Source organism: Nerophis ophidion, linkage group LG05 (genome assembly GCF_033978795.1).
Source record: "Nerophis ophidion isolate RoL-2023_Sa linkage group LG05, RoL_Noph_v1.0, whole genome shotgun sequence".
NCBI lineage: Eukaryota > Metazoa > Chordata > Actinopteri > Syngnathiformes > Syngnathidae > Nerophis > Nerophis ophidion.
In genome coordinates, this window is record NC_084615.1 from 9,507,991 (window position 1) to 9,580,079 (window position 72,089).

The window sequence follows — 72,089 nt, forward strand, 5'->3', positions numbered from 1 at the left end:
AACCTGCAGATGCATTTGCAACAATAGTCAACGAAATCAAAAAGGTGAGTTTTGTTGATTTTGACTGCCAGCTAATCGATGCTAACATGCTACGCTAATCGATGCTAACATGCTATTTACCGGCGGTGCTAAAGCAGACATGGCACAGAGATGTATGGATAACCTGTAGATGCATTTGCAACTGTATTACGTTTCCTTCCACCCACATTTAATGCGAAAAAAACACTTACCAATCGACGGATTTAAGTTGCTCCAGTGTCAAAAGATGCGAAAGTCCTGATCGTTTGGTCCGCACATTTTACCGGCGATGCTAACGCAGCTATTCGGCCATGCTATGGCTATGAATAGCGTCAAAAGCTATTCGCTCAATAGCTTCAGTTTCTTCTTCAATACTTTCATACTCCAACCATCTGTTTCAATACATGCGTAATCTGTTGAATCGCTTAAGTCGCTGAAATCCGAGTTTGAATCCGAGCTAATGTCGCTATATCTTGCTGTGGTATTCCCATTGTTTGTTTACATTGGCAGCACTGTGTGACGTCACAGGGAAATGGCCAGTGTCTTCGCAGAGAGCGAAAATAAGGCACTTTAAAGCTTTATTTAGGGATATTCCGAGACCGGTAAAATTTTGAAAAAAAATTCAAAAAATACAACAAGCCACTGGGAACTGATTTTTATTGTTTTTAACCCTTTTGAAATTGTGATAATGTGCCCCTTTAATAGAAAGAAAAAAGAAATGTCTTCATTTTTGCAAATTCATCAAAAAATAAAATACTTAAAAATCAAGTATTCAGGCCCTTTTCCCAATACTTTGTTGATGCACCTTTGGCAGCCATTAAAGCCTCAAGACAAGTCTCTTTGAATACGATGCCACAAGCTTGGCACACCTATCTTGGGGCAGTTTCGTACTTTTCTCTTTGCAGCGCCTATCAGACTCCATCAGGTTGAATGGGTGTTAGAATAATTGTATGTAAGTTATCACAATATTTTGTGTTGAAATGAGTTAGCGGCGAGAAGACAAAAGCTGTCTTTGAACCTACCAAGATGAAGGCTTGTAAAAACTCCAATGTGAATTCCTGGATTTTTTTTCTTTCACATTCTGTCTCTCACAGTTGAAGTGTACCTATGATGTGAATTGTGAATTATATTTATATAGCGCTTTTCACTAGTGACTCAAAGCCCTTTACATAGTGAAACTCAATATCTAAGTTACATTTAAACCAGTGTGGGTGGCACTGGGAGCATGTGGGTAAAGTGTCTTGCCCAAGGACACAACGGCAGTGACTAGGATGGCCGAAGTGGGAATCGAACCTGCAACCCCCAAGTTGCCAACCGAGCTATACCGCCCAATGAAAATTACAGACCTCTGTCATCATTTTAAGTGGGAGAACTTGCACAATCGGTGGCTGACTAAATACTTTTTTGCCCCACTGTATATGGTTGCGTATATATATATATATATATATTAGGGACGCACCGATTAATTGGTAACCGAATATATTCGGCCGAATATGGCAAAAAAAGCCACATTCGGCCTTCGGTGGAATGACTTAAAAACAAGGCCGAATAGTGGCGTGTGACGCAATTTTTTGACGCGGTGACGCAATCAACCAACGTGCAGTGACGTTGGGATATGTTGTGTACCTGTATAAGTTTAAGAGGTTACAAGCACACACTTATTGAGATTTAGTGGGGCCTCTGTTTACATTATTAGCCTGTTGTGTAGGCTACCTGTATAAGTGTATGAGGTTACAAGCACACACTTAATTGAGATTTACTTGAGCCTTCTGTTTACATTATTTGCATATCTACTGTGGCTAAGCAGACTTTTGCCAAAAGGACAATAATTCATTCGTTGTGGGTTTATCCACTTTATTTTTTTGGGGAATGCATGTTTTGTTTGAAGGCCTCATGTAAATGAAAAACTTTGTGCTTTTTTGGAAAAGCAAAGGCTACTGGAATATTAAAAAAAATGTCAATATTCAATACAAAAATTACTTTATTTGAAAAACATGTCTAAATATTTATTCTAGGCTATTTATGCAATATTAAAAAAATTGTGACAAACTGCGAAAAACTGCATTCATTATTCGGTATTCGGCCACAAATTTTCATTTCGGTGCATCCCTAATATATATTATATATGTACACACACACACACACACACGGATTTTGTCCCATGGCCACATTTCCTTAACCCAATCTGCCCCTGGGGCAAAAAGTTTGGACTCCACTGCTTTAACATAATGTCAACAAAAGCCTGCCTCACTCAATGGTGCTGTATTTTTTTTTTTTTACATTTGTACTTAGGATTAAGGCAAGTCTCACCATATCTTTGATCTGGGAGAGCGTGATCTGCAAAGTGACGTTAAGTGCTCGGTCCGTGTCCTCCACGGGCCGCAGGGCGCTGGAATAGTTGTCCATTAAGTCGTTGAGCAGCTTGTGGGCATATTGACCCTGTGCTGAGTGGACCACTGCAGGTACAAACAGGGGATTACCTTTCAGAACATCCAAAACACATCTTTGAGACTGGTTGGTCAGTAGGTTGACAACTGCATGATATATTTACTTTATGTAGGACCAATCCTGCACAACATCACACATGCAACAATAAAATTAAGCAATCATTTTAAAAGTGATCACGATCCAGGACTTTAAGCCATGGGAGAATACATGTTTCAATTCTTACCTGAAGGTAGCAGCATGGCCAGGCAGAGTATTGGGATCATCTTGACCAAGAAGGATAGAGAAGAAGAAGTATCCTGCGGCCTACATAATTCCTCGCACAAAGATGTCACCACACTGGTCCATTTGTCCGCCTCGGGACCTTCAGTCCAAATGCGCTGCAGGGGAGGACGCACGTCCGACACACGCAATGAAACTCGGGCTATCACATAACTCAGGGAAACAGGACGCCCACGAGTCCCCACCTGGCCGCACATGGCTGAATCACCCGCTCGGCCGGCATCATCACACTCGGACCGACACCGCCTCCATGTCAAGGGGACAAGCGCCAGGAACGGATCAGGTTCAAGGCCTTTTCGGGGAGGGAAACGAGGACAGATTAATAGTAACGCAGTTAAATGAGCCAACCGGCTTATTAGTGATTCCTAGAGCCCAAAAAAAGTCTGCGGGCTATAGAGCGTTTTCCGTTCGGGCTCCAGTACTCTGGAATGCCCTCCCGGTAACAGTTCGAGATGCTACCTCAGTAAAAGCATTTAAGTCTCACCTTAAAACTCATCTGTATACTCTAGCCTTTAAATAGACCTCCTTTTTAGACCAGTTGATCTGCCGCTTCTTTTCTTTCTCCTATGTCCCCCCCTCCCTTGTGGAGGGGGTCCGGTCCGATGACCATGGATGAAGTACTGGCTGTCCAGAGCCGAGACCCAGGATGGACCGCTCGCCTGTGTATCGGTTGGGGACATCTCTACGCTGCTGATCCGCCTCCGCTTGAGATGGTTTCCTGTGGACGCGACTCTCGCTGCTGTCTTGGATCCGCTTGAACTGAACTCTCGCGGCTGTATTGGAGCCACTATGGATTGAACTTTCACAATATCATGTTGGACCCGCTCGACATCCATTGCTTTCGGTCCCCTAGAGGGGGGGGTTGCCCACATCTGAGGTCCTATCCAAGGTTTCTCATAGTCAGCATTGTCACTGGCGTCCCACTGGATGTGAATTCTCCCTGCCCACTGGGTGTGAGTTTTCCTTGCCCTTTTGTGGGTTCTTCCGAGGATGTTGTAGTCGTAATGATTTGTGCAGTCCTTTGAGACATTTGTGATTTGGGGCTATATAAATAAACATTGATTGATTGAGCCAAAGATTGGTTGCTTGAAATTTGGTGGACAAAGACGAAGACTTTGTGAGGCTTTATGAGGTGTCAGGCATGGGCACGAATACCACCCGAAGTCCTCCTCGTTTGAGTGTTCTGATCCGTTACGAAGCATGGTTAGCTACAGTGCCTGCTTGATGACATTGCGCACAGTAGACACAGGAACATTTAGATCTGCGGGGATGGACTTGTAGCCTCGAGATTGTCCAGGCTTTTCCACATTCTTGGTTCTCAAATCTTCTGAGAGTCCTTTCCTCGTCTTTCTTCATGCTCAGTGTGGTACAAACAACACAAAAGTTTGAGTCAAATTTTCTCCATTTTAACTGGCTAAAAGTGTGGTTTCTATATTGCCAGCAACAGGTGAGTTTAATTACAAATTTAAGGAGCTTCACATGCTTAGAATACAACTATTTCTTACAATTTTGAAAAGGTACCAACAACTCCATTTTTGGAGTTCTTGTGTAAAATATAGTATTTGGCACTTTTGGGGGGTGTTGGGTGTTGTTCCAATGCAAACTAAAACATGTGAATACCAGATCATTTTCTGGGAGAAGTGGTGCATTATCTGACAGAAAAGCAGGTGTGACAATATTTTTTGGGCCATGACTTATTAGTACTACCACTCAACTCACCAGTTAATAATGCTGCCATATTGCGCAATAAAAACATGACTCAAAATACCCCACAAAACTTACGGTACTTGCTCAGGTACACACATGCATGCAACCTACGTGTCATATAATCGTACCTAACACCTTTAATGAATACCTTGCACAGTAGAAATAAGTATAACAGCTCAAAATGAGACAGTATTGTTGCATTAATGTAGTAAAGTGGGGTCACAAGTAAAAGCACAAAAGGGTAAAGTTGGGGATCTTTGGGCACAATTCCTCAAGATTCCATTATTTTATGAATCGTTTTCTCGGGGTGAATTCTTGAGTACACGCAATTTATTTGGTATATGAATTATAATAACATTTTTACATTATGTAGCTAAGAGGATAGTTTGGCGGTCGACCTACAACTTGGGCGTATAGTGTTGGCCTAAGAAAATGACTTTTTGATCATGTATTTTTCAATGATTTACAAAAAACATGGAAAAGTGTTTAAAAAGAAAATATAGCATCCCAGCTAAGAAACCAATCCCAACTCTAAAACGCTTTAAAAAAAAATACAAAGTAATCGAGAACACGTACAATACGTACGTTAGGAAAAAGTCAAACAAAAAAGTTATAAAAACAACAGTATCAATGACAATATCAGTAGATGTTTTCATTCAAAAATTTAATAAAAATTCTAAAAATAAACTTTTTTCATAGATACTCGAAAATTATGAATCAATTTAGAATCGAGTAAAAAAATAAATAAAGCAATTTTGATGTGAATTGATTTTTTTTTTGAGCACCCCTACAAATAAGTAGAGACTAGTTGTGAGTATGTATAAGTGGAACTGTGCTATTGTTAAAATTTTGTCTAACATTCACAATTCCACGTTTTTTTTGTTAGCACCCCTACAAATAAGTATAGACTAGTTGTGAGTATGTATAAGTGGAACTGTGCTATTGTTAAAATTTTGTCTAACATTCACAATTCCACGTTTTTTTTTTAGCACCCCTACAAATAAGTAGAGACTAGTTGTGAGTATGTATAAGTGGAACTGTGCTATTGTTAAAATTTTGTCTAACATTCACAATTCCACGTTTTTTTTTAGCACCCCTACAAATAAGTAGAGACTAGTTGTGAGTATGTATAAGTGGAACTGTGCTATTGTTAAAATTTTGTCTTAACATTCACAATTCCACGTTTTTTTTGAGCACTCCTACAAATAAGTAGAGACTAGTTGTGAGTATCTATAAGTGGAACTGTGCTATTGTTAAAATTTTGTCTAACATTCACAATTCCACGTTTTTTTTGAGCACCCCTACAAATAAGTAAAGACTAGTTGTGAGTATCTATAAGTGGAACTGTGCTATTGTTAAAATTTTGTCTAACATTCACAATTCCACGTTTTTTTTTAGCACCCCTACAAATAAGTAGAGACTAGTTGTGAGTATCTATAAGTGGAACTGTGCTATTGTTAAAATTTTGTCTAACGTTCACAATTCCACGTTTTTTTTTAGCAGCCCTACAAATAAGTAGAGACTAGTTGTGAGTACCTATAAGTGGAACTGTGCTATTGTTAAAATTGTGTCTAACATTCACAATTCCACGTTTTTTTTAGCACCCCTACAAATAAGTAGAGACTAGTTGTGAGTATGTATAAGTGGAACTGTGCTATTGTTAAAATGTTGTCTAACGTTCACAATTCCACGTTGTTTTTTTTAGCACCCCTACAAATAAGTAGAGACTAGCTGTGAGTATGTATAAGTGGAACTGTGCTATTGTTAAAATTTTGTCTTAACATTCACAATTCCACGTTTTTTTTAGCACCCCTACAAATAAGTAGAGACTAGTTGTGAGTATGTATAAGTGGAACTGTGCTATTGTTAAAATTTTGTCTAACATTCACAATTCCACGTTTTTTTTTAGCACCCCTACAAATAAGTAGAGACTAGTTGTGAGTATGTATAAGTGGAACTGTGCTATTGTTAAAATTTTGTCTTAACATTCACAATTCCACGTTTTTTTTGAGCACTCCTACAAATAAGTAGAGACTAGTTGTGAGTATCTATAAGTGGAACTGTGCTATTGTTAAAATTTTGTCTAACATTCACAATTCCACGTTTTTTTTGAGCACCCCTACAAATAAGTAAAGACTAGTTGTGAGTATCTATAAGTGGAACTGTGCTATTGTTAAAATTTTGTCTAACATTCACAATTCCACGTTTTTTTTTAGCACCCCTACAAATAAGTAGAGACTAGTTGTGAGTATCTATAAGTGGAACTGTGCTATTGTTAAAATTTTGTCTAACGTTCACAATTCCACGTTTTTTTTTAGCAGCCCTACAAATAAGTAGAGACTAGTTGTGAGTACCTATAAGTGGAACTGTGCTATTGTTAAAATTGTGTCTAACATTCACAATTCCACGTTTTTTTTAGCACCCCTACAAATAAGTAGAGACTAGTTGTGAGTATGTATAAGTGGAACTGTGCTATTGTTAAAATGTTGTCTAACGTTCACAATTCCACGTTTTTTTTTTTAGCACCCCTACAAATAAGTAGAGACTAGCTGTGAGTATCTATAAGTGGAACTGTGCTATTGTTAAAATTTTGTCTAACATTCACAATTCCACGTTTTTTTTGAGCACCCCTACAAATAAGTAAAGACTAGTTGTGAGTATCTATAAGTGGAACTGTGCTATTGTTAAAATTTTGTCTAACATTCACAATTCCACGTTTTTTTTTAGCACCCCTACAAATAAGTAGAGACTAGTTGTGAGTATCTATAAGTGGAACTGTGCTATTGTTAAAATTTTGTCTAACATTCACAATTCCACGTTTTTTTTTTTTGAGCACCCCTACAAATAAGTAGAGACTAGTTGTGAGTATGTATAAGTGGAACTGTGCTATTGTTAAAATTTTGTCTAACGTTCACAATTCCACGTTTTTTTTTAGCAGCCCTACAAATAAGTAGAGACTAGTTGTGAGTACCTATAAGTGGAACTGTGCTATTGTTAAAATTGTGTCTAACATTCACAATTCCACGTTTTTTTTAGCACCCCTACAAATAAGTAGAGACTAGTTGTGAGTATGTATAAGTGGAACTGTGCTATTGTTAAAATTTTGTCTAACATTCACAATTCCACGTTTTTTTTTAGCACCCCTACAAATAAGTAGAGACTAGTTGTGAGTACCTATAAGTGGAACTGTGCTATTGTTAAAATTTTGTCTAACATTCACAATTCCACGTTTTTTTTTTTTGAGCACCCCTACAAATAAGTAGAAACTAGTTGTGAGTATGTATAAGTGGAACTGTGCTATTGTTAAAATTTTGTCTAACATTCACAATTCCACGTTTTTTTTTTTTAGCAGCCCTACAAATAAGTAGAGACTAGTTGTGAGTATCTATAAGTGGAACTGTGCTATTGTTAAAATTTTGTCTAACGTTCACAATTCCACCTTTTTTTTTAGCACCCCTACAAATAAGTAGAGACTAGTTTCATGTATAAGTGGAACTGTGCTATTGTTAAAATTTTGTCTAACATTCACAATTCCACGTTTTTTTTTTAGCACCCCTACAAATAAGTAGAGACTAGTTGTGAGTATCTATAAGTGGAACTGTGCTATTGTTAAAATGTTGTCTAACGTTCACAATTCCACGTTTTTTTTTAGCACCCCTACAAATAAGTAGAGACTAGTTGTGAGTATGTATAAGTGGAACTGTGCTATTGTTAAAATTTTGTCTTAACATTCACAATTCCACGTTTTTTTTGAGCACTCCTACAAATAAGTAGAGACTAGTTGTGAGTATCTATAAGTGGAACTGTGCTATTGTTAAAATTTTGTCTAACATTCACAATTCCACGTTTTTTTTTAGCACCTCGACAAATAAGAAAAGACTAGTTGTGAGTATCTATAAGTGGAACTGTGCTATTGTTAAAATTGTGTCTAACATTCACAATTCCACGTTTTTTTTTTTTTGAGCACCCCTACAAATAAGTAGAGACTAGTTGTGAGTATCTATAAGTGGAACTGTGCTATTGTTAAAATTTTGTCTAACATTCACAATTCCACGTTTGTTTTTTTGAGCACCCCTACAAATAAGTATAGACTAGTTGTGAGTATCTATAAGTGGAACTGTGCTATTGTTAAAATTTTGTCTAACATTCACAATTCCACATTTTTTTGAGCACCCCTACAAATAAGTAGAGACTAGTTGTGAGTATCTATAAGTGGAACTGTGCTATTGTTAAAATTTTGTCTAACATTCACAATTCCACGTTTTTTTTGAGCACCCCTACAAATAAGTAAAGACTAGTTGTGAGTATGTATAAGTGGAACTGTGCTATTGTAAAATTTTGTCTAACATTCACAATTCCACGTTTTTTTTTAGCACCCCTACAAATAAGTAGAGACTAGTTGTGAGTATGTATAAGTGGAACTGTGCTATTGTTAAAATTTTGTCTAACATTCACAATTCCACGTTTTTTTTTAGCACCCCTACAAATAAGTAGAGACTAGTTGTGAGTATGTATAAGTGGAACTGTGCTATTGTTAAAATTTTGTCTAACATTCACAATTCCACGTTTTTTTTTAGCAGCCCTACAAATAAGTAGAGACTAGTTGTGAGTATCTATAAGTGGAAGTGTGCTATTGTTAAAATTTTGTCTAACATTCACAATTCCACGTTTTTTTGAGCACTCCTACAAATAAGTAGAGACTAGTTATGAGTATCTATAAGTGGAACTGTGCTATTGTTAAAATTTTGTCTAACATTCACAATTCCACGTTTTTTTTTAGCAGCCCTACAAATAAGTAGAGACTAGTTGTGAGTATCTATAAGTGGAAGTGTGCTATTGTTAAAATTTTGTCTGACATTCACAATTCCACGTTTTTTTGAGCACCCCTACAAACAAGTAGAGACTAGTTGTGAGTATCTATAAGTGGAACTGTGCTATTGTTAAAATTTTGTCTGACATTCACAATTCCACGTTTTTTTGAGCACCCCTACAAACAAGTAGAGACTAGTTGTGAGTATCTATAAGTGGAACTGTGCTATTGTTAAAATTTTGTCTAACATTCACAATTCCACATTTTTTTTGAGCACCCCTACAAATAAGTAGAGACTAGTTGTGAGTATCTATAAGTGGAACTGTGCTATTGTTAAAATTTTGTCTAACATTCACAATTCCACATTTTTTTTTTTAGCAGCCCTACAAATAAGTAGAGACTAGTTGTGAGTATCTATAAGTGGAACTGTGCTATTGTTAAAATTTTGTCTAACATTCACAATTCCACGATTTTTTTGAGCCCCCCAACAAATAAGTAGAGACTAGTTGTGAGTATCTATAAGTGGAAATGTGCTATTGTTAAAATTTTGTCTAACATTCACAATTCCACGTTTTTTTTTTAGCACCCCTACAAATAAGTAGAGACTAGTTGTGAGTATGTATAAGTGGAACTGTGCTATTTTTAAAATTTTGTCTAACATTCACAATTCCACATTTTTTTTTTTTTTGAGCACCCCTACAAATAAGTAGAGACTAGTTGTATGTATAAGTGGAACTGTGCTATTGTTAAAATTTTGTCTAACATTCACAATTCCACGTTTTTTAGCACCCCTACAAATAAGTAGAGACTAGTTGTGAGTATCTATAAGTGGAACTGTGCTATTGTTAAAATTTTGTCTAACATTCACAATTCCACGTTTTTTTGAGCACCCCTACAAATAAGTAGAGACTAGTTGTGAGTATCTATAAGTGGAAGTGTGCTATTGTTAAAATTTTGTCTAACATTCACAATTCCACGTTTTTTTGAGCACTCCTACAAATAAGTAGAGACTAGTTGTGAGTATCTATAAGTGGAAGTGTGCTATTGTTAAAATTTTGTCTAACATTCACAATTCCACGTTTTTTTGAGCACTCCTACAAATAAGTAGAGACTAGTTGTGAGTATGTATAAGTGGAACTGTGCTATTGTAAAATTTTGTCTAACATTCACAATTCCACGTTTTTTTTTAGCACCCCTACAAATAAGTAGAGACTAGTTATGAGTATCTATAAGTGGAACTGTGCTATTGTTAAAATTTTGTCTAACATTCACAATTCCACGTTTTTTTTTAGCACCTCGACAAATAAGAAAAGACTAGTTGTGAGTATCTATAAGTGGAACTGTGCTATTGTTAAAATGTTGTCTAACATTCACAATTCCACGTTTTTTTTTAGCACCCCTACAAATAAGTAGAGACTAGTTGTGAGTATCTATAAGTGGAACTGTGCTATTGTTAAAATTTTGTCTAACATTCACAATTCCATGTTTTTTTTTAGCACCCCTACAAATAAGTAGAGACTAGTTGTGAGTATCTATAAGTGGAACTGTGCTATTGTTAAAATTTTGTCTAACATTCACAATTCCATGTTTTTTTTTAGCACCCCTACAAATAAGTAGAGACTAGTTGTGAGTATCTATAAGTGGAACTGTGCTATTGTTAAAATTTTGTCTAACATTCACAATTCCATGTTTTTTTTTAGCACCCCTACAAATAAGTAGAGACTAGTTGTGAGTATCTATAAGTGGAACTGTGCTATTGTTAAAATTTTGTCGAATATTCACAATTCCACGTTTTTTTTTTTTAGCAGCCCTACAAATAAATAGAGACTAGTTGTGAGTATGTATAAGTGGAACTGTGCTATTGTTAAAATTTTGTCTAACATTCACAATTCCACGTTTTGTTTTTTTATCCATTCTAATTCGTAAAATACGGCAAGTATAAGGTGGATAAAAATGCAGCTAATGGGAGTACTCTACTGCGCACATACAGCCTTCTAAAAAAAACATCCAAAAAATGCTAACAATAGTCCTTTTACATCTCCTGACATGAATATTAACCAAGTATTATTGATATTTTATGATAAGCGCTAACGCAGACAACCTATTTTTTAGCATCGCCGTGATCGCAGAGAGCTAACTAACTTACGCAGAGCTGCTGCATCTCCTCAGAGATGATAGAAGCCAATTCTGGATTATAAATCATGCCTCTATAAAATCAGGTTGCCGCCACAAAGCGAGAAGTTGGTGGTCTTTGAAAGTCAACTGCTACCCAGTGATGACAAGAAGGAAAAAAAGATCGTTGGCACCCAAATTCTTCATCTAAACTGGGGGTCACCAATACGGTGCCCGTAAGGACCAGATGAGTCGCCCGCTTGCCTGTTCTAAAAATAGCTCAAATAGCAGCACTTACCAGTGAGCTGCCTCTATTTTTATTTAATTTTATTTATTTACTAGCAAGCTGGTCTCGCTTTGCTTGACATTTTTAATTCTAAGAGAGACAAAACTCAAATAGAATTTGAAAATCCAAGAAAATATTTTTAAAGACTTGGTCTTCACTTCTTTAAATAAATTCATTTATTTTTTTTACTTTGCTTCTTATAACTTTCAGAAAGACAATTTTAGAGAAAATATACAATCTTAAAAAATGATTTTAGGACATATACCTTTTTAATTCCTTCCTCTTCTTTCCTGACAATTTAAATCAATGTTCAAGTAATTTATTTGTTTTATTGTAAAGAATAATAAATACATTTTCATTTAATTCTTCATTTTAGCTTCTGTTTTTTCGACAAAGAATATTTGTGAAATATTTCTTCAAACTTATGATTAAAATTCAAAAAAAATATTCTGGCAAATCTAAAAAATCTGTGGAATCTAATTTAAATCTTATTTCAAAGTCTTTTGAATTTCTTAAAAAAATGTTTGTTCTGGAAAATCTAGAAGAAATAATGAGTTGTCTTTGTTAGACATATAGCTTGGTCCAATTTGTTATATATTCTAATTCTAAGAATTAATCTCAATCAGGAAAAATTACTAATGATGTTCCATAAATTATTTTTTCAAAAAGATTCGAATTACCTAGTTTTTCTCTTCATTTTTTTCTGTTGAATTTTGAATTTTAAAGAGTTGAAATTGAAGACAAACTGTTTCAAAATTTAATTTTCATTTTTTTGTGTTTTCTCCTCTTTTAAATCGTTCAATTAAGTGTTTTTTGCATAATTTATTCTGTACAAAAAAGCTTCCGTAAAAACAAAAAAAAAATGTACGACGGAATGACAGACAGAAATACCCATTTTTTAAATATTTACATAGATTTATTTATTAAAGGTAAATTGAGCAAATTGGCTATTTCTGGTAATGTATTTAAGTCTGTATCAAACTGGTAGCCCTTCGCAATATTCAGTACCCAAGAAGTAGCTCTTGCTTTCAAAAAGGTTGGTGACCCCTGATCTAAACAGTAAGACATGAACATACCATCAGTCCCAGTGACAGCAGACATTGCACAGTGAGTGATTTTGTTCGTAGCTTGTAGTTCTTGTTTAGCACTTTGTGATAATGCTACACAATGCTTAGTGTTTCACTAAAACTGGAACAGTATCTCACAGCATGTAGATACTCCTCCACATATTCAGATTTAAAATTATAAAGGTTCCAGATCATTTGTCCTTAAGTATTCATTGTTGGTCCTCATGAAGTCTGCCATTATTAGTTGTTGTTGAAAGAACGCTGAAATGAATACCTCAATATGCATAAAATGACCAATATACTTACAAATACCAAAACCAGTGAAGTTGGCACGTTGTGTAAATCGTAAATAAAAACAGAATACAATGATTTGCATCCGGTGGCGTTGCTGGGTGTTGTTGATAAATGGGTTTCGCTTTGCACATACAGATGTAGCGACAAACTGTAGTTACTGACAGTGGTTTTCTGAAGAGTTCCCGAAACCCACGTGGTGATATCATTTACACACTGATGTCGCGTTTTGATGCAGTAACACCTGAGGGATCGAAGGTCACGGGCATTCAATATTGGTTTTGAGCTTTGCTGCTTGCTTTGCTGCTTACGTGCAGTGATTTCGCCAGATTCTCTGAACCTTTTGATGATATCACGGAGCGTAGATGGTGAAATCCCTAAATTCCTTGCAATAGCTCGTGGAGAAATGTTCTTAAACTGTTTGACTCACACATTTGTTCACAAAGTGGTGACCCTCGCCCCATTCTTGTTTGTGAATGACTGAGCATTTCATGGAATCTGCTTTTATACCCAAACATGGCACCCACCTGTTCCCAAATGAGCCTGTTCACCAGTGGGATGTTCCAAATAAGTGTTTGATGAGCATTCCTCAACTTTCTCCCGTCTTTTTTACCACAAGTGCCAGCTTTTTTGAAACATATTGCAGGCATCAAATTCCAAATGAGCCAATATTTGCAAAAAATATTTAAGTTTACCAGTTCAAACAATAAGTATCTTGTCTTTGCGATGTATTTAATTGAATATAAGTTGAAAAGCATTTGCAAATCATTGTATTCTGTTTTAATTTACCATTTACACAACGTGCCAACTTCACTGGTTTTGAAAATGACCTATTATGAATGTGCCTGGTACTATATTGCATGCATATCATATGCATGCAAGAATGTTTTATTTACATGCTGTAAGTACATATGCAGCATATGTACTTACAGCATGTAAATAAAACATTAGGTTGCATGCATATGTACTTCTATCCATTTATTTTCTACCGCTTATCCCTTTCAGGGTCGCGGAGGGTGCTGGAGCCTATCTCAGCTACAATCGGGCGGAAGGCGTTGTACACCCTGGACAAGTCGCCACCTCGTCACAGGGCCAACACAGATACACACAACATTCACTTACAGCATGGGTGTCAAACTGGTGCCGCTGTAACACCGCTAATACTCTTACTTGCCAACCCTCCCGATTTTTCCAGAAGACTCCCGAAATTCAGTGCCCCTCTTGAAAATCTCCCGGGGGCAACCATTCTCCCAAATTTCTCCCGATTTCCACCCGGACAACAATATTGAGGACCCTGCCTTTATCGTACGCTACAACCTGTCGTCATGTCCTGTTTTCCTCCCTACAAACAGCGTGCCAGCTCAGTCACATAATATATGCGGTTTTTACGCACAGAAATGAATGCAATGCATACTTGGTCAACACCCATACTGAAGGTGGCCGTGTAAACAAGTTTAACACTGTTACAAATATGCGCCACACTGTGAACCCACACCAAACAAGGATGACAAACACGTTTCGGAAGAACATTCGCAACATAAACACAACAGAACAAATACCCAGAACCCCTTGCAGCACTAACTCTTCCGGGACGCTACACTATACACCCCCGCCCCCGCTACCACCATTTTTTTTATTTTCATTTTATTTAATATCCAATTGATATTCTTTCGTTTGTTTTTTGAAAGTTGATTTTGCACTGTTAAGTTATATAAGCGTTGCTTGTTTTATATTCAGTGTTAAAGCAAATCAGTTTAGCAAACCGAGCAATAATTAACGTTTTTATTCTTGCACTTTCTCTGGCTACTTGAATGTTTGATTCATTCATTAGTGTTATTTTATTTTCAAATGTATTATTAGCATTTGGAAAAATTGTATTTTAATACTTACCTCAGAGGACTGCAAATAGAAAAGAGGCATTACATTTTTATTAAAATTTTATTTGATATGCCATTGATATTTTTAAATTATTATTATTATTATGTGAAACTCGATTTTGCATGGCACTATAAAGTAACATAAGCTTTGCCTGTTCAATATTCATTGCAAAACTTGTTTAGGTCCTATTAAAAGGTTAATTTGTTCAATTTTGGCCCGCGGCTTTGTTCAGTTTTTACATTTTGGCCCACTCTGTATTTGAGTTTGACACCCCTGACTAAGAGCATGTAAATAAAACAGAAGGGTTTTTTGAGCGCACTTCCTAGTTGGAATAAAGCGAATCTCATTAGCTCCATTGTTAGCTGACTTGAGCTAGCGTTTATTTAGGAATTATAACGCATTAAAGTAACGTGTCTCACATAAGGATTGTGAATAGGCAAAATTCAAAATAAAAGTGCAGTTCCCCTTAAACTTTTTTTGAATGCCTTTGAATATTTGACAAGAACGTGTCCTAACGTGATGAAATTTAGGATGATTTTGAGCACCGGAGTAGTTACTCATAAAATAACAGTGATCCAAGCATGATTCAGACCTCCATCCATCCATCCTTTTTCCTACCGCTTATTCCCTTTGGGGTCGCAGGGGGCGCTGGTGCCTCTCTCAGCTACAACCGGGCGGAGGCGGGGTACTCGGCCCTGTGATTCAGACATATCCGCTGAAAATAATTTTTGATGGTTCAAGTCAGAATTGTTGGATTAATTCTTGTATTGGTCACAAGACAAGTGAGTATGTCCCATTGTTTGGTTTTCATCTCTCGGGACGCAAAGACGAATTCCCCTTCAAGCTGTTCTTTGTGGTTTAAAATGTGCCGATTTTTGCAACTAATGGCTGTTCAGAAATAAGTCTTGTGTTCTGTTATGTATGTGTAACTGTGGACCCATTGCCAGGGTTTGCTGGAGAGGATCAAAGCGGCACAACATGCTAGTAGGCACGCCATCTGTTACCCCGTTCATTAGTCATGTAAGGTGATCCGTGTTTTACGATACATGATTACAACCCATCCCGCTCTGAATTTGCTAAAAATAAGCTCGCTCCTCAGGGCCCTGGAACAAAACGGCAAGAGTGCGAGTGTGCAGTATCTCTGTATCAGTCAGGCTAATAAGCATAATTCATTCAGCACATTGTCGGCGTGCCAATTCTTCATGTTGGTTGGTTTCACTTTTCTTATTGAACAGCTATGCTATCCCTCTTGGCTACATTTTTATTGCTCCGGATAATTTAGGGCCCCAGCCTAGTTTTTATTCAAATACCCCCATATTGGATGAAACAAACACTGCAAAGACGGTATCAAGAGAACATGCACAAAAGAGCAAGAATTGGATTAATTTACACAGACTTTATCTTTATTTACAGATGAATCTTTTGACATATTTATCTGTTGGCATTGTCAAGGTGATGCAATACTTTTTACTCTTTTTTGTGTTTTTACTTTGGAGGTTGCATTTAACATGTTTTTCTTTGTAGGTGGGTTTTTTTTTTCAGTTCTAAAAACAAGAATCCAAATATATTCCTGCAGGCGGCCAAAACCAAATAAAAGGTTTTTCTTTTCTTTAAAAAAAAAAAAATATGGTGAGAAGAAACAGGTGAGTTTTATTGATGTGATGAACAGGTGGGAAGGGATGTCAGACAGTAATTACATTGTGTATGTAATGTGGTGTAACGACTAGAGTGGCTGAACGAGTCTTAAAAGAACAGGATGACAATGATGGAATAATCCTCGTCTGTGTCGGAATTACTTCCATATGCCCTGCTTTCTCGATTTAAATGACAAAATCTGATTTGGGAATTTTATTTACACTGAGCTACCCTCTTTAATTGCATTAGTTCCATGTGATAATTATATGGGTAGTCCTATTGGGAGGGGAGAACGAATAATTAGATTTGCCTTGGACTCTGCCTTTCATCTCAGTGCGTAGAAACAGGCCCAAATTAGGGGCTGGTCCAAAACATTCTGTTTCACTGTGTCCCGCAAAAAAAATGAAAATATTCACAACCAAAAAGGTGAATGCACTGCATAGGTGAGGGTAAGCTGCTTACGTACGCAGTAAGAGACGTGGCATCACAGGCGGGCTTTTGAAAGTGGTCAGAATTCTGATTGTAACACTGACCGGAATGTTGAATGACCTTGGGAGGGGGGACCAGTCATGCTCGCTCACCGACCAACTGATTGGAGTGTGGTACGGCAGAGGCGATGAACAGGGAGAGGGGGATTGCAGGCGGAGTCCGCTGTGAAACAGAAGGTGCGGAGCGGGGAGACGCCAAGAGACGGCGGGGAAGATGGAGGAAGCTGTATGAGAGCGAGTGAGGAGGGGAAAAATGAGGGAGATGTAAAATTTGTCGTCATGATTCAGTTACTGAGCAGTAGCTCTGTTGCCGTCTCCACTTCCCAGGATTTTGACGACAAGGCCACTATTACTGCATTCTGCGAAGAAACCAAAATGTCAGGCAAAAATGAGCAGCGCCGAAAAAGGTGACTTTTGAGACCTACTTACCTTTTCAAAGCCCATGGCACAGAGTTTGTCTATTTTGCGTGTGTACTCCGGACTAGAGACGGGAGCGCCAGCGTAGACGTGAGACCAAAGCCTTGCTGTCTGTTTGAACATCTCGGGGTTCTGCTTGTACTGCAGAACAAAACACACATTTGCACCATTAATTCATTTGGCATGCTAAACCCGGGCTATGCCAAGAAATTAAATACTAGGATAAAAAGCATACATCTCAGCTGTCAGAAGTGAAAAGACAAATGGTTCAGGATGAGAAGGATGAATGGAGCGGCAGATAATATCTGCAGTTAAGAGTCAAAGCAAGGGCAAGCTTTGTACATTGAAGATTAATAATGGGATATGTTACAGCAGAGCAAATGCATGTGATTTGTCCACTATGCTACCATGTCAATTGTCAGAGCAGCACCCAGTGTTGCAAGTAAAATAGTAGTGAAGGCAAGCCTATAGTTCTGGGGTCGTATTAGGATTTTCTTTCTACATTTAAAACACTGCCTTATGGTCAGTGTTGGGACTAACGCGTTACTGTGACGCCGTTATTTTCGGCGGTAACTAGCGCGTTATTTTTTTATATTCAGTAACTCAGTTACCGTGACTACATGATGCGTTACTGCGGAGCCGCAGTCAAGTTTCTTAACATGGAGATATCCTCACTACCGTATTTTTCGGACTACAAGTCGCAGTCTTTTTCATAGTTTGGCCGGGGGTGCGACATATACTCCGGAGCGACTTATGTGTGAAATTATTAACACAGTACCGTATAATACCATGTAATATTATTTATCTCATTCACGGAAGAGACGAAGAAAATGTCAGCAATCGTCACACACACGTCAGCAATTGTCAAATACACTTCAACCAATAAGAATTCGACGGGGAGGGTCATGGCAGAAGTGCATTGTGGGTCATTGAATGCTAACTGCTATATGCTACTGCCGTAGCTATTAAAATGGATCATTTCATTGTTGGCGGTAACTTATAAAAACTGAGAAGGGCTGAACAAAAATGGCACCGAAAAGGATATCATGTACTGCAGATTACAAGCTGGACGTAGTGAAATATGCAGCAGAAAATGACAAGAGGAAGCGGCGCATACCTTTGGAGTTGGCAGAGTTGTTTAGAAGCGACATCGAGGAAGAAGATTTCATGGGATTTATGGATTAGGAGTGACAGATTGTTTGGTAAAGATATAGCATGTTCTATATGTTATAGTTATTTGAATGACTCTTACCATAATATGTTAGGTTAACATAGCAGGCACCTTCTCAGTTGGTTATTTATGCCTCATATAACGTACACTTATTCAGCCTGTTGTCCACTATTCTTTATCCATCCATCCATCCATTTTCTACCGCTTATTCCCTTTCGGAGTCGCGGGGGGCGCTGGCGCCTATCTCAGCTACAATCGGGCGGAAGGCGGTGTACACCCTGGACAAGTCGCCACCTCATCGCAGGACCAACACAGATAGACAGACAACATTCACACTCGCATTCACACATTAGGGCCAATTTAGTGTTGCCAATCAACCTATCCCCAGGTGCATGTCTTTGGAAGTGGGAGGAAGCCGGAGTACCCGGAGGGAACCCACGCATTCACGGGGAGAACATGCAAACTCCACACAGAAAGATCCCGAGCCTGGATTTGAACCCAGGACTGCAGGACCTTCGTATTGTGAGGCAGATGCACTAACCCCTCTGCCACCGTGAAGCCCCACCATTTTTTATTTATTTTAAATTGCCTTTTATATGTCTATTCTTGGTGTTGGATTTTATCAAATAAATTCCTCCCAAAAATGCGACTTATACTCCAGTGCGACGTATATATGTTTTTTTTCCTTCTTTATTATGCATATTGGGCCGGTGCGACGTATACTCCGGAGCGACTTATAATCCAAAAAATATGGTACTTTTCTTTTGTCGAGCACAAAGAAAAGAACATTTTAGTTTGATGTAAGTTGTATTTACTGCCCAAAACAGCAATTCAAATATGCTGAAACAGCTACAAAAGCAACACGCTTCGACGTAGCTGGTAAAGAGTTACACAGACTATTTCTACAGTGGAGTCACCCGCTTTCAGGCAGCTAATTAGAATGATACCGGCGTCAAACAGCAAATGGCACGTAAAACATTTTCCACGTAACTGGACACAAATGGAAAGCAAGCTAAAGAAAACCCTTCAAACTCTGCTTCTGCTCATCCTAGTGGGCCAGGCCAATCTTTCCTAATCACTATCTCTAAACTAAAACTGGGGAAATGCGTAGTGTTTTAGGCTTCAGTACAGTGTTGATCTCCTGAAGACATGATTTTATTTCACAATTCCTTGAGAGAAAAAAACGCCGGGTTAGGGGTGTGTGTAGCAGTATGTGTGCGGTATAAGTGACATGACATACAATCATGTCATGCGTGCCTTCCTTGGGTGAAGCCAGGTTTACAGCTATGTTGTTATTACGCGGTTTGTTACTTATGTAATCTTATGTTGCAACTATTTAAAATAGTTTTGTCAATTTGTTCTGGCCCAAAATAAATTGTCTCTTTGAAGCATTTCTTTGTGTTTGTGTGTTGTATGTAGACCATATTGCTTATCAGAGTTCAGTGATGCAAATGTGAGTCAAGTTGATCAACAGATTGTATTATTCTCCAGTGCAATAACAGTACTGAAATGAAGGCTAAAAGGGCATTAATGGGAGCCTTACATTTAAAAAAAAAAAGAAGTAACTAAATAGTTACTTTTCAGAGTAAATCATTACTTTTTGGTGTAAGTAACTGAGTTAGTGACTTTTGAACCAAAGTAACTAGCAACTGTAACTAGTTACTGGTTTTCCATAACACTGCTTGTGGTCTACATAAGTGGTCCCCAACCACCGGGACGCGGCCCGGAAAAAAAAAATATATATTTTTTTAAATTAAATCAACATAAAAAACACAATATACACTTACAATTAGTGCACCAACCAAAAAAAACTCCCTTTTTCATGACAAAAATGTCCCTTTTTCATGACAAATAAAAAAATAAATAAAATTATATTAAAAAAAAAAAAAAAGGATTCCACCCCCCCTGGACAAATTATTAAGCGTTGACTCGTCCGCGGATACAAAAAGGTTGGGGACCACTGGTCTACATCAATCAATGTTTACTTATATAGCCCTAAATCACTAGTGTCTTAAAGGGCTGCACAAACCACAACACAAACCACTACGACATCCTGTAAAGGTGGTTCTTTGGTGAAAACGTTGCATGGATTATGTTTTACAGACATCTCTAAACCGCCTTCTGGCCGTCTCTTCAGAATGTGCTGTTTTGTGGGCGGTCTTATTTATGTGCCAAAGCCCCTTGCGACTGCGTCTCCACTCTGTCAGCCATGTTGTAATAGCCCTACATATAGCGCTTCCGTAGAATCTACGCACAAATACAAGATAATAGAAAACTGACATTTTTAATAGGCTCCACTGTTTGGGCCTATCTGTACGCTACTTAGTTTCAGAAATGGCCAGAGCGCAGGATTTGAACATGCATTTGCATGTACGAGCCAGTCTACCCCAAAACACGGAGGGCACGGAAAAATAAATAACTTATTGACTACAACTGACAAAAACTAAATGAAAATGGCGGACTTGCGCAAATCTCTTATGGTAAACCTTTACAAGGTATTGAGCTGTCCAGCGACATAACTATGGCTAAATATGTCACAAATCCCAAACAGGTCAGTTGGAAAGAGGCAAAAGTTTTTAGTTTTTTTTAAATCTATACTATGGTTTGGATTCCAGGACTTGTGGGTATCCAAATACACAAAACAGGTGCCAACAGGTTTTGCATAGAAGAACCTCTTTTAAAAAAAGGGGCTGTTTGCAACCTTCTACCTTAAACTATACCACACGCTCTTCCGGCATTCATAATAAATGTAACTACACAGGTAAGTAACACACACAAACACACACTAGCTTTGTGTGTGGTCAGCTAATTATAGTGATTTAGCAAAGTTTAACTTTTAACCGAAGCGATCATTGAAAGTACATTCTATCGCAAGAGTATGACTTAAATTATTCGTTGCTTCGCTGGGACTGCTTCAGTGTATGCTTTTGAGCTCTCTGCATGCATGTGTGATTGAGACAGCAATGAAATACATTTGTATTAATTACATTAGCAACTGTGAAAATTATAGACATTTAAAAGATTTTACTTTTGTGTACGTTGCCAACAGCCCCTTTAATAGACTGTATTTTAAGAACATGCCTTAGGCTATTAAAAAAACGGACCAAACTTTTGGGTGGCCATGATTTGTAAAAAAAGTTGCATAAGACCTGTTACAAACACCAGTACTGTATTTTGTCTACATGAAGGTCAAACTTTTTTGATTGTCCCATGTTATGTGAAACACTAGCCTTACTTGCCACACCATTTGTATGTTTAGTTTGACGCTCAACCCAAACGGTTATGCAGGATTCAATATTCATTACTCATCACAAGAGATTTCCGGGTTTCCCCTAGACTGCCAAAATAACTGTGGCGGTGAGGACGTGGTCACAATTACATCGGGTAATTTGCTATGATTTTCTTTAAAAAGACTCAAAAAGAAACAGCTCTTTTTATCAATTAGTTTGAACCTTTTTTTATCGATATGCCATATTTTAAATTTTTGCTGCTCTTTGTACAAGGTACTTGGTTTAGATCTTTTCAAGTGTTTACAGACGTTTAATGACCTTTAAATTAAAAACAACCAGCAAAAAAAACTAGCACCTTCTTCTGATGTTATTATAACATTTACTCATGTTTAGACTCTACTTCTGTTCCCGACTAAGAGGCTGAAACGACCATTACGTCACACCTGCTTGGCGCTGTTGCTCTTGTTGGAATTTCTCTTTTTAAAAAAAGGTACCACTTATTATTTGCACATGCGAAGATGGCTATCCGCGTGACATTGCAGACATGCTGACAACTCTCCACACAATGGCATGTGTTTTATTTAAATCTGGTTTTGGGTGATCAATAATTTTTTCTAACATATAAATCACCCGCTTAAATATTCCCTCTTCTGTTCTCCGACTCTCTCGTTGTCATTTGGGATGTGTGTGTCTGTTGTGATTTCTCTTCCTGGTTTGATGACCCGTACCATCTTGCCTCTGATTGGCCTGTCCGTAATGTTTTGCCCTAATCTTAACCAATCGTAACTCATCATAGTAAACCAACCAACCATCGATGTTTATAAACATATATCCTATATATTTTGCACGAGGATCTGCCTCGCAATGTAGCCTCGATTTTGAAGTTAATAATTTTTAATGGAAAACCGTAGTTTTTATTGCTGCAGCCGTAAACCGGAATGGATTATCAAAAACCGTACTCATTACGGGAAAACCGGAGTTGTTGGCAGGAATGGTAAAAAGACAGATAAAGATTTAAACACACATTGTAGGTAAGAAAAAAAATAAGAAAAACTGATAATATTTGTTTATATTTGTATAGAGAAAAAGACGGATTTCCGACTATAGACGGAAAAATCATATGCCTGTGTAAGCGAGAGGGACCAAATTCATTAGATTTATATTGATTGATTGAAACTTTTATTAGTATATTGCACAGTACAGAACATTGTCCGTACAATTGACCACTAAATGGTAACACCCGAATAAGTTTTTCAACTTGTTTAAGTCGGGGTCCACGTTAATCAATTCATGGTAAAAGTCTATGGGTGATCTAATGCTAGACAATATTTTAAACACTTAAAGCTGTGGTACTTGAATCTTGTGTGATTAGGCAGAATTCAAACTGTAAATCTCGCCGCCCCTCACTCTGAACTCCTCACTGAATGAGTTCTACGCCCGCTTCGAGGTCCTTAACACCAACCAACAGAGAGGGGTTCTGACCACGGAGTGCATGCAGAACCCACCACTCACTGTGACAACAGCAGAGGTACGTACAGTTATGAGCAGAACAAACCCACAGAAGGCTGCTGGCCCAGACAACATCCCTGGCCAGGCCCTCAGGGTGTGTTCATCAGAGCTGGGTGACGTACTTGCTGACATATACAACTTGTCGCTAGCACAAGCTGTTGTGCCCACCTGCTTCAAGACCACCACCATCGTGCCCCTGCCAAAGAAAAACACTATGACCTGTCTGAATGACTATCGCTCTGTTGCACTCAACCCAATAGTGATGAAGTGCTTCGAGAGGATAGTCATGTCACCCATCAAGAAGACCATCCCAGACACACTGGACCCTCTACAGTTGGCCGGTCGGCAGAACCGGTCCGCTGAGCATGCAGTCAACACCGTCATCCACACCACCCTAACCCACTTAGAGGGCAAGGACACCTATGCCAGGCTATTAGTCATCGACTACAGCTCTGCTTTTAACACAGTCATCCCACAAAAACCCACAACTAAACTCCTCACTGTTGGTCTGACACCAACTCTCTGTGACAGGGTCCTGAACTTTCTCACAAACCGGCCCCAGTCAGTCAGAATCGGCAACTAGACTTCAGGCACAAAGGTTCTAAGCATAGGGACCCCCCAAGGCTGTGTGCTGAGCCTCCTACTGTACACCCTCTTTACACACGACTGTGTGGCCTCCCAGAACACTAGTTTCATCAAGTTTGTAGATGATACTACGGTCGTCGGACTGATCACCGGGGGAGCTGAGGCAGCGTACAGAAGGGAGGTAGCGGAACTGGTGGCCTGGTGTCAGGATAATAATCTATCCTTGAACACAGACAAGACCAAGGAGATGATTATTGACCCACGGAGAAGGAATGCAGAGTACACCTTTGTAAATAGGGGGGACAAAGGTGGACAAGGTGAAAACCTTTAAATTCCTTGGGACCCACATCAGCGAGGACCTCACCTGGGATCACAACACCCAACAAACAATAAAGAAAGCCCAGCAGCGACTGTACTTCCTAAGAAGGCTGAGAAAATTTGGCATGCCACCCAAAATTCTCAGCAACTTCTATAGAAGTAAAATTGAGAGTGTCCTTACCAGCTCAATCACGGTCTGGTATGGAAACTGCACTGCTAAGGACAGGAAGGCACTCCAGCGAGTGATTAAAACTGCTCAGTACATATCCGAAACAGCCTTCCCCTCACTACAGGATATGTACTCTACCAGGGCCACCAAGAGATCTCACAGCATCATCAAGGACAGTACACACCCCCAGCACAGTCTCTTCAGCCTCCTACCATCAGGCAGACGATACAGGAGCCTGAAATCCAGGACTACGAGACTGACAAACAGTTTCTACCCTCAGGCCATCAGGCTTGTGAATGCTAACTTGTGAATGCTAGGCAAACTGTCTGTTTAACTGGGCATATGACAATAAACAATATTGAATCTTAATAGTCTCTCCTCATCTGTGAAAGTGCACAAAATTGTGCACAAGAACTGAACATACACTTTCCTTTATCTTTTTGAACAAAAGACAGGTACCTTGACCACCCCCGAACTGTAAACCATCACTGTAGACACTTTTCACCTTTGATCACTAAAGACACTTTAACTGCTGCTGTGACCCAAGGTCACCTCCATATTTATACTGTTGACTGTCAATCAGAATGTGCAATAATGTTATGTTACTTACTGTGCTTTGTATATACATTTTTATTTTTAGCTAAGTACCGTGTGACTTGTTGAAGGGTGGACTAGCAAAGTAAGATTTTCATTGTACGGCAAACTGTCTGTTTAACTGTGCATATGACAATAAACAATCTTGAATCAGTGGTGGACAGTGTGAAGTTGGATCAAAGGATCCCTTAGTTCGTATTTTGTTGCAGAAAACAAATGTCGTCACAGGTATACTCATTAATGTTCTTAAGCTGTAATATCGCTACATACCATACAAATTCAGTAAAAATTTAAATGCACAAACCACAAACTATGTCTTTGCTTATAATACATGGAACAGCAATTGTGTGACTATCAGTAACACGTCACCACGAAAAAGGATACACAAAAACGACAGGAATATGGAACATTAGATTATCTGTCTAAAAGGAAAAAAGGCACTTGCGCGTCCAAAGTTAGTCCAAAACTGGACCGCAATGACCTCCATTTTGAATAGGTCAGACCAATAGTTATTCAAGTTTTGGCTCTTCTTTGGGGTTTTTGGTTTTTTTTAGACTTACAGCGTCTTTCTTTCTCCGATTTAATCTTTTGGGGGTTTTTTTAGCATTATATGCTGCAACAGCATGTGCAGGTATTGCAATCTATCCAGGTGGGTGGTCAGCAGCCGTGCTTTACTGAAAACAAATTTGCACCATACACGCGCTTCACTATATATTACGTCAGCCAATCAGGAGGCTCGTTCGTGGGCTTTGTTCACCCCTCCTTCCTCTAAATCCTGTGACTGGATATGGAGGCTTTGACTGCCAAGAAGACAAATGAGTTTGTCTTCCAAGGTATTATTTACTAAAATACTTAATTATAAAAGGCACAGACAGCACAAAGACAGCACAAAGACCAACAATCTTTGCAGAAATGATTACTGTTAAAATATACTGTATGCTGCAAATATGATTTTTTTGTTTAAGAATATAACTCGGGTACCCCAGCTTTAACTCTAATAAAGCCAACAATTAAAACATGATCAAAGTTATGAGAGGTCCAACAAATAGTCAAAAGATTGATGAACACCCACCTGATTGGCTACCACAGCGTCTTGTGGATCATCTGGTTCTGCAGCTGCCAATAAAGCTTGTAGTGACAAGAGGACTGTCCTCAGCGTCATAGCCGCCGCCCTGACGGAAACAGTCATACATAGTTTTGTTGTATTTATCGTGTAGTTCTTAAACACACACATGATTCTCACATTTACGTATTGTCACGAGAAAAGCAGGTCTGGATGAATGTTTTTGGATCTAGAAATTATAATAAATCTGTGTGGTTAGGGTTTTTCAGCCTTAAAACATACAAACTTTTGAGAATTTCAATGCGTTTTTTTTATTTTCATGACTATTTACATTGTAGATTGTCACTGAAGGCAACAAAACTATGAATGAACACACGTGGAGTTATGTGCAAAAAAAGGTGAAATAAATGAAAACATTCTAGTTTCTTCAAAACATCCACTCTTTACTCTTTGATTGATAGATTGACTGAGACTTTTATTAGTAGATCGCACAGTACAGTACACATTCCGTACAATTGACCACTAAATGGTAAAACCTGAATAAGTTTTCAATGTTAATCAATTCATGGTAGATGAATTGATTACCGTTTTGCACACTCTTGGCATTCTCTTTATGAGCTTCAAGAGGTGAAGTGAAAGGGTTTTCACTTCACAGGTGTCATAGTTTTGATGCCTTCAGTGACAATCTACAACGTAAATAGTCATGAAAATAAAGAAAACGCAATGAAATGACAAAGCGTGCCTAAACCTTTGGCCTGTAATACATAAGAAACTAAAAAACATACTGTACAGTACTGTAAACGAAGAAACATGCACAAAAAAATGAAATAAAATAAAAAATTATAAATGAAAAAACTGGGGAATCTAAAAAAAATACATAATGAACAAAAACTAAAAAAAAAGAAAAAAAAATCTGCATCTAGTACACGGATTTCACTTAAAGTAGTAGTTTTTTGAAACGTAACTCCAGCGTTAAACTCGTGAGCTTTTGACTGTTTTACTTCTTTCCACAAATTGAAACTAAAACAAACACTAATATAAGTTGAATCATAATGAAAGTAAATAAGCAACGTGCCAGCAAGTACAAAGTGATGTTCTATCACCTTCATGATCGTCTTGTGTGACAGCAGCTGTGAATACTTTTGCTTGGAAAAAACTGTGGTCGGTGGATGTTGGACTCCAATGAAGGAGGGAAGCATCAAGATCAGCTTGGAGTGCATGTGGAGCACTTGGTGTGTGGCTCCTGTCTTACCTCGCGCACAGACACCTACATGTTGCATGCTTTGTCAGTCACGGCGGCAATCCCGTGGTATGGTCTTAAGCTTTACTTCAGTAACAACTGCTTGTAAAAACCTCAGCTTTGTGTGTGTGAGACTCAAAAAGTGGGCGAGGCTTCTGCCCCGTGTGCCCGCCCCCACGTCGAGACAGCTTTTCCCTTAAAGAAATATTGTTGTTTAAATCTCGCAAGATCTCGTACCACACCCCTACTATTGAGAAAAGTGACTCACCATTGGTCTTTGAGAATGTCCAAACATATTGCACCAGTGACCGAACTTATGTTGGGATGCCAGATCTTTGTGATAAACCGCACCTAAGTGACAGAACAAAACAGTGTTACAACGCCAGCTTCTAGTGGGACAAGAATGACACCAATGGACATTTACCTTGGGTGGATTGAAAGGATATGTCTCTGGAATTTTTATTTCTAGTTGATATCTACCGCCTGCAAGAAACAAACATTAACAAATTATCTTTTAATTACGTAAATGATAAAAATTAAAGATAAAATTAAAGGTAAAGGGTATAAGAGCTTGTTACTACTGCTAAGCAGTAGGGATGCACCGAAATGTAAATTTGTGGCCGAAGCCGAATAAAATTTAAACGCTTGGCCGAAGGCCGAATACCGGATAATGAATGCAGTTTTTCACAATTTTTTAAATATTGCATAAATAGCCTAGAATAAATATTTAGACATGTTTTTCAAATAAAGTAATTTTTTTATTGAATATTGAAATTTTTTTAATATTCCAGTAGTCTTTGCTTTTCATAAAAAGCACAGTTTTTCATTTATATTAGGCCTTCAAACAAAACATGCATTCCAAAAAAAAAAAAAGTGCATTAAAGTGGATAAACCCACAACAAATGAATTATTGTCCTTTTGGCAAAAGTCTGCTTAGCCCCAGTAGATATGCTAATAATGTAAACAGAGGCCCCACTAAATCTCAATAAGTGTGTGCTTGTAACCTCATACACTTATACAGGTACACAACATATCCCAACGTCACCGCGTCACTGCACGTTGGTTGATTGCGTCACCGCGTCAAAAAATTGCGTCACACGCCACTATTCGGCCTTGTTTTTAACTCATTCCACCGAAGGCCGAATGTGGCTTTTTTTGCCATATTCGGCCGAATATATTCGGTTACCGATTAATCGGTGCATCCCTACTAAGCAGTAAATATGTCTTATCTCTTTCACACATTTCATTGTTTCAAATACAGGAATTTTTGCATAATCATCGATTTGCATAACAATGTTGGGTCTTGAAAAAATGGAACGTGTGTGTGTATGCAATGCCAGTCAATAGGGATGCTCCTATCAGGGTTTTATGCTGTTGATTCCAATCTTCCATGAGTGAGATCATCATATTACTGTTGTATTGAATATATACTGATACTACCGCTGGTATTGACACCACCAAAAAAATTCATCCTCTGTCCTTTTACATGTCTGGATGATTCTGCTCGCCCCACTATGGACTGGACTCTCACTATTATGTTAAATCCACTACGGACTGGACTCTCACAATATTATGTTAGATGCACTAAGGACTGGACTCTCACAATAGTATGCTAGATCCACCATGGACTGGACTCTCACAACATTATGCTAGATCCACTCGACGTCCACTGCACAGGTCGCCCCACATCTGCGGCCCCCTCCAAGGTTTCTCATTGTCATCCCATTGGGTTGAGTTCTTTCTTGCCCTGATGTGGAATCTGAGCAGAGGATGTCGTTGTGGCTTGCGCAGCCCTTTGAGACACTTGTGATTTAGGGCTATATAAGTAAAAAATTGATTGATTGACATGTCGTGTATAAGTCAGTTAACAGAAGATAAATTAAAATGTACTTCTATAAATTTCCAGCGTTGATAAATCGCTATGCGCATGCTTCAAGAGCATTCACGCTTTTGGTCGCTTTTAGCAGCTACGTTAGTGAAATGAAAAGGGGGTGAATTATCTTAGCTTCATTGAGTGTCTTGAACTCTTTGTGCAGCGATGCTGCATCACACAGTGCAACTGGTTAGCATGTAGCACCTAACATGGACAGAATAATCACAAATCCAAACACCACCGCACCAATGTGGGAATATTTCAGTTTAAACCTTTGGAACAAGATGAGCCTATCTGGACCAAGAAGACAGTTTGCCGATTGTGCATGACTACAACAAACGCAACCACTCCACAGTCCACACTCATTTCGCGTTAGGTGGAGAAGCCAGGTGACAAGTCAGTGTAAACAAAACAGTACAAAATAGTATGCGTTCACAGAAAGTGCGGTTTGCGAGACATACATATACATATACATATACATATATATATATATATATATACATATATATATATATATATATATATATATATATATAATATATAAAATTGCATTACAAACACCACTGTTATCGGTCATATTTTTTTGTTTAAGAGCATGATGAAGTATGCAGACAAAAGCTGAGTCTGACTGAATGAAGCCAAATATTTAAAGTAAATAATTGCTTATTGTTCTAATGTCTTCTTTCACTCGTTATTTTTTAAGTTTAATGCATTCGTATGTAGAAAAAAAAAAAAAAAAAAAAAAAGAAATCGCAAATCCAATCCCAATCCCAATTTCGGACAGAGAAAAATCACAATTAGGTAAATTTTGTCAAAATCATGCAACTATGTGAAAGTGTGTAAAATGTTACTGAAGAGGAGCGATTGCATGAGAGACAGCTAAATTGCTTGTGATCATGTAACCTACATGTGATAACCTACTCAGTGGCCTAGTGATTAGAGTGTCCACCCTTAGAGCATTAGGTTGTGAGTTCAAACCCCGGCCAAGTCATACCAAAGACTAGAAAAATGGGACCCATTACCTCCCTGCTTGGCACTCAGCATTAAAGGTTGGAGTTGGGGGTAAAATCAAGAAAAATGATTCCCAGGCACGGCCACCGCTGCTGCCAACTGCTCCCCTCACCTCGAACAGGGATACTTCTTTTTTTTTTTTCATGAAAAAGGGAGGTTTTTGTCATGAAAAAGGGAGGGTTTTTTTTGGTTGGTGCACTAATTGTAAGTGTATCTTGTGTTTTTTATGTTGATTTAATTAAAAAAAAAAAATTTTAAATTAAAAAAAATTAATAAAAAATTATTCTGCGGCCCGTTACCAATCGAGCTCGGTGGTTGGGGACCACTGCACTAGAGGAAAGACATTCAGCATCCAACATTGCAGAATGGCTGGAATAGGTAGTAGCCAGGTTTGAAATTCCCCTAAGCCCAATATTGCTATTGTGCAGGACAATGGTGCACTTTATAAAAAAAAAAAACATTTTTGTAACACTTGCCTTGTTTTATTTGGCAAGTCGAAAGGACATGGTGCCAGTATGCGTTTTTTTTTTTTAAATAAAGTATTGGAAAGGATAGAAATGTAGTTTGTCTCTTTTATCCGATTATTAATCGAAGTAATAATGAACGGATAAATCGATTATCAAATTAAACGTTAGTTGCAGCCCTAATTGTGTCCCAACATTATTAACACACACCGATCCTTCCGCCATATACAGTAAGCAATTAAAAAGTTACATATTATTCATTGTATTAAAGCATTCTAAAATAATACGTCACCAAATTATTTAGACAAATGTAATAATTACAAATAGTAAACCTCATAAATATTCTAAGCATGCAATATATACATTTTCGTATTATTTAAATAAAGTAAGTAGTCCCTTTTTGGCTGAATAAACATAAAGCACCTTTCATAAAATGTCAATTAACTTATATATAATAAATAAATAGCATTTAGGCTCCTACAACTTGAGAAGGCTGACGGCATTTAACACAAATATTTTAAGTATTGCTAGAGCAGTGTTTTTCAACCACTGTGCCGCGGCACACTAGTGTGCAGTGAGATACAGTCTGGTGTGCCGTGGGAGATTATGTAATTTCACCTATTTGGGTTGAAAATATTTTTTGCAAACCAGTAATTATAATCCGCAAATAATGTGCCATTGTTGACTGTCTGCACTGTCTGGAGATCGGCAGAGTAACCGTGTAATACTATTCCATATCAGTAGGTGGCAGCAGGTAGATAATTGCTTTGTAGACGTCGGAAACAGCGGGAGACAGGGTGAAGGTAAAAAGGTATTTATTAGAGATGCGCGGATAGGCAATTATACCGCAACCGCATCACAAAAGTCGTCATCCACCCGCCGTCCACCCGAACCAACATTTTTTCAGAAACGCATCCGCCTGCCAACCGCCCGCTGAAATACATCAGAGGTTGGCCACCTTTACCACTCAAAGAGCTATTTAAACCCGCTTCGCAGAGTAAAGAAGACAATGGGAGCCGCTAACGTTCTCGCGAACATCCAATGTTGTTCATCCTAATGACAAGAATAAGGGCGTGCTGTGAAGCCATTGCCTTTGACAAATTCAACAACATGTACAAACCGATTGTTAGTCCGGCAACATGTAGTAGGGTGTATAAAATAGTCAGGAAGTGTCATGGATACAAAGGATTTTTGGTATTAGTTGTGTTGCGTTTACGTTGTGTTACTGGGAGGATTTCCTCCCGAAATGTGTTTGTCAATCTTGTTTGGTGTGGCTTCAGAGCGTGGCGCATATTACTAAGAGTGTTAAAATTGTTTATATCACAACCATTAGTGTACTCTGTGTCACCAGTATGCCTTGCAGTCGTGTGCGTGTTGCTGCATGATGCTGGACTAACAAGCAGATCGTACATGCTGTAGAGGGCGACAAAGTCAATGACTTCATAGCACACCCTAATACTTATTATCTGGGTGACTGCCGGTAGTCATTCAAGAGAATATTAGCGTCTCCAATTGTCTTCTTCGCTTTGTGACACGGGTCTTAAATGGCTCTTTGAATGGTAATGGATTCCGATCCCAGAACCATGTGTATCAAATATTTCCGGATGGTTCAACCGCCACCCGGCCGAATCTAATTAAAATATATTTTTTTGTCATGTCACCCGCCCGACCCGCGGTTACTCCGCGGATGAGACCGCAAACCGCGCATCTCTAGTATCTATCGCTTAAACCAAAAATAAACAAAAGGTGAGTGCCCCTAAGAAAAGACATTGAATCTTAGGGAGGGCTAGGCAGAACGAAACTAAAACTGAACTGGCTACAGAGTAAACAAAAACAGGAATGCTCGATGAAAGCAAAGATTTACTGTGGAACAAAGACAGCGTCCACAGAGTGCATCCGAACATGACATGACATAATCAACAACGTCCCCACAAACGAGGATAAAATCAACTGAAATCTGCTTGATTGCTATAACAAAGCAGGTGTGGGGAATAGCGGTCAAGGAAGACACGAAACCACTACAGGAAAATACCAAATAAAGAGAAAAAGCCACCAAAATAGGAGCGCAAGACAAGAACTAAAACACTACACAAAAGGAAAACAGCAGCAAACTTAAAATAAGTCACGGCGTGATTTGACATGTGGTGACAGTACACCTACTTTGAGACAAAAGCTATAGTGATGCATGCTTGGTTATGGTTTAAAATAGGGCTGAGCGATATATCGATACACTCGATATGTCGCGGGTTTGTCTCATGCGATATAGAAAATGACTATCGTGATATTCGAGTATACGTTTTCACACAGTTGCTTTTAGCTGCTGGCATTACACTACAGGTTCTTCCCACTCTGTTATCTCTCCTCACAGACAGCAAGCTCACCTTCTTACATACGTCACATACGTATACGCCCTCGCAAAGCAGAGAGGTAGCGGCAAGAGTAACATTAGCTATGTTGCGAGTGGTAATACGAGAGAAAGAAGGTGCAAATCTGGTAACAAATGAAGAATAATTAATTCCCAAGAAAAACAGCACAGGGTCCATCGTCTGGCGGTGGTTTGGCTTCAAGTGGGAATATGTCAGACAGACAACCATAATTTGTCAAGTATGGAGCAAAAGTGTTGCAACAAAATGTAGCACCTACTGCTAATTTGTTGCATCATTTAAAAAGTCACCTGCTAGATAATGAAGAGTGCATACTCCGCATGTCAACATCGTCATTCGGTGCCACACCAACAAAATGCCCAAAAAAACGTTTCCACATAAACACCGTATGAAAAAAATATTCAACAACATAAGGAGATAACGTTTGCCGTAACCTATCACATTGCGATTTGATTTCCTATTATGCAGCTTATTTTTATTTGACAGTTATTGAAATATCTTGTGTGACATCATGCACAAAAATGCACTTTATTTGTTTTTAACTATTGTAGTGGCGTTCTGTACAAAAAAGTGCACTTTATTTTATCAATCAATCAATGTTTATTTATATAGCCCCAAATCACAAATGTCTCAAAGGACTGCACAAATCATTACGACTACAACATCCTCGGAAGAACCCACAAAAGGGCAAGGAAAACTCACACCCAGTGGGCAGGGAGAATTCACATTCAGTGGGATTTTAGTGTTGTTTTGATAGGTCACCTTAGTGACATCATGCACAAAAGTGCACAAATAGCTTGTTTTAAAATGTGTCTGACAATCTTGCCCTTTCTGTTTTGAAATGACATGAATGTTTGCGGCACTGCTTAATAACTTGCATAAATACAGTTTTGGTCAATTGATTTGTTATTTCCCTCTCTGCATGAAAGTTTAAAATGAGCATGTATTAATGCAGTATGAAGAAGAATGTTTTAATGTATACACAGAATCATCCACATGCTTTGATTATATTCCTCAAGTGTTCATTTAAGGCTAAGGCAAAATATAGATATATATCATGTATCGTGACATGGCTTAAAAACATTGAGATAATAAAAAGGCCATATCGCCCAGCCCTATGTAATACTATTCCATATCAGCAGGTAGCTAATTGCTTTGTAGATGTCGGAAACAGCGAGAGGCAGTGTGCAGGTAAAAAGGAATACAATGCTCAAACCAAAAATAAACAAAAGATAAGTGCCCCAAAGAAAAGGCGTTGAAGCTTGGAGAAGGCTATACAGAACAAAACTAAAACTGAACTGACTACAAAGTAAACAAAAACAGAATGCTGGATGACAGCAAAGACTTACCGTGGAGCAGAAACGGCGTCCACAATGTACATCCGAACATGACATGACAATCAACAATGTCCCAGCAAAACAAGGATAAAAACAACTGAAATGTTCTTGATTGGTTAAACAAAGCAGGTGTGGGGAATAGCGCTCAAAGGAAGACATGAAACTGCTACAGGAAAATACCAAAATAGGAGCGCAAGACAAGAACTAAAACACTACACACAGGAAAACAGCAAAAAGCTCAAAATAAGTCACAGCGTAATGTGACAGGTGGTGACAGTACACCTACTTTGAGACAAGAGCTATAGTGATGCATGCTTGGTTATGCTTTAAAGTAGGGCTGGGCGATATGGCCTTTTTTTAATATCTCGATATTTTTAGGCCATATCGCGATACACGATATATATCTCGATATTTTGCCTTAGCCTTGAATGAACACTTGATGCATATAATCACAGCAGTATGATGATTCTATGTGTCTACATTAAAACATTCTTCTTCATACTGCATTAATATATGCTACTTTTAAACTTTCATGCAGAGAGGGAAATCACAACTAAGTCAATTGACCAAAATTATATTTATTAAACAGTTAATAGAGGGTGACTTCTCAAATGATGCTACACTTTAGCAGTAATGCTACTTCTGGTAGCAACACTTGTGCCCCACACTTGACAAATTAAAGTTGTCGATTCGACATCTTCCCGTTTGAAGCCGAACCACCGACAGACGATGGACCCCCTGCTGTTTTTCTTGGGAATCAATTATTCCTTCATTTGTTACCAGATGCGTACCTTCTTTCTCTCGCATTACCACTCGCAAGGCTTCGCTAGCATCACAGCTAACCTTACCCATGCTGCTACCTCTCTGCTCGGGGAGGGCGTGTGACGTTGCACGCATGACGTATGTAAGAAGGTACGCTTGTTTTAAGTCTCTGTGAGAAGGAGAGACAAGAAAGAGGGAGAGACGCATGCAGTTTGATACCCGCAGCTTAAAACAACTGTGTGAGAATGTATACTCGAATATCACAATATAGTCATTTTCTATATTGCACAGAGATAAACCTGCGATATATCGCGTATATCGATATATCGCGCAGCCCTAGTTTAAAGTAGGGCTGGGCGATAAAACGATAACGATATATATCGCGATAGACATGTGATCAATATCAATAGAAAATGGGGTCGATAGAACGTTCGATAATTTCACTGAGTTCTGTTAGAAAAAAATAGTAAGAAACGCAGAGCCGGAACCGCACGGCATTCTGGGGGGTGTAGGCAAAGAAGGGGCTTTAGCCTCGCGATTTATCACGGCCGAGCCTGAACCGCAAGGCATTCTGGGAAATGCTAACATGGAGAAGAAAAAAAGGCAACGATTGATTGATACTTTTATTAGTAGATTGCACAGTTCAGTACATATTCCATACAATTGACCACTAAATGGTAACACTTGAATAAGTTTTTCAACTTGTTTAAGTCGGGGTCCACGTAAATCCACGAAACGGGAATATAAGTGCGGCAGCACGAGAGGAAATTGTAAATAAAAAAGAAAACGTCACGTCACCAGTTTGGCAGTATTTTGGATTGTTTAAGTCCGATACGAATCACAGTAATACTGTCTGCAAACTTTGCAAGGTTGTAGTCCCGACCAAGTCTTGGAACATGACAAACTTATTTTACCACCTGAGCCGCTCACACCCGCTGGAGTACAGCAGCAAACAGCCACAACATCAGCCAGTGCAAGTGGAACAGCACCGAAGCGGCAACAACAGACCACCATCGAGAGCTACTCGGCAGCACTGCCATACGACAAAAATTCAAAACATTATAAAGAAATAAGGGATGCAGTGGTGTATCAATTAGCGAAGGACATGCTACCGCTCAGCATAGTTGAGAAGTCTGGGTAAGCATTTATTTAATGTCAATATTTGCACATCGACCAGTATTTTCATTTATTTGACTGTTTTTCTTAATACTGACCTCGTTCTAAAGGTTAAAGGTTATATTTAAAATAAAAATATTTAAATTCAGCCTTTTTTCTCCTGGTCTTTATTTAGAATAGTTTTTTGTTGTTTTTTTTAATCGATAATTATCGATATCGACTGATATGAAACACTTATATCGTGATACATTTTTTTGTCATATCGCCCAGCCCTAGTTTAAAGGCATATATTCTGTCTCCCTATAATGTTTGTCTGATCTTGAGTGGGATTGTGCTGAAAATTGTAATTTTCCTGACGGAATAAATAAAGTACTATCTAATCTAATCTAATATCCAACAATTGCGACAACGACTTTTTATTGTCAATATTGGCTGATGAGTTTCATTTTTTAATGATTTCTGCCGGTGGTGTGCCTCTGCATTTTTTCAATGAAAAAAATGTGCCTTGACTCAAAAAGGTTGAAAAACACCGTGCTAGAGGCATTCTGGATTCCCAACATAAAAGAGATTAGGTTAATAAACACTTTGAGGTCGTTATTTTGTGAGGCCCCTGGAAAAAAATGAAGTTAATAGTGGTGAAGAATGCTGCAGGATATTAGGCAGTGGTGTTAGCGGGGAGTCTCACCTTCATATGGTGTATCAGGTGGCCCTGCTATCTCCCCTTTAAGTTCTGTGAAGTTCTCGTCTACCAGATCCACCTTAATCTGGTTTTTGCTCGTCTGGAATGATGGGGGGAAAAAAGCAAAAAAAAGCAAAAGAAGCGTGTTAACTTGGGCAGGTGGACAGACTGCAGAAGTGTTAATTAGGCTTGCTGTCAACAAACCTGCCTATGCAGCATTCACTGACACCATACTTTATGTCCCGGCAAGAAATCTGCGCTCAAAGGAATCCGGCTTATTAGTGATTCCCAGAGCCCAAAAAAGGTCTGCGGACTATAGACCGTTTTCCATTCAGGCTCCTGTACTCTGGAATGCCCTCCCGGTAACAGTTCGAAATGCTACTTCAGTAGAAGCATTTAAAGGCTTACTGAAAGCCACTACTACCCACCACGCAGTTTAATAGTTTATACATCAATGATGAAATATTAACATTGCAACACATGCCAATACAGCCTTTTTTGTTTATTAAATTGCAATTTTAAATTTCCCGTGAGTTTTTTCTTGAAAACGTCGCGTAATGATGACGTGTACGCTTGACTTCACGGGCTGTTAGGAATATGAGCGCTGCACACACACACAGCTAAAAGTCGTCTACTTTAACCGCATAATTACACAGTATTTTGGAGATCTGTGTTGCTGAATCCTTTGCAATTTATTCAATTAATATTGGAGAAGTCAAATTAGAAAGATGGAGTTGGGAAGCTTTAGCCTTTAGCCACACAAACACACGGTGATTCCTTGTTTAAAATTCACGGAGGTGAAACTTTACTATGGATCACAGCGAACATGGATCCCAACCGAATGTCAACCAGCAGGTTTCGGTGAGAAAATTGAGGTTAAAAAGTCGCATCTTACCGGATATCAGCTGAGCTTGTGCTGTCCATACAGCTGCCGTCGACTTCCCTGAGACACTGCGCGTCAACACACCCCTCCGACTATCAGGTACTGTTAAACTCACTAAAACACTAGCAACACAATAGAAAGATAAGGGATTTCCCAGTATTATCCTAGTAAATGTGTCTAAAAACATCAGGATCCGTCCCAATGCAATCGCGTTTTTTTTTAACTTTTTTTTCTTCTTCTCTAGTCCATCACTATCAATATCCTCAAACACAAATCTTTCATTCTCACTCAAATTAATGGGGAAATTGTCGTGTTCTCGCTCCAAATAGCAGTTTTTGTTGGAGGCTCCCATTAAAAACAATGTGAATATGTGAGGAGCCATCAACATGTGACGTCATCGTCTGCGACTTCCGGTAGAGGCAGGGCTTTTCTGATAGCACCGAAAGTTGTGAACTTTATCGTGGATGTTCTCTACTAGATCCTTTCAGCTAAAATATGGCAATATTGTGAAATGATCAAGTATGACACATAGAATGGACCTGCAATCCCCGTTTAAATAAGAAAATCTCATTTCAGTAGACCTTTAAGTCTCATCTTAAAACTCTAGTCTTTAAATAGACCCCCTTTTTAGACCAGTTGATTTGCTGTTTCTTTTTCTCCTCTGTCCCCCTGTCCCTTGTGGAGGGGATCAGGTCCGGTGGCCATGGATGAAGTACTGGCTGTCCAGAGTCGGGACCCAGGATGGACCGCTCGCCTGTGTATCGGTTGGGGACATCTCTGCGCTGCCAATCGGCCTCCGCTTGGGATAAATGATAAATAATAAATGGGTTGTACTTGTTTAGCGCTTTTCTACCTTCAAGGTATTCAAAGCGCTTTGACACTACTTCCACATTGGGATGGTTTCCTGCTGCCTCCACTTTGGACGGGACTCTCGCTACTATATTAGATCCGCTTTGGACTGGACTCTCACGGTTATGTTAGATCCACTATGGATTGGACTTTCACAATAACATGTTAGATCGGCTCGACATCCATTGCTTTCGGTCCCCTGGGGAGGGGGGTGCCCACATATGCAGTCCTGTCCAAGGTTTCTCAAAGTCATGATTGTCACTGTCACCGACATCCCCTTATGTGGGCTCTACCGAGGATGTCGTTGTGGTTTGTGCAGCCCTTTGAGACACTGGTGATTTAGGGCTATATAAATAAACAATTGATTGATTGATTGACACCCCCCACAGCTACACCTTTACACCAAGTTATACCCCCAACTTGTCGCAAGACATGAAGGTGGGATGAATTATTGCCCGGTTGAAAGAAAAACAATAATAAAGTGCGAGTGAATCACCTGAATAAACCGCGATGTTCGCCATGATGTTTTTGTATCCCCCCCCACTCTCTCTCACTATTATGTTAGATCCACTATGGACTGGACTCTCACTATCATGTTATATGCACTGTGGACTGGACTCTCACTATTATGTTAGATCCACTGTGGACTGGACTCTCACTATCATGTTAGATCCACTGTGGACTGGACTCTCACTATTATGTTAGATCCACTGTGGACTGGACTCTCACTATTATGTTAGACCCACTATGGAATGGACTCTCTCTATTATGTTAGATCCACTATGGACCGGACTCTCACTATTATGTTAGATCCACTATGGACCGGACTCTCACTATTATGTTAGATCCACTATGGACTGGACTCTCACTATTATGTTAAATCCACTATGGACTGGACTCTCACTATTATGTTAGATCCACTATGGACCGGACTCTCACTATTATGTTAGATCCACTATGGACCGGACTCTCACTATTATGTTAGATCCACTATGGACTGGACTCTCACTATTATGTTAGATCCACTATGGACTGGACTCTCACTATTATGTTAGATCCACTATGGACTGGACTCTCACTATTATGGTAGATCCACTATGGACTGGACTCTCACTATAATGTTAGATCCACTATGGACTGGACTCTCACTTTTATGTTGGATCCACTATGGACTGGACTCTCACTATTATGGTAGATCCACTATGGACTGAACTCTCACTATTATGTTAAATCCACTATGGACTGGGCTTTCACAATATTATAGAGTGGGGGGGAATGCCCACATATGCGGTCCTCTCCAAGGTTTCTCATAATCATCATTGTCACTGTCACCGATGTCCCACTGGGGTGAGTTTTTCCTTGCCCTTATGTGGGCTCTCCCGAGACTGTCGTTGTGGTTTGTGCAGCCCTTTGAGACACTGGTGATTTAGGGCTATATAAATAAACATTGATTGATTGATTTGTCTATCTGTGTTGGCCCTGCGATGAGATGGCGACTTGTCCAGAGTGTACACCTCCTTCCACCTGATTGTAGCTGAGATAGGCAACAGCGCCCCCCGTGACCCCAAAGGGAATAAGCGGTAGTAAATGGATGGATGATTGATTGATTAACTGACAACCCCTAACTACAGCTTTACACCAAGTTATACCCCCAACTTGTCGCAAGACATGAAGGTGGGATGAATTATTGCCCGGTTGAAAGAAAAACAATAATAAGGTGCGAGTGAATCACCTCCACTGGACGTTGTTTCCCTGGCTAACTCGGCTAGCATCGTCACCGTGCGCAAACACGCAGAACGCAGTGTGAAACACTTTTACATGTAAAATGTGCTTATCTGGGAGATTAGACGTCTGATTAATGATGATTAACAGTATACAAGTGACGCTATGTGGGAGAATTAGTGAAGCTGGACTCGGCTAAAGCTAATGCTAATGCTAGCTATTTAGGTTAGCAAGCTGACAGCTGTGACGTCACCGGCCTTGTAGCCACGGAGGACAAAGAAAAAGCATAAAAAGCACAAAAAGCACAAAAAACACATCATCCACCAGCAAATATGCACACTAACCTCTTCGCTTTTGAGCACCTCCTTGAATTCCCGTTTTATCCTCTGAACCGCGATGTTCGCCATGATGTTTTTGTGTTTCTCCCCCCCGCCCCGTGTTGCTGTGCGGTTCGGGGCCTCCTCTCTCCCGGCCTGGCGGGCGTTAGCTGGCTCAAAGTGCTGGTTCGGGGCCTCCTCTGTCCCGGCCTGGCGGGCGTTAGCTGGGTCAAAGTGCTGGTTCGGGGCCTCCTCTGTCCCGGCCTGGCGGGCGTTAGCTGGCTCAAAGTGTTCGTCGTGCTCGTCGTGGCCACACAAGGAACTCAACTCAAGTCAAGCAAACTAAACAAAAAGGCGCCGCTTCGTTGTTTCCAGTTGGAGAGCGCCGGTGGTTCCGCGTGTCCGTGTGGCCCTAAAAGGCGTCTACACGCGTGCTCTCATCGGACGTGGGAGAGTAAGAAAGGTTGGAGGCAACGAAAACATTTTTTTTTAAATGGCAAACAGCATGAAGTGTGGCTGAGAAGGAGCCATGTGACCTGCACTGGCATCCTCCACGTCTCCGGCTATTGGTTCAATACTGCATGACGTCTTATTATTATTATTATTGTTATTATTGTTGTTATTATTATTACAGACCCGAACACCACTATGGTGGTGTTAAGGTCTGTGGGACACGTTTTTATTTTTTATTAAAAGAAAAATTATAAAATAAATTATTTTTTCAAACTAATATATATATATATATATATATATATATATATATATATATATATATATATATATATATATATATATATATATATATATATATATATATATGTATTTAGATATACATATATATATATTTATCTGTATATATTTATATATATAATATATATATGTATGTACAGTATATATACATACATATACACATATATAATTGTATGTATATATATACATATTTATATGTATATGTATATGTATTTAGATGTATAATATATTTATATGCGTATATATATATTTATATATATACATAATATACATATATTTATACGTATGTATATATACTGTATATACATACATATAAATGGTTGTACTTGTATGTATATATATATATATATTTGTATGTATGTATAATTGTATGTATATACATATATATTTATATATATATACACACATTTATATATATACATTATATATATATATATATATATATTTATATGTATGTATATATATACTATATATACATACATACATACATATATTTAAATATATATTTATATGTATGTATATATACATATATATATACTGTATATATATACATATATATATAATATATACATACATACATATGTATATAAATATATATATTTACAAACCTGGTTTCCATATGAGTTGGGAAATTGTGTTAGATGTAAATATAAACGGAATACAGTGATTTGCAAATCCTTTTCAACCCATTTTCAATTGAATGCACTACAAAGACAACATATTTGATGTTCAAACTCAAACTTTATTTATTTTTTGGCAAATAATAATTAACTTAGAATTTCATGGCTGCAACAAGTGCCGAAGTAGTTGGGAAAGGGCATGTTCACCACTGTGTTACATCACCTTTTCTTTTTTCTTTTAACAACACTTAATAAACGTTTGGGAACTGAGGAAAGTAATTGTTGAAGCTTTGAAAGTGGAATTCTTTCCCATTCTTGTTTTATGTAGAGCTTTAGTCGTTCAACAGTCCAGGGTCTCCGCTGTCGTATTTTACGCTTCATAATGCGCCACACATTTTCGATGGGAGATATGTCTGGACTGCAGGCGAGCCGGGAAACTACCCGCACTCTTTTACTACGAAGCTACGCCGTTGTACCATGTGGCATTGTCTTGCTGAAATAAGCAGGGGCGTCTATGATAACGTTGCTTGGATGACAACATATGTTGCTCCAAAACCTGTATGTACCTTTCAGCATTAATGGTGCCTTCACAGATGTGTAAGTTACCCATGCCTTGGGCACTAATACACCCCCATACCATCACAGATGCTGGCTTTTGAACTTTGCGCCTATAACAATCCGGATGGTTATTTTCCTCTTTGTTCCGGAGGACACCACATCCACAGTTTCCAAATATAATTTGAAATGTGGACTCGTCAGACCACAGAACACTTTTCCACTTTGCATCAGTCCATCTTAGATGATTTTGGGCCCAGCCAAGCTGGAGGCGTTCCTTGGTGTTGTTGATAAATGGCTTTCGCTTTGCATAGTAGAGTTTTAACTTGCACTTACAGATGTAGCGACCAACTGTATTTACTGACAGTGGTTTTATGAAGTGTTCCTGAGCCGATGTGGTGATATCCTTCACACACTGATGTCAGGTTTTTGATGTAGTACCGCCTGAGGGATCAAAGGTCTGTAATATCATCGCTTACGTGCAGGGATTTCTCCAGATTCTCTGAACCTTTTGATGATTTTACAGACCGTAGATGGTAAAATACCTAAATTCCTTGCAATAGCTCGTTGAGAAATGTTGTTCTTTAACTGTTTGACAATTTACTTTCAAATTGGTGACCCTCGCCCCATCCTTGTTTTTGAATTACCTAGCATTTCATGGAAGCTGCTTTTATACCCAATCATGGCACCCACCTGTTCCCAATTAGCCTGCACACCTGTGGGATGTTACAAATAAGTGTTTGATGAGCGTTCCTCAACTTTATCAGAATTTATTGCCACCTTTCCCAACTTCTTTGTCACGTGTTGCTGGCATCAAATTCTAAAGTTAATGATTATTTGGGGGGAAAACATTTTTTTACACATGTACACACACATAACGCTACTCTCTACTCATTGGTGTATTTGAAAGTGTAATGCTTTGCAGCCAGTAGCACAGCCTTTGAAGGAGCATAGGTATGGGCAGCATCTGTGACATTTAATTTGCGGGAAAGGAGTGAGTTGAGGGTTGAATTGTCCGTCCTCGTTCTATTCTCTGTCACTATCTTTTTTTGGACGATACTACTTACCGTAGTTTTGAAGCAACGCATGATAGGATTCCGGATGTTGTGTGTCAGTGTATTGACGTTTTTGATTGATTGAAACTTTTATTAGTAGATTGCACAGTTCAGTACATATTCCGTACAATTGACCTCTAAATGGTAACACCCCAATAAGTTTTTCAACTTGTTTTAAGTCGGGGTCCACGTAAATCAATTCATGGTAACATGGTACATGCCAGCTGGAATAAACACACGCTGAGAAATAGCTCCGTGCCTGCCTACTTTATGGGTTATAGATAAACCTATGGATAACGGAGACATATATAATAGTCTCCTTCTTGTTGTGTGTGCAGTTGTGCACTGAGCTCCAAAAGCCGTGGATGTTATAACATGACTGGGCCAGCACGCTGTTTATATGGAGGGAAAGTGGACGTGACGACAGGCTGTCCTCACTCAGGTCCGGTTGGAAAACGTGAGAAATTCGGGAGAATGGTTGTCCCAGAAGATTTTCGGGAGAGGCGCTGAAATTCGAGAGTCTCCCGGAAATTCAGGAGTCTCCCGGAAAATTCGGGAGGGTTGGCAAGTATGTAATGGAAGTGTGGAAATTGATGTTCTGTGTAGCACACACACACACACACACACACACACACTCACACACACACACACACACACACACACACACACACACACACACACACACACACACACACACACACACACACACACACACACAGCAGGCCTAGACGGGAGACACAGAACATCAGAGGGTCAAATGTGCGAGAAAATGAGAGCAGACAGTATTAACAAACAATACATCACAATTTCGGGAGGTTAGCAAGTATGTAATAGAAATGTGGAAATTGATGTTCTGTGTACTACACACACACACACACACACACACACACACACACAGCAGGCCTAGACGGGAGACACAGAACATCAGAGGGTCAAATGTGCGAGAAAATGAGAGCAGACAGTATTAACAAACAATACATCACAATTTCGGGAGGTTAGCAAGTATGTAATAGAAATGTGGAAATTGATGTTCTGTGTACTACACACACACACACACACACACACACACACACACACACACACACAGCAGGCCCAGACAGGAGACACAGAACATCAGAGGGTCAAATGTGCGAGAAAATGAGAGCAGACAGTATTAACAAACAATACATCACAATTTCGGGAGGGTTGGCAAGTATGTAATAGAAGTGTGGAAATTGATGTTCTGTGTACCACACACACACACACACACACACACACACACACACACACACACACACACACACACACACAGCAGGCCTAGACGGGAGACACAGAACATCAGAGGGTCAAATGTGCAAGAAAATGAGAGCAGACAGTATTAACAAACAATACATCACAATTTCGGGAGTGTTAGCAAGTATATAATAGAAGTGTGGAAATTGATGTTCTGTGTACTACACACACACACACACACAGACACACAGACACACAGACACACACACACACACACACACACACACACACACACACACACACACAAACACACAAACACACACACACACACACACACAAACACACACAGCAGGCCCAGACAGGAGACACAGAACATCAGAGGGTCAAATGTGCGAGAAAATGAGAGCAGACAGTATTAACAAACAATCCATCACAATTTCGGCAGCGTTGGCAAGTATGTAATAGAAGTGTGGAAATTAATGTTCTGTGTACCACACACACACACACACACACACACACACACAGCAGGCCTAGACAGGAGACACAGAACATCAGAGGGTCAAATGTGCGAGAAAATGAGAGCAGACCGTATTAACAAACAATACATCACAATTTCGGGAGGTTAGCAAGTATGTAATAGAAATGTGGAAATTGATGTTCTGTGTACTACACACACACACACACACACACACACACACACACACACACACACACACACACACAGCAGACCTAGACAGGAGACACAGAACACCAGAGGGTCAAATGTGCGAGAAAATGAGAGCAGACCGTATTAACAAACATCCATCCATCCATTTTCTACTGCTTATTCCCTTTCGGGGTCCAGGGGCGCTGGCGCCTATCTCAGCTACAATCGGGCGGAAGGCGGGGGTACACCCTGGACAAGTCGCCAACTCATCGCAGGGCCAACACAGATAGACAGACAACATTCACACTCACATTCACACACTAGGGCCAATTTAGTGTTGCCAATCAACCTATCCCCAGGTGCATGTCTTTGGAAGTGGGAGGAAGCCGGAGTACCCGGAGGGAACCCACGCATTCACGGGGGAGGACATGCAAACTCCACACAGAAAGATCCCGAGCCTGGATTTGAACCCAGGACTGCAGGACCTTCGTATTGTGAGGCAGACGCACTAACCCCTCTTCCACCGTGAAGCCCTATTAACAAACAATACATCACAATTTCGGGAGGGTTAGCAAGTATGTAATAGAAGTGTGGAAATTGATGTTCTGTGTACCACACACACACACATACACACACACACACACACACACACACACACACACACACACACGCGCACACACAGCAGGCCCAGACGGGAGACACAGAACATCAGAGGGTCAAATGTGCGAGAAAATGAGAGCAGACCGTATTAACAAACAATACATCACAATTTTCATTTTCTCTTTTCAACATGATCAAAAAGGAGTAAGAAGAAGCAGAGCTTACCATATCCTACCCTTTCTGTTTTACATAACAGCTGCTAAAACTTTTGTTCACTTCCTGTTCTCAATTATTCACAATATACTCCATAAGTAATCACAATAAAAATAAAAAAATACTCAGTTAAGTATGTTACATTTCATATGGTGAGATGAGTGAGACTATTTTGAATATCAATGGTTGGATGAAATAGGAAGAAGATGAGCTTATTTAATCCTACAGCTTTTCATACCACAGCAATTGTATCCCATTTCTTTGTTCTCCGTAACAGAACAGTGAGTAAATAAATAATAAATGAATAATATACCAGAGTAAGCATACAAATATTAAATACATAAATAATCTCTGTCGCAATAAAAGGAAAACTGTCAGAGTTAGTTGGTGACGAACCCCAAGATGCAGAGAAGGAGGGAGGCATTTTGCAGGAACCCCCCCCCCCCTCCCTAGAGGGGGCGGGGTTGCCCACATCTGAGGTCCTCTCCAAGGTTTCTCATAGTCAGCATTGTCACTGGCGTCCCACTGGATGTGAATTCTCCCTGCCCACTGGATGTGAGTTTTCCTTGCCCTTTGTGGGTTCTTCCGAGCTTGTTGTAGTTGTAATGATTTGTGCAGTCCTTTGAGACATTTGTGATTTGGGGCTATATAAATAAACATTGATTGATTGTTTGAAAGGATACTAACAAAGAACACACACGAGGCGGATAACACACAAAAGGGTCTTTAGCATGGAAGCTAGCAAGAAACAATAGGGGCCTAGCGTGGAAGCTAGCGGGTAGCAAACAGGAAAACAGGAGTCGTTACTTGTAGAGTGAAAACAAAACGGAAGCAGGGAACAAAAAACAGTAAGCTACAAACAGATACCGAACGATAGCTTACCGCTACGCTGCAATGACTCGACATGAAACGACACGACAGGAGCGACAATACGGAGGTCATCGACAAGACAATAATCCAGCCCTGACTGGAAGACAAAGCAGCTACAAATAGGAGTGGGCTGATTGACACCAGGTGTGGCCAGGTGCCAATCAGCCGCAGCTGAGGGGAAACAAAGCACTCAGGGAGACAAACAGGAAGCTGAACCTAAGTAAGAGTGCTGACAGGAACTAAGGACAGGAAATACTAAACACACAGAAGAGGAACTAAAACACAAACAAACCGTCAGTGGCAAGCCTGACAAAAACAAGGGTTTCAAGATCCATCCATCCGTATTCTACCGCTTGTCCCTTTCGGGGTCCTTATATGTTCATCATAATTTTTGCTCTGTGTACTTTGTGAACACTTGTAGTCTTGAACGGTCTCTTAGATTGAATCACATTGCTGCTTTGTTGGATTTCTTTGCTTATTCCATTCCATCATTTAAGTCCACATACTGATTTACTAAAGGTTTTAAGTGTTGTACGTGCATACAAATGTTTTCAATTACATTTTTCTCTAAGGGTTATATTTCTCCTCTTTTGTTGAGAAGAATTGCTTTACATTCTTGGCTAGCAGGTTATAGTTTGCTTTGTGCAAATGCACCAAATTGTTGAATTTCAATCATTGTGATTCAATAAATAAAGGGTTGGTATGTTCTCTATATCCAACATTTTGTATTATTTTAACTCATCTTTTTTGTAACACCGTTAATGAATGAAGTGTTCTTTTGTAGTTATTTCCTATATTTCTACACGATAACTCAGATATGTAACACTAGCGAGTAGTAGAGAATATGAAGTGATTTTTGGTCTAGAGCAGTGGTTCTCAAAGGGGGGTAAGCATACCCCTGGGGCATACTTGCCAACCCTCCCGGATTTTCTGGGAGACTCCCGAAATTCAGCGCCTCTCCCGAAAACCTCCCAGGACAAAGTTTCTCCCGAAAATCTCCCGAAATTCAGACGGAGCTGGAGGCCACGCCCCCTCCAGCTGCATGCAGACCTGACTCAGCTTTGTTGACTTTCTTAAACAGGACAATACTGCCGTCTACTGTACATAGAATAGAATGTAAATATATTCTACATTTAAGTGCAGTCAAGGAACATGCATTCTGAAGCCCACAGTAAAGAGACATAACTTCATCACGTTGCCTGGTTATTGACTCCAACCCAATATATTACACCGTCGACGAGCTAAATGAAGAAATACGCTTGCAAGTTCCAGAACGATTGGAAACAAAAATTTCAGTTTATCCAGGAGAGTTCGAAGGGGAAGGGGTATGTTGCCTGTAAATTTTGTAGAACAGTCTTCTCCATTGAACACGGCGGCCAAACGGATATATTCAGTCATGAACGGTCAGCGAAGAGCAAAGCGTCCGCAGCGCAGCATCGTTCACAGCCCAGTATTATGGGCCACCTCGCAAAATGGAGACCCGATGGTGTAACTTATGCTGAGACAAAGATCAATCAATCAATCAATCAATGTTTATTTATATAGCCCAAAATCACAAATGTTTCAAAGGACTGTACAAACCACTACGACTACGACATCCTCTAAAGATGGCTATGCTGATAGCTGGAAGCAACATCCCGTTCTCATTTGTTGATGTCTACAACCAATCAATCAATCAATCAATGTTTATTTATATAGCCCCAAATCACAAATGTCTCAAAGGACTGCACAAATCATTACGACTACAACATCCTCGGAAGAACCCACAAAAGGGCAAGGAAAACTCACACCCAGTGGGCAGGGAGAATTCACATCCAGTGGGACGCCAGTGACAATGCTGACTATGAGAAACCTTGGAGAGGACCCCAGATGTGGGCAACCCCCCCCCCCCTCTAGGGGACCGAAAGCAATGGATGTCGAGCGGGTCTAACATGATGCTGTGAAAGTTCAATCCATAGTGGCTCCAACACAGCCGCGAGAGTTCAGTTCAAAGCGGATCCAAGACAGCAGCGAGAGTCCCGTCCACAGGAAACCATCCCAAGCGGAGGCGGATCAGCAGAGTAGAGATGTCCCCAACCGATACACAGGCGAGCGGTCCATCCTGGGTCCCGACGAGCGGTCCATCCTGGGTCTCGACTCTGGACAGCCAGTACTTCATCCATGGTCATCGGACCGGACCCCCTCCACAAGAGAGGGGGGTACATAGGAGAAAGAAAAGAAGCGGCAGATCAACTGGTCTAAAAAGGAGGTCTATTTAAAGGCTAGAGTATACAGATGAGTTTTAAGGTGAGACTTAAATGCTTCTACTGAGGTAGCATCTCGAACTGTTACCGGGAGGGCATTCCAGAGTACTGGAGCCCGAACGGAAAACGCTCTATAGGCCGCAGACTTTTTTACAACAAATCCTTGAAGGATATGTTCCCGGATTCGGAAATCGCTCGCCAATACGCAAATGGCAGAATAAAGGTTACTCAAATAGTGAAAGGTAAGTGTTGTTATTGTTGTTTTTTAGTAACCAGCAAGCACAGTACAGTTAGTAGAACAACTGTGTTTTTATTTCTGTGTATTTGATAGGTGCCGTCGGAAATTCAACTATTTATTTTATTTATATATATAATAAAATAGATACATATAGCTAGAATTCACTGAAAGTTAGGTATTTCATACATACTGTATATGTGTGTGTGTATATATATATATATATATATATATATATATATATATATGTATATTTATGAAATATATATGAAATACTCGAGTTGGTGAATTATACGCCACCCCACCCCCCGAAATCGGAGGTCTCAAGGTTGGCAAGTATGCCCTGGGGGTACTTGAAGGTATGCAAAGGGGTACGTGAGATTTTAAAATAAATATTCTAAAAATAGCAACAATTCAAAAATCCTTTATAAAAACATTAATAGAAGAATACTTCAACAAATTATGAATGTAAGTTCATAAACTGTGAAGAAAAATGCAACAATGCAATATTCAGTGTTGACAGCTAGATTTGTTGTGAACATGTTCCATAAATATTCTTCTTTTTTTGAAGAAATGTCTAGAATGAAGTTGATGAATCCAGATGGATCTCTATTACAATCCCCAAAGAGGGCACTTTAAGTTGATGATTACTTCTATGTGTAGAAATCTTCATTTATAATTGAATCACTTGTTTATTTTCCAACAAGTTTTTAGTTATTTTTATATCTTTTTTTCCAAATAGTTCAAGAAAGACCACTACAAATGAGCAATATTTTGCACTGTTATACAATGTAATAAATCAGAAACTGATGACATAGTGCTGTATTTTACTTCTTTATCTCTTTTTTTTTCAACCAAAAATGCTTTGCTCTGATTAGGGGGTACTTGAATTAAAAACATGTTCACAGGGGGTACACCACTGAAAAAAGGTTGCCGACCCCTGCTTTAGAACATGTTTTGCTTTATTCATTATTGACGTGTTTCTTGCTACTTTATGTTGAATATTTTTTACATGAGATGTCCAATTGTTTTTTTATTATCTAATATTACACCCTGCTGGCAGTAAGTCGAACACATTTCCAGTGAGGGTTGGACTCCGCCAAGGCTGTCCTTTGTCACCGATTCTGTTCATAACTTTTATGGACAGAATTTCTAGGCGCAGTCAAGGCGGTGAGGGGTTCCGGTTTGGTGACCGCAAGATTAGGTCTCTGCTTTTTGCAGATGATGTGGTCCTGATGGCTTCATCTGACCGGGATCTTCAGCTCTCGCTGGATCGGTTCGCAGCCGAGTGTGAAGCGACCGGAATGAGAATCAGCACCTCCAAGTCCGAGTCCATGGTTCTCGCCCGGAAAAGGGTTGAATGTCATCTCCGGGTTGGGGAGGAGACCCTGCCCCAAGTGGAGGAGTTCAAGTACCTAGGAGTCTTGTTCACGAGTGAGGGAAGAGTGGATCGTGAGATCGACAGGCGGATCGGTGCGGCGTCTTCAGTAATGCGGACGTTGTATCGATCCGTTGTGGTGAAGAAGGAGCTGAGCCGGAAGGCAAAGCTCTCAATTTACCGATCGATCTATGGTCATGAGCTTTGGGTCATGACCGAAAGGATAAGATCACGGGTACAAGCGGCCGAAATGAGTTTCCTCCGCTGGGTGGCGGGGCTCTCCCTTAGAGATAGGGTGAGAAGCTCTGCCATCCGGGAGGGACTCAAAGTAAAGCCGCTGCTCCTTCACATCGAGAGGAGCCAGATGAGGTGTTTCGGGCATCTGGTCAGGATGCCACCCGAACGCCTCCCTAGGGAGGTGTTTAGGGCACGTCTAACCGTTAGGAGGCCACAGGGAAGACCCAGGACACGTTGGGAAGACTATGTCTCCCGGCTGGCCTGGGAACGCCTCGGGATCCCCCGGGAAGAGCTAGACGAAGTGGCTGGGGAGAGGGAAGTCTGGGCTTCCCTGCTTAGGCTGTTGCCCCCGCGACCCGACCTCGGATAAGCGGAAGATGATGGATGGATGGATGGATATTACACCCAAAAATGTGTTTTCTTTTACACTTTCAAAATTAACTCCGTCCATCTGTATTTGTGTTTGACTTTTTCTTCTACTGTTACCAAATGGCATTATTTTAGTTTTACTGAGACTCAACGATAGTCTGTTTTTGTCAAACCATCTTTTCGATTTGTTCATTTCTTCTGTTATTATTTGTATTACGTTCTCTCCTGAACAAAATGCTGTTGTATTATGTGCAAATAATACGAACTATAAGTCCTTTGAAACTTTACAAATGTCATTTTTATAGAGATTGAACAATTTTGGTCCGAGTATTGATCCCTGAGGTACGCCGCAAGATATTTTTAGCTCTGTGGAAGTGTGTTCTCTTATCTTTACGTACTGCTTCCTGTTGTTAAGTAGCTTCTTACCCAGTTCATCACCAACCCTCTGATGCCATACCATTCAATTTGTTTACTCCTCGGAAATTCCCTTATCATGGTCATGTACGGAACCAATTAACGCGGAAAAACGAGCAATTCATGGGGAAGGCGTGGCGCTGTTGGGAAAGTAGCTGTGCCAGCAACCTGAGGGTTCGTGGTTTGATCCCCACCTTCTACCAACCTCGTCACGTCCGTTGTGTCCTTGAGCAAGACGCTTCACCCTTGCTCCTGATGGGTGGTTAGCGCCTTGCATGGCAGCTCCCGCCATCAGTGTGTGAATGGGTGAATGTGGAAATAGTATCAAAGTGCTTTGAGTACTTTGAAGGTAGAAAAGCACCATACAAGTATAACCCATTTACCATTTATTACCATTGGGTTACACCTACAAATATATAAACAGTATGTATGTACAGTATGTGTATGAATATTTGGACACTTATTTTAGTGAGAAATATTACTTTTAGGGTTTTTTTTTATTTCTTTGAATATACTTTGGTAATAAATTATTCATATATAAATACTAGTAACTGGGATAATTATTTAAAAAAAGACTATTTTGGCAATTAAATGTCATTAAGTTTCACTCAGTGAACAACAACGGACGAGTACTTAATAGAATAACTAAGATGTTATAATTGTGTTGTTTTTTTTGCATTTTTATCAGATTTTTCAATATATCTAAAAAAAAAAAATCCAATGAGAAGTTGCTGTATTCGAAAATAAAGGTAAAAACACAGAATGTTGGAACCTCTAAAACAGGTTTGTCAAACCTACGGCCCGTGGGCCTGAACAGGTTGCGGGATGAGTTTGCTAAGTATAAAAATTTGCAGAAATTTTGGAATGAAAGAAACAGCTGTTCTAAATGTGTCCACTAGATGCCACAATAGAAATTATTTGTATCTTTGTAGGGTATGCTACATATGTAAAAAAAAATCAATAAAAATAAACCACATGATGTCAGTGCAAAAGTCGAGGAAAATTATCAAACTGCATAAATAACATCCTGTAATTTGTGCTATTGTATCATTTCTATTATTTGTTTTTATCTTGATAGATTGAAAATTAACACCAATCAGTTGATGAACATTATCACATAATTTGTTCAGAAAGTACAAAAAACGACAAATAAAGATGGTATACTATTTACCGCAACATGTAAGTGTAAAAAAAAAAAAACATTTTGATTTGTAAATTTTTCTGAATGTGCTTGATCTATTTTTAAACAAAGAAAACAATCTGAAGTTGTCTTTTTTTCAAGTTATCGTGCCGTGATTTTACCAGTCCGGCCCACTTGGAAGTAGATTTTTCTCCATGCGGCCCCCCATCTAAAATGAGTTTGACACCCTTGCTCTAAAAACAAAAAAAAAACTGGAGCTGTTTGTATCATTGACGCCAGAGGGCGACATTTTCACATCCATACCAGTGTCGTGTATAAAGGAGTTATGCTATCTCCTCAATGATTGGTCAAAAGGCCCTCACGTGACTATGTGTTTGCGACACCCGCGTAAATTGCGGAAAGCTTTTACGTCGCTTTAAGACAGTGGTCCCCAACCTTTTTGTATCCGCGGACAGGTCAACGCTTAATAATTTGTCCCGCGGCCCGGGGGTGTGTGTGTGTGTGTGTGTGTGTGTGTGTGTGTGTGTGTGTGTGTGTGTGTGTGTGAAGACAGGAACTGTGCGATCAGTCTTTAGGCTTAGAACGGGAAGTACGGTTGAAATAAAAAGTGTCTTTTTTCCTTTACATTTTTGATTGAAACGTTTATTATTAGATTGCACAGTACAGTACATATTCCGTACAATTGACCACTAAATGGTAACACCCCAATAAGTTTTTCAACATGTCGGGGTTCTACGTGTGACGGTCACGTGACCGCCTGGCTCTGTTTGATTGGTCCAACGTCACCAGTGACTGCATGTGATTGGTGAAACGCGGGCATGCGTAAATCCTACTTTGAATGCGTGTCTGACAAAATCAAAACAAACAAAGCGTGCATTAACAGATCGATAAAAAAAAAAAAAGTAGCGAGTAGCGACCTGATTGCAGATAAATGGAGCGGAGTAAAAGTAGCGTTTCTTCTCTATAAATATACTCAAGTAAAAGTAAAAGTATGTTGCATAAAAACTACTCTTAGAAGTACAATTTATCCCAAAAGTTACTCAAGTAGATGTAACGGAGTAAATGTAGCGCGTTACTACCCACCTCTGCACGCGGGCTGTGCTTTAGAACGTTGTTTGGATCTGTAATTAGAGTACAGCCCAAAACACGTGTCTCCTCATGAGCTCTATTTAACCCTGTGTCTGCTTGGTTCCTTGCTTCTTGTCTGATTAATAGATGTCACCAGTGTTTGACACCATGGGACTCAATTTTGAAAATTCCTAGCGCCAACAGAGGAAAAAAATGCTTTATTTTACATAAATATATTATTTATAAAGCACGTTTAAGTACCATTGGCCAAATTTCACCTATTCCCGGCCTTGGCACGCATATATGTGTCCTCTTTTTGGGGATTTCACAATATGTTCACCCTAGTTAAAGTGTGAATGTTGTCTGTCTATTTGTGTTGGCCCTGTGATGAGGTGGCGACTTGTCCAGGGTGTACACCGCCTTCCGCCCAGCAAAGGCACGAACGGTAGAAAATGGATGGATGTTGTTGTTAAAGTGACTAAAAGGTGTTATTTCATGCCTCGATGGCTCTCATAATGTAAACAAATGTATTTAGAACAGTTTTTTTAAGCTCTAGCAATGCAAATATTAGATCAATCAATGTTTACTTATATAGCCCTAAATCACTAGTGTCTCAAAGGGCTGCACAAACCACCACGACATCCTCGGTAGGCCCACATAAGGGCAAGGAAAACTCACACCCAGTGGGACGTCGGTGACAATGATGACTATGAGAACCTTGGAGAGGAGGAAAGCAATGGATGTCGAGCGGGTCTAACATGATACTGTGAAAGTTCAATCCATAATGGATCCAACACAGTCGCGAGAGTCCAGTCCAAAGCGGATCCAACACAGCAGCGAGAGTCCCGTTCACAGCGGAGCCAACAGGAAACCATCCCAAGCGGAGGCGAATCTACAATGAATGTTTCCTACTTTGCCGAAATTCCTTTATTATGCTCATGTTTGAAATCAATGAACGCTGATAAACGAGGGATAACTGTGTCGTAATCCAATACATTCATTCATTTATTACCATAGGGATTTATCTACAAATATAAGTACAGTATGAATGACTATATAAATGGGACCCATTACCTCTCTGCATGCTTGGCACTCAGCATTGGAATTGGGGGTTAAAGGCCTACTAAAATGAGATTTTCTTATTCAAACGGGGATAGCAGGTCCATTCTATGTGTCATACTTGATCATTTCGCGATATTGCCATATTTTTGCTGAAAGGATTTAGTAGAGAACATCGTCGATAAAGTTTGCAACTTTTGGTCGCTAATAAAAAAAGCCTTGCCTGTACCGGAAGTAGCAGACGATGTGTGCGTGACGTCACGGGTTGTGGAGCTCCTCACATCTGAACATTGTTTACAATCATGGCCACCAGCAGCAAGAGCGATTCGGACCGAGAAAGCGACGATTTCCCCAGAAAAAAAAAGGCGAGGGCAGTGGGAGCGATTCAGATGTTATTAGACACATTTACTAGGATAATTCTGGAAAATACCTTATCTGCTTATTGTGTTACTAGTGTTTTAGTGAGATTATATGGTACCTGAAAGTCACAGGGGTGTGGCCACGGGTGTGGTGACCGCCAATGTCTCCGGTGGGAGGAGGTAAGAGCGTCCGCAGCTGCAGGAGGACACAAGCTCCGCTCATGTCTACGGTAAGAGCCGACTTATTACCACGATTTTCTCACCGAATCAATCAATCAATCGTTTATTTGTATAGCCCCAAATCACAAATGTCTCAAAGGACTGCACAAATCATTACGACTACAACATCCTCGGAAGAACCCACAAAAGGGCAAGGAAAACTCACACCCAGTGGGCAGGGAGAATTCACATCCAGTGGGACGCCAGTGACAATGCTGACTATGAGAAACCTTGGAGAGGACCTCAGATGTGGGCAACCCCCCCCCCCCCTCTAGGGGACCGAAAGCAATGGATGTCGAGCGGGTCCAACATGATACTGTGAAAGTTCAATCCATAGTGGCTCCAACACAGCCGCGAGAGTTCAGTTCAAAGCGGATCCAAGACAGCAGCGAGAGTCCCGTCCACAGGAAACCATCTCAAACGGAGGCGGATCAGCAGCGTAGAGATGTCCCCAACCGATACACAGGCGAGCGGTCCATCCTGGGTCCCGACGAGCGGTCCATCCCGGGTCTCGACTCTGGACAGCCAGTACTTCATCCATGGTCATCGGAAACCTGCCGGTTGACATGTGGTCGGGAACCACGTTCGCTTGACCGCTCTGTTCCATAGTAAAGCTTCACCTTCGGGAATTTTAAACAAGGGAACACCGGCTGTGTTTGTGTTGCTAAAGGCAGCCGCAATACACCGCTTCCCACCTACATCTTTCTTCTTTGATGTCTCCTTTATTAATTGAACAAATTGCAAAAGATTCAGCAACACAGATGTCCAGAATACTGTGTGGTTATGCGATTAGAGCAGACTACTTATAGCTTGGATCGGGCGGGAAAAAAATGTCCGCTACAACCCGAGACGTCAAACGCACACGTCATCATACTAGCATCATACCGCGACGTTTTCAACAATATAGTTCGCGGGAAATTTAAAATTGCAATTTAGTAAACTAAAGCGGCCGTATTGGCATGTGTTGCAATGTTAATATTTCATCATTGATATATAAACTATCAGACTGCGTGGTGGGTAGTAGTGGCTTTCAGTAGGCCTTTAAATCACCAAAAATTATTCCCGGGCGCGTCCACCGCTGATACTCACTGCTCCCCTCACCTCCCAGGGGGTGATCAAGGGTGATGGGTCAAATGCAGAGAATAATTTCACCACACCTAGTGTGTGTGTGACATTTATTGGTACTTTGACTTTTTGTTACTTAAATAGTTGGACTAAATTATTACTTTTTAGAGCGTTTTTTTTTTTACTTCTTTAAATGTATTTCATTAATAAATTATTATTCTATAAGTGCTGATAAATGTGCAATGATTCTTTTAAAATGTGTGTAATTATTACAAATATTTTAAATTCAATTTAATTCAATTTCACCCAGTAAACAATGGACGAGTGCTCGGTAAAATAATTTTGATTGATTGATTGATTGATACTTTTATTAGTAGATTGCACAGTACAGTACATATTTTGTACAATTGACCACTAAATGGTAACACCCCAATAAGTTTTTCAACTTGTTTAAGTCGGGGTCCACGTTAATCAATTCATGGTAAATTAAGATATGTATTTTTTGTGTTTGTATCTAATTTATCAATATTTATACAAAAATTGCCCATGCAAAGTTAATGTATTCTAAAATAAAATAAAAAGCACGGAACGTTACAACTGCTGCGAAAAAAAATAGAGCTGTGTGTATCATTGGCGCCAGGGGGCGACATTGTCAAAGTTGGCAGTAAACATGGTGCCCGGTAGTCACATGAGGGGTTTTTGACCAATCAAGAGAGAATATGGCCAGAGGATCTCCTAAATCAGGGGTATCAAACGTAAGGCCCGCAAGATCAGTTTGCTAAATATAAAAATGAGCTGCATTTTTTTAAATCAAAGAAACTGCTGCTGTTCTAAATGTGTCCACTGGATGTCGCCATAGCTATTAAAATCCAACTCACATCACACATGAGTTGTATAAAAGATGACATGTCAGCTGACTTTAAGCGCCTTCTGGATTGGCTGCTGCTACTCCAATCAGTGCAGTGAAGTGAAGTGAATTATATTTATATAGCGCTTTTCTCTAGTGACTCAAAGCGCTTTACATAGTGACACCCAATATCTAAGTTACATTTAAACCAGTGTGGGTGGCACCGGAAGCAGGTGGGTAAAGTGTCTTGCCCAAGGACACAACGGCAGTGACTAGGATGGCGGAGGCGGGAATCGAACCTGCAACCCTCAAGTTGCTGGCACGGCCACTCTACCAACCGAGCTATACCGCCCCGTGCAGGTAAACGCTGGGGAAGGATGAGTAAAAAAAATACAATCTAGACTGGGCTCCCTTAGGAGCCCAGTCTGGAGTGGGAAAAAAAAACCCATAGCAAAGCACATATATATATTACAACATACATCTCGAGATATCTAGCAACAGATGGAAGGTAGTTCAAGATCATGGTGGTAAGCCGCAGCTCTCAGGCGCTGACCATCCATTCATCACCCATATGGGATTTGCGTCGAGGGCGTTGGATTGGGGGGAGGGGGTGTGTGTATGTGTGGCGTATATTTTCGTGGATCAATCAATCAATCAATGTTTATTTATATAGCCCTAAATCAATAGTGTCTCAAAGGGCTGCACAAACCGCAACACAAACCACTACGACATCCTCGGTAGGCCCACATAAGGGCAAGGAAAAACTCACACCCAGTGGGACGTCGGTGACAATGATGACTATGAGAACCTTGGAGAGGACGAAAGCAATGGATGTCGAGCAGGTCCAACATGATACTGTGAAAGTTCAATCCATAGTGGATCCAACACAGCCGCGAGAGTCCCGTTCACAGCGGAACCAGCAGGAAACCATCCAAAGCGGAGGCGGATCAGCAGCGCAGGGATGTCCCAAGCCGATACACAGGCGAGCGAACATTCCTAGGTCCCGACTCTGGACGAGCGGTCCATCTTGGATCCCGACTCCGGACAGCCAGCACGTCATCCATAACCACCGGATCGGACCGGACCCCCTCCACAAGGGAGAGTGGGACATAGGAGAAAAAGAAAATAATGTGTGTGTGTGTGTGTCTCTGTTCCGCGGCCTTGATGTATTGCAGTCGCTAGTCCAAAGTCAACAACAACAGGTGTGTGTCCATGAGAGACAAGAAGGAAATTTGTTGTACCTTCGCTGCGCTGTCCTTCTGGAGAGTCTCGAAGCCAGGGAAACAATCCAAGTTAGAGTGATTTGTATGCGGGTGAAAATAAAATTTGCTTTTCACTCTAAATTGTCTATGACTGGTCCTCAAAACTGCGGGGTAGACAGTCCAATGTAAGCCACAGTTCTTCCCGCATCCTCCAATCATTTGTGGCAGCTTTGGGGTACTTTGAAGACTGCCAGCAACTTCCAATTTGTCGACAAACCAGAGCAACGCCTAATCCAAACAGCAGATGTCCTGTTGTCATAATTCCGAATAGGTGGATATCTTCACGTCCTCGACAGAAAAGGGTCGCCAGGCTTTTTCTCCCAAGAGTCCGACAGCAGGTTCCCCCAAACCCAAGATCTTGTCGATTTTGTTGAGGCCAGTTAAATAGTTCCAATGTTTAGATTTGGAGAGCAGTGCAAAAAGAAGCACCAAGAAAGTTAAGACAAGACAAAACAAAGAAGCAAGCAGGAGAGATAAGGGAGAGGAAAGGGGAGCGTCCACCCTCGGTGAGTGCCAGAGAGAAAATACTTTCCTTCATTGTAAATTGTCCACTCAACGGATAAAATAACAAAACGGTAAGATGCAAAGACTTAAGTTAACTTGACCAACATCTTTTTAGCGAGAGTTCCAGGCAGGGTTTGCAATTGGTGGAATGCACGATGCGCACCCTGAACTCCATTGTAAAAATGTGTGTTCCTACCATACTTGCCAACCTTGAGACCTCCGAATTTGGGAGATGGGGTGGGTATGTATTTTCAAGTATTTCTTATATAAGTATATATATATATATATACAAATAATCCTCTCATGAATGAGTATATCTGTTCGGCCACCATGTTCAATGGAGAAGACAGATCTACAAAATCTGCAGGCAGCATGCTCCTTTCCCTTCGAGCTGTCCTGGATGAACTGAAATTATTTTTTTCCAATCATTTTGGAACTTGCAAGCGTAACTTCTTCTTCTTACTCGTCGTCGCCATGTCTCGTCTTCGTTCTTCTGCTTCGTCTCTTGTTATGTTTTTTGGACATTACCACTTGCCGTAGTTTTGAAGCAATGCATGATGGGAATCCGGATGTTGTGTGTCAGTGTATTAACGTGCCGGCTGGAATAAACACACGCTGAGAAATAGTTCCGTGCCTGCCTACTTTATGGGTTATAGATAACCCTATGGATAATGGAGACATATATAATAGTCTCCTTTTCAGGTGAGAGAGGACGCTAAAGGCACGCCCCCGATATTGTTGTCTGGGTGGAAAATCGGGAGAAATTGGGGAAAATGGTTGCCTCGGAAAAATCGGGAGGGTTGGCCAGTACGGTTTTCTATATTTGTTGTGTTTTTCTTTTTTATTTCATGCTTAAATCTACCATGTTTACATAGGTCAAGTTTGTAGCTATGTTACCTTAATTTTGGCTGTGGTGTCATTTTGACCTTCGTTTTGATTAATGATTGAAATATTTGAATGGTGATAAATGAATGTGTTGTGGCAGTTGCAGATTTCACCAAAGCGGCGGTTTAAGGAGACCCTCGATTGTTTTTCCTAACATTGTTAATGGCTAACTTCTAACATGAGAATCCCAAACAGGAGGTGCTTAAAGTTTTTTCCATGGAAGAAACTGATGTTTTAAATGCGTCCACTGGATGTCACAACCAAAATTTGTGTGTAACCCACGTCACATATGACGCTGTTTAAAGATTATGTGTCAGCTGACTTTAAACGCCCTCTGGATTGGCTACCGCCACTCCGCGGAAAAGAAGATATCAGCCCAGGTGCAAGAAATTGGCTGCTCCGTTTTGACTGGCGGCAGATGGCGACAGACTGATGCAGTTGTGACACACAATACTTTTTCATTATAAATGATCTACTAAACGGATAAATAAAACGGCAAGATGAAAAAACACTTGAGGCAACATGACCATCATCTTTGGAGTAGAGTTCCGTGCAGTGCTTGCAATTGTTTGACAGCACAATGCGCACCCTGAACTCCATTGTAAAAATGTGTGTTTCTACATTTGTTTTTTGTTCCATTTTATTTTATGCTTTAGATTGATTGATTAATTGATTGATGGAAACTTTTATTACTAGACTGCACAGTACAGTACATATTCCGTACAATTGACCACTAAATGGTAACACTTGAATACGTTTTTCAACTTGTATAAGTCGGCCTTGATTTGGCTATGGTGTCAATTTGATAATTGTTTTGCTTATATTATAATTGTAATATTTGACTGATGATAAATGAATGTGTCGCAGCAGTCGCGGATGTCACCAATGCGGCGGTTTGAGGAAAGAGTCGCTTGCACACACGTCTTTAATGGTGAACTGCCAACACGAGAATGCAACAGAAAAAGTGCTTGAAGTTTAATGGCTTTGTAAACACACTGAGACAAAACATAAGTTCATTGTGTACATTATGGTGTTGTTGAAACTGTGCCATTTTTTCCTTCCAAAATTTCAACAGTTACAGCTCATTTTATTACATATTCTGTGTTATATGTGTTTTATGTTGTACGATTGCACCATGAAAAAAATCCTAGTTTGTGAACTCGTTCTCAAACAAAGGCAATAAAAACTATTCTGATTGTGATTCTAACTTTAAAGGGGAACATTATCACCAGACCTATGTAAGCGTCAATATATACCTTGATGGTGCAGAAAAAAGACCATATTTTTTTTAACCGATTTCCGAACTCTAAATGGGTGAATTTTGGCGAATTAAACGCCTTTCTGTTTATCGCGCTGGAAGCGATGACGTCAGAATGTGACGTCGCCGAGGCAACACACCCGCCATTTTCATTTTCAACACATTACAAACACCGGGTCTCAGCTCTGTTATTTTCCGTTTTTTTGACTATTTTTTGGAACCTTGGAGACATCATGCCTCGTCGGTGTGTTGTCGGAGGGTGTAACAACACTAACAGGGAGGGATTCAAGTTGCACCACTGGTCCGAAGATGCCAAAGTGTCTGCCGCCAGACCCCCATTGAATGTGCCAGAGTGTCTCCACATTTTACCGACGATGACAGACATGGAACAGAGATGTATGGATAACCTGCAGATGCATTTGCAACGATAGTCAACGAAATCACAAAGGTGAGTTTTGTTGATGTTGACTGCCAGCTAATCGATGCTAACATGCTACGCTAATCGATGCTAACATGCCATTTACCGGCAGTGCTAAAGCAGACATGGTACAGAGATGTATGGATAACCTGCAGATGCATTTGCAACTATATTACGTTTCCTTCCACCCACATTTAATGCGAAACAAACACTTACCAATCGACGGATTTAAGTTGCTCCCGTGTCAAAAGATGCGAAAGTCCTGATCGTTTGGTCCGCACATTTTACCGGCGATGCTAACGCAGCTATTCGGCCATGCTATGGCTATGAATAGCGTCAATAGCTTCAGTTTCTTCTTCAATATTTTCATACTCCGACCATCTGTTTCAATACATGCGTAATCTGTTGAATCGCTTAAGCCGCTGAAATCCGAGTTTGAATCCGAGCTAATGTCACTATATCTTGCTGTGGTATTCCCATTGTTTGTTTACATTGGCAGCACTGTGTGACGTCACAGGGAAATGGATAGTGGTTTCGAAGATAGCGAAAATAAGGCACTTTAAGGCTTTATTTAGGGATATTCCGAGACCGGTAAAAATTAGAAAAAAACTTCAAAAAATACAACAAGCCACTGGGAACTGATCTTTATTGTTTTTAACCCTTTTGAAATTGTGATAATGTTCCCCTTTTAGTGTTTTGCCAAAAGGATTATTAGTAATATGTACATTTTCAGAATGTGCTTGTTCTATTTTTGTTTAAAATAAATAATAAAGTTTATGAGTTTAAACATCAAATATCTTGTCTTTGTAGCATATTCAACTGAATATGGGTTGAAAAGGATTTGCAAATCATTGTATTCCGTTTATATTTACATCGAACACAATTTCCCAACTCATATGGAAACGGGGTTTGCACACGGCGCCATGTTTGCTACCAAGCGAGTTGGCCATGCTCTCTCTGATACAGACACGACTCTATAAAGTCCCATGTGCACGAACACAAAGTGATACAATGAGTCCTGACCTGTGTTTAGCACTTAGACAAGAGGCCTTCGTGGGAACAGCGGCGGACGCCCTCCTCTTCTCCTCCTCCTCCTCCTCACGACGCTCGCCCCTCTCATCCGCCCCTTCGTGTATCTTCTCCTAGTGACCATGACGGAGAAGAAGAGCGCAGTAAAGAGGACAGCTAAAAGCAGGAGGCAGCAGCCGAAAACCGTCAGGGCCTTGTTCTTCGTCATCCACACACACGGGGAGCACACAGGCCACGCCCCCTGGGCCCCACAGGCGCGCACGCCGCCGTCTTCGGGGAAACCGCCGCGGGCGATGATTTGTCTGTAGACATCTATGGAGGCCTTTGCTTTGGATTGGCGGTGAGTTGAGGTGAAAAGGCCATATTGGGGAAGGTGACCATCCTGCAGCTTCCACACATAGAAGCCCTGCAGGTTGACACGGTCCAAGCGACGGGCTGCAGAAAATACAGAGAATTTTTTTGGGATTTTTTCATTTGATGAAAACAACAACCGGCCATAAAGGGCAAAGTATGAACACAACACTGATCTGCTTCATACCTCCATTCTTTATCATCTTTATGGTTCCTCGCGGGTTTATAGGAGGCGGCAATATAGTCATAAAGTGTGTTGCTTGTGGCCGTGCATCATTTTAATCTGTGCATTGCTGACTATACACTTTATGCATTGGTAATTTGTGGAATTGTTCGAAATATATAGAATATAAGACAGTTAGGCCTACCATCCCCAATTTTTTTTTTGTACCTATTTTACTCTCTAGGACAGACCTGAGCAAATTGAGGCCCGGGGGCCACATGCGGCCCGTTGAACTTTTCAATCTGACCCGCCGGAGATTCCCAAATATTTTTTTTTTTTTAGATCTATAAGATGGAAAGTGCTCAGAGAGTATGGGGTATCGGACTGTCTTATTGTGGCGGTCCGTTCCCTGTATGATCAGTGCCAGAGCTTGGTCCGCATTGCCGGCAGTAAGTCGAACACATTTCCAGTGAGGGTTGGACTCCGCCAAGGCTGTCCTTTGTCACCGATTCTGTTCATAACTTTTATGGACAGAATTTCTAGGCGCAGTCAAGGCGTTGAGGGGTTCCGGTTTGGTGACCGCAGGATTAGGTCTCTGCTTTTTGCAGATGATGTGGTCCTGATGGCTTCATCTGACCGGGATCTTCAGCTCTCGCTGGATCGGTTCGCAACTGAGTGTGAAGCGACCGGAATGAGAATCAGCACCTCCAAGTCCGAGTCCATGGTTCTCGCCCGGAAAAGGGTGGAGTGCCATCTCCGGGTTGGGGAGGAGACCCTGCCCCAAGTGGAGGAGTTCAAGTACCTAGGAGTCTTGTTCACGAGTGAGGGAAGAGTGGATGGTGAGATCGACAGGCGGATCGGTGTGGCGTCTTCAGTAATGCGGACGTTGTACCGATCCGTTGTGGTGAAGAAGGAGCTGAGCCGGAAGGCAAAGCTCTCAATTTACCGGTCGATTTACGTTCCCATCCTCACCTATGGTCATGAGCTTTGGGTCATGACCGAAAGGATAAGATCACGGGTACAAGCGGCCGAAATGAGTTTCCTCCGCCGTGTGGCGGGGCTCTCCCTTAGAGATAGGGTGAGAAGCTCTGCCATCCGGGAGGAACTCAAAGTAAAGCCGCTGCTCCTTCACATCGAGAGGAGCCAGATGAGGTGGTTCGGGCATCTGGTCAGGATGCCACCCGAACGCCTCCCTAGGGAGGTGTTTAGGGCACGTCCAACCGGTAGGAGGCCACAGGGAAGACCCAGGACACGTTGGGAAGACTATGTCTCCCGGCTGGCCTGGGAACGCCTCGGGATCCCCCGGGAAGAGCTAGACGAAGTGGCTGGGGAGAGGGAAGTCTGGGTTTCCCTGCTTAGGCTGTTGCCCCCGCGACCCGACCTCGGATAAGCGGAAGATGATGGATGGATGGAAGATGGAAAGTGTAGCTGCCATTATGATGAGCTGTCATGTGTTCTAACGACCTATACTAAGTATTTCAATGGTTGGAATATGCGCTTATGGATGATAAACAGTCACGAGACGGGTTGGTAGAGCGGCCGTGCCGGCAACTTGAGGGTTCAAGGTTCGATCCCCGCTTCCGCCATCCTAGTCAATCAATCCAATCCAATCCACTTTATTTATATAGCACATTTAAACAACAATAACGTTTCCAAAGTGCTGCACAGGAGATTTTCTCCTGATGATTGAGGGAACCCCTCATGAAACAGTTCTGTAGAGATGAAGTAGTCTTGTGATTTTTCCCACACATACATATTGCGCTCTACCACGGTATCGAGCACTATTCTCTGAATAATCCAATCAAGACATACATACGTATGTATGTAGATATATACATACACATATGTACATATATACAAACATACATATGTACGTACATACATACAGACATATATATGTACATATATACGTACATATGTATGTAGATATATACATATATATGTACATATATACAAACATATGTATGTACATATATACGTACATATGTATACACATATATACAAACATATATGTACATATATACAAACATATATGTACGTACATACATACATACATACATACATATGTATATACATACATACACACATACATATATATGTACATACATACAATATGATTCCTAAATAGAAGGTCAATAAAATTTCAGTGCAAATGAAAATACAGCTCCACCATTTTAGTCATAATTTTTGCACTTAAGAAACTTCTCTATGACTTTTTAGCGGCAAACTTTTTCTGTTTGTTTGAGATTTTAATTGCTGCCACAAGTGGTAGAAAAGCGTATTACAACCGAGGGCCGTTGCGGCCCATACCGACCACAGCTGAGAAACAGACATTATTTGCCGGTCCTCTAGGGGGCGCTAAGAAACACTGCTTAAAAAGGGGTAAAATTAGGGCTGTCAAAAATAACGAGTTAACTCATTTGATTAATCAAAAAAAGTATCATGTTTGTATTATACACAGATTAATTTGTTTTGACTGTAAAATTTGCTCCAAAATACACTTTATATAAAAGTAATTAAACAGATTAATGACATGAATTCAAGTAAAACATTTTTAAAAAAATGTTCCTGGATGACAGACTGACAATAAAATTGCATCGGTGTCAAAATATTCAGCTTTTTTAAATTTTTTATAGTGAATTTAAATATGCAATTGAGTAAACATTTGTAATTAATCATGATGAAATCCTAATTCAAAAGTGTGATTCATCTGATTCCAAAAAATATCAATTGACAGCACAAGTGATTGCTAATTCTGATTTAGAGACCTAAGCATTGAGAGTTGTGTTAAGTGAAGTGAATTATATTTATATAGCGCTTTTCTCTAGTTACTCAAAGCGCTTTACATAGTGAAACCCAATATCTAAGTTACATTTAAACCAGTGTGGGTGGCACTGGGAGCAGGTGGGTAAAGTGTCTTGCCCAAGGACACAACGGCAGTGACTAGGATGGCGGAAGCGGGAATCGAACCTGCAACCCTCAAGTTGCTGGCACAGCCACTCTACCTACCGAGCTATACCGCCCCACATAAAAAAAAAAAAAACGTTTTTCATGCCTGACTTTTATGTCCTGTTTGTCGAATAACTGAAAGTATCGTAAAACTGTATTAGAATTGGACATTGACTTTTTGATATTTAACATTAAAAACACCTACAGGTAAAAAAAACTGTATAATAGAGTGAGACAATAGAAAATATGGCCAAAATACAGCAAACAATCACTGAAAAGACACAAAAAAAGTCAGTTGAACTTACACTGTAAAAATGCTCCTTGTAAATTCGCAGTAAATTACTGGCTAATAATTGCATAATAATACTGTAAAGTCAAAAGCTGAGAAATATAAGGGTACTAAGTAATTTACATATTTTGATTACTGTGAAATTATACTAAATGGTACAAAATCCTGGCAGATTTTTAAACTCTAATAAATGTTAGCCTCACTAGCAAGTTCAATAAATGTATTATTTTTATTATATTAATATTAGGGGTGGGCAAATTAATGCGTTAATTACGCGTTAACTCCTCAATCTATTAACGCTGACAATTATTTTATTGCACATTTGCGTATGTTGTTTACATGCTTTTATTTTGTTAACGCCTTTTCTTAACAAGACGGCGTCGCCCGGATTGGCTTCGGCGTGGAGGGGCTCTTGGTAAAGATGGAACATTTGGCAAAAATACCGGACAATTCTGCAAATTTCATGGCTGGCTTACAGCGTGGTCACTCCGGGATCACTTACGACCGCCAGACAATTCTGAATGTGGATAGATCGGGCCGTTTTGGACTGAATGAGGCGTGCTTGCTAGACCGGCTAGCTAGCATGGGAATACTTTGCCGGCTACATCCAGCGGCCTGTGAAGCAGCGGAGTATATGTGTTGTCTGTCTATTTATGAATAATGCAGACGAGGAGTGTTAGCAGAGTTCTTAACGTTTGCTTTCAGAGCGTGCATATCACAACATACAAGATGCTGTCATGGCGACACAACCTATACCGCGCATGCTCCTCACTCCTGTTGCATGCTGGGTAGGGTAGTTCTTTTTTCCCCTGGCTCATAACATCACAATATAGTACCATGTATATGATGCGTTCAGTTTATCAAAGCACCAAGCAAACAATCGGAAAATTCCCATCATATTAATACCTAGATATGGTCATAATTATTTGAAGTGCACTACGCAGAATAAACACAACATTAATAATATTGCTACTACGGATAATTTGATCAAAAATTCCCTAAAACAGCCCACTACCTATAATATAGGTTTTTTAAACATAAGATGCCAGATCAGAAAAAATATTTCTGCTGTTACCTCAGAAATTGCCTGTTCAGATGTTATGATTGTGGCTCAGAGATTTGTATGTAGATTATATTTATTTTCCGTAACAAACAGGATAACTTAAATACCCTGGCAGTGACAAAAAGCTTAAATGTTTGTATTTACATTTTTTGAGTTGATTTTCATAAAATATGCTATTTAACTGCTACTGTTTAACAAGGACTGATTTAAATTGTGTTTGCACAACAAATGTTTTGGCGCTTTTGTTCATGTGGGAGAATATTCCAATAAAGGTGCACTACACACTACTTTTGAATTCATTATTGGGCTTTGCGTATACAATACAGTTAATCGCATTAATCTGAGAAATAGTGCGATTAACTTTGATTAAAATTTTTAATCGTTGCCCAGCCCTAATTATTATAAATATTTATATTTTATTATTTCCACCTCCCCTCCATGGGAGGTCTGCCTCACGGTTAAAAAGAAAAGAAGAAAATGACCTTTGAGAGCCTCTTGTAGGTAACTTTGGAGATAGTGTTGCCTCATGTTGTCCTCCACCGGAGCCTGGTCATCGACCCCGCTGGCGGTGATAATGATCGGCTGAGTGCGCCCGTATCGCTCTGTCACCCACTTCAGGACTTTTCGCAGGCCCCAAGGGACGAGAGCTTGGCCCAGACCGGAGGAGGGCCAGGTGGGGTCAGAGAGGGTAAGACAGTCATGATGTTTTTGGTGCTGACTCGGAGGACCAGGAGAGACCAGACGAGTGGTGAAGTGATTCAGTGCGATGAAACTCAAAGCGCCGTTCAGTTCCTCTCGCTCGGTCTTAGTGAAAGTAGGCAGAGGTGGTCTTTGATGGTTCGGTACTCGGGCCCTCGCTTTCGTTTCAAGCGGGCCGTGCTTTTCTTCATACGGAGTCCTCAGCAGCGGGTCCAGGAAGCGACCAAGTTCGAAAAGAAGGAATCTCTCCGCCGCTGCCGTGTGCGACGACAAAAAGGGGTTTGCGGGTTCGGCCCAGTCGGCATGAAGCGCCAGCGACACCGAAGCCACGTCGCGAGGAGAGGACTTCTTCTCCTGGAGTCTCCAGGCTCTCGCGTGAGCCAAGAGGAGGTGACGGGCGGCCTGGTGCTGCTCGTTCCCATCGGAGTAAATATCAGTCAGCCTGTTGGGCTCATTGATGGTGATCCAGTATCGCACCAAGGTGCCCAGCTCCCGGTAGCACAGTGCTGCGTATTCCAGGAAGGCATCCACCGTGCTGTGGTTGAGCCAACCTCCGGAGGCATGCAGCGGAGCAGGCAGGCCCAGTGGAGCTTTGTGCGTGGGGTAGTAAAGGATGACCAGAGCTTCCAGGTCCAGCTTCTTCAGCTCGGTAAGGACACAGCGGTAGTATCTTTCAGAACAAAAACACAGAGGAGGTTTAACAATTTGCTGCGTATCTGCACAATAGTAGAATGTGTAAATCTCACTACCCTGATGCTTTAAGACAGGGGTGTCCAAAGTGCTGCCCCACAGCACATTGTAAGAATACAATTGGAATAAATTAAAAACATAACAAGTGGTATAAAAGAGCAAACAGGTGAAATGTAACAAGAAATTGTTGCAATGTTTACTCTAATAACACAAAGCTGCCATGCAGGCTGTTTCTTTCTTTAAAAAATAATAATGAATCAAAATCAATGTCATTTTGAATTATTGACCTATTCAAGGCTTCGATTACGTCACATTAAATATTCCACTTTTGAGATATTTTTGGGGAAAATGTTGCATACCGTATTTCCTTGAATTGCCACCGGGGCGCTAATTAATTTAAAACCTCTTCTCACTCCTGCGCTTACCAAAGGCATGCGGTAAAAGTAAGCACGCGCTAATTATTTTAAAACCTCTTCTCACTCCGGCACTTACCAAAGGCATGCAGTAAAAAATTGAGTGTGATGTAAGCTTGGACCTTAAATCCTACTGAATAGCTCTTAATCTTCTTCCCTTTATGCGATTTCAAATTACCGGTATTGAAATCAGCCTCCTCCATTTTGAAAATGATGACAGGGGAAGTGTCACTCGTGACGTCACGAGTTTGACCAGTCGGTAATACTAAGCATGCGCTAATTATTTTGCGAAGCGAGTTTGACACGGCAGTAATTTAAGGCAGGTGCATACTATATGCCCTGCGGTAATTCAAGGAAATAGGGTATTTTGTGTTTTGCCATATAAAAAAGTGGAGTGAATTAGATTTATATAGCGCTTTTTCTCTAGTGACTCAAAGCACTTTACATAGTGAAACCCAATATATAATTTTTTTACATTTAAACCAGTGTGGGTGTATCTGGGAGCAGGTGGGTAAAGTGTCTTGTCCAAAAACTGAGCTTTTTTTTAAAGAAGGGCCTAAAACAAACAAACAAAACATAAACAACAATAACACTTAAATTGAGGGCTATATCTGGAGTTAATCTCGAGATTATTGTGGCAAAAGTAAACGGTAAAAAAAATGTATAATTTATTTTTTAACACTTTTGGATCCCCAATTATTTTAGTGCGATTTGTTTTTAAGTGTCATTGCTCAAAAAATAATAATGAATCAAAATCCAAAATTAAGGCTCCAATTATTATATAATCTCAAATATTCCACCTAAAAAAAAGTTATTGGGTGAAAATATTGCATATTTTGTGTTTTTTCCTTTTTTTTCTAATGTGACTCTAGAGATTTAAAACCTGCATAAAAATAAAAATTATAATACTGAATAATGACACTTTTTTTTTTTTTTTTTTTTACCAAAACCCTTTAGGCCTCCCTGAGTGGAGGCTTAAATGTATATTTTTTATACATATATTGTATTGGTTTTTAAAATAAAAATGATGAAAATGGCCCCCGCTTGCTCTGATTTTTCAATGTGCGGCCCTCAGTGGAAAAAGTTTGGACACCCCTGCCTTAAGAGCTGGGCTGCTCAATTTTACTCTCAAACATGGTACAGTAAGTGTAATCCGTCTGGAACATGGGGTTGCGGGAGCGCTAGGTCAAGGGCCATTTTAGCATTCATTTTAGCTCAAGGGTCACATGGGGCGGTACAGCTCGGTTGGTACAGCGGCCGTGCCAGCAACTTGAGGGTTCCAGGTTCGATCTGCACTTCTGCCATCCTAGTCACTGCCGTTGTGTCTTTGGGCAAGACACTTTACCAGGGGCGGTTCTAGGCATGCTTATATGAGGGGGCAGTCAGAAATGTGAAGGGGGCATCATGTGTACACGTCATGCTCCAGCACTTTTTTTTCTTTGCTTATAGTAACGATGCTTTCTTCATTGAAATGGGTCTTTAGCTATGTGTCCAACCCCAACCTGGAGTAGTGGATTGCACTTTCAGACCTGTCCAACTTGGGTGTCCCACCTGAAGACTAAGCTCCTGCTGGTACAGCTCTTACGGTCACTGAGGCACGCAAACCCCCTGACCACAATACGGTGGCAATCCCTCATGGGGGGGGAAACATTAACAGCGCTGCCATATTTCCGACAGGGGAAACAGAAGCAGGCGTCTCGCACCACAGAATACTCTCGCCATGGTCGTGGGCGGTACCAGGCAGGATTGAATGATCTTAATGTTGTACCAAATGCACGCTTTGGGTAGCCACCCAGTATTGGCTGAGATCAATCAATCAATCAATGTTTATTTATATAGCCCCAAATCACAAATGTCTCAAAGGACTGCACAAATCATTACGACTACAACATCCTCGGAAGAACCCACAAAAGGGCAAGGAAAACTCACACCCGGTGGGCAGGGAGAATTCACATCCAGTGGGACGCCAGTGACAATGCTGACTATGAGAAACCTTGGAGAGGACCTCAGATGTGGGCAACCCCCCACCCCTCTAGGGGACCGAAAGCAATGGATGTCGAGCGGGTCTAACATGATGCTGCGAAAGTTCAATCCATAGTGGCTCCAACACAGCCGCGAGAGTTCAGTCCAAAGCAGATCCAAGACAGCAGCGAGAGTCCCGTCCACAGGAGACCATCTCAAGCGGAGGCGGATCAGCAGTGTAGAGATGTCCCCAATCGATACAGGCGAGCGGTCCATCCTGGGTCCCG

At 40.3% G+C, this 72,089-nt stretch overlaps 3 protein-coding genes across 4 annotated transcripts in view; all 3 read right to left on the reverse strand.

Moving 5' to 3' along the window:
* LOC133552325 (neuronal acetylcholine receptor subunit alpha-9-II) overlaps positions 1–3,316 on the reverse strand; it is a 21,051-nt gene extending 17,735 nt beyond the window's left edge. Inside the window, exons 1-3 of one of the 2 annotated variants that reach the window (XM_061899549.1) lie at positions 2,931–3,316; positions 2,690–2,843; positions 2,329–2,474 (exon numbers count right to left, since the gene is read on the reverse strand). In XM_061899549.1, coding sequence (XP_061755533.1) covers positions 2,329–2,474; positions 2,690–2,843; positions 2,931–2,942 — 312 coding nt within the window. In that variant the 5' untranslated portion in view covers positions 2,943–3,316. Of the gene's footprint in view, positions 1–2,328; positions 2,475–2,689 lie in introns of both variants that reach the window. The other variant, XM_061899548.1, reaches the window with a different exon arrangement.
* A 12,961-nt stretch (positions 3,317–16,277) lies between these two features.
* ube2ka (ubiquitin-conjugating enzyme E2Ka (UBC1 homolog, yeast)) lies at positions 16,278–41,274 on the reverse strand. Its single transcript, XM_061899900.1, has 7 exons — positions 40,740–41,274; positions 36,948–37,041; positions 27,740–27,798; positions 27,584–27,666; positions 26,085–26,184; positions 17,449–17,577; positions 16,278–17,378 (listed from the first exon to the last, which is right to left on the reverse strand). Exons 1-7 carry the CDS (start codon positions 40,800–40,802, stop codon positions 17,304–17,306), a joined length of 603 nt encoding a protein of 200 aa, XP_061755884.1. The 5' UTR covers positions 40,803–41,274; the 3' UTR covers positions 16,278–17,303.
* A 21,137-nt stretch (positions 41,275–62,411) lies between these two features.
* klb (klotho beta) overlaps positions 62,412–72,089 on the reverse strand; it is a 24,786-nt gene continuing 15,108 nt past the window's right edge. Inside the window, exons 5-6 of the mRNA XM_061899901.1 lie at positions 68,521–69,407; positions 62,412–63,658 (exon numbers count right to left, since the gene is read on the reverse strand). Of these exons, the coding sequence (XP_061755885.1) occupies positions 63,231–63,658; positions 68,521–69,407 (1,315 nt within the window). The 3' untranslated portion in view covers positions 62,412–63,230. The remainder of the gene's footprint in view (positions 63,659–68,520; positions 69,408–72,089) is intronic.

Coding starts and splice junctions, on each gene's coding strand:
- ube2ka (XM_061899900.1), bottom strand. CDS start 40,802: ATGGCGAACATCGCGGTTCAGAGGATAAAACGGGAATTCAAGGAGGTG. Junction 27,799..36,947: donor ACCTGATACACCATATGAAG/GTGAGACTCCCC, acceptor TGTTTCTTGCAG/GCGGTAGATATCAACTAGAA. Junction 26,185..27,583: donor GACATTCTCAAAGACCAATG/GTGAGTCACTTT, acceptor TGTTTCCGTCAG/GGCGGCGGCTATGACGCTGA.